Source organism: Desmodus rotundus, chromosome 9, assembly GCF_022682495.2.
Source record: "Desmodus rotundus isolate HL8 chromosome 9, HLdesRot8A.1, whole genome shotgun sequence".
Lineage (NCBI taxonomy): Eukaryota > Metazoa > Chordata > Mammalia > Chiroptera > Phyllostomidae > Desmodus > Desmodus rotundus.
In genome coordinates this window covers 107,392,365-107,461,679 of record NC_071395.1, presented here as the reverse complement: position 1 = coordinate 107,461,679, position 69,315 = coordinate 107,392,365, and the positions used below count along the sequence as shown (strand labels likewise).

Genomic DNA, 69,315 nt, shown 5'->3' with positions numbered 1-69,315 from the left:
CCCTAACCTGCTGCCTCACCCCGGGCAATTTCCTGGCCCTCTTTGGGCCTCCTTCACCTCACCTACAAAGGTGACCCCAGGGACCCCAGACTCCTTTGCGAAGAATAACTGGCATTCATGTAGCACCTACTATGTGCCGTGCACTGTTCTAAGCACTTACCATGGATAGTCTCCCTTGACTAGATGAATGCTATGGACTGACCCCCCAACACACACACACAACGTCACAGGCAGTGTGTTCACAGACGCCTGGACACGTGCTGTGTGTCCTCCTGGTCCCGGCTCCTGGGTCAGAGGGGACCGGCAACCCCTCCCCCTGCTTCCTGCAGAATTACTTGTGCTCCAGTTACTGAACAGCCTGGGGGAGGGGGGAGGCTATTTATAGACACTCATTCATCTTTGCTGGGCCTCTGGGCCTCTGGGCCTCTAGGACTGGGACCCTGCTATAGCAGGCAGCCAGGAATTCCCAGGGTCTTCTTGCTGAGTAAGAGGGTGTTTCCCCAACTGCCCCCTCCCAGAATGTCTGGGCCTGGAGCCGTCGTGGTGCTTGGCTGCCTCCATGCCTGGCAGGGAGGCTGGCCGGGGTCAGGCCCCTGGAGCTGGGCAAGGGAGCTCAGGGTGCTGCACACCCTCTGACATGCCGCTCCAACTCCCACCCCCAAAACCTCTAAGGTGGGGGAGATGGAGGGTCCTGCAGGGCAGGCCCATCCCGAGTGTAAGGTACACCCCAGGCCCCATCTCCAATGGCCGGCTGTCCCTTCATCGCACCTCCAATCGCACCTCCATGTCCCTTCCCACAGGCACTCACGGTGCTATGCTGCGTTGTCCCCTCCCGGCTGAAATGACGCTCCACGTATTTCGAGGCGAGGAGGTAACTGAAACAGAGTGGGCAGCAGAAGGACGGGTCACTCATGGGACTGGGTCAAGCTTGGGTCCTGCCCCAGCAGAGATGCAGATCTTGGGCCCCTCTCCCCCAACCCCGCCCAGTCTCCCCCTCCAGCAGCCAAGCCCAGGCCCTGCCTTGCCCACCGGTGTGCAGCCCTTCCCCCCAGGCTCAAGGCCACACTCACTGGTTCAGCTCCAGGTCCAAAGTGAAGTTGGAGTTGAAGGCTGGGATGACGAAACTCACCCGGGCCAGGTGGACAGGCTGGGGGTGGGGAGAGGGCAGAGGGAGGGTCAACCTGGGGAAGCCTGAAGGTGGGAATTGGGGAATCGGGGAAACCCCAGAACAGAGAGTAGCCCTGGGGAAGGGAGGGAGGGCGAAGTCCGGCAGCTATGAGGACCATTGATTGGGGGGGTGGGGAGATGCTTTGTGCGAGACCCTGTTCCTTTCCTGGGAGTGGGGGCAGGAGTGCGTCCACCGGGGCACAGCCCACTCTGCCCTCTGGGTCAGGGCACAGTGAGTAGCGCAGGGGGCAGATGCTAGCCCACCCTCTCTGGGGCAGCCTCCTGGAGCCGCCGGGGTGGAGAGGCGCAGCCTGGCCTGCCCACTGCTCGGGCCGGGCCTCCCGCTGTTGGCAGGGCCAGCCCACCCTCAGGTGGACTAAAGGGAGGCCCTCAGAGGTATTACAGGAAAGGGGTAAACAGGAGCTGTGTGCAGCATGATCCTGGGAACTTGCTGAAGCAGGCGCCTTCCTTCCTGTGTCCCTCTCCTCCCCTTCTGCTGGGGCCTCCACAGAAGGAGGAGACCTCAAACTCTGCGGATGGGGTGGGGTGCGCTGGAGTCGATGGGGGGCCTGAGAGCAGGGGTGATGGGCAGATGCCATCCCGTCAGGATGAAAGAACTTGGCTCCTCTACCCCCAAGTCCATTGCCCTCTGCCTCGCCCAAAGTAGCTCATCTTTAATATTTCAATCCCATGGTTAATTTTTAAACACGGAAGTTTTCCTGATAAATTTTTCAGAGGGGCCTTTGCAGTGGGGCTGGGAGGCTGTGGGTTGTCATGACAATGCACCAGGCTGAGCAAGATGGCTGCCCTCGCTGGCCTGGGCACCCATCTGATCTGGGGGGTGGGGACCCCAGACCTGAAGCTAGTGCACCTCTAGGGAAAGACACCCAAGAGAAGAAGGGACAGGAGAGTTTGGGTTGAGGGGGTGTTGTCCTTCTCAGCAACCACGTCCCCACCCCAAGCCTCAGGCCCTGCAAAAAATTGGGAAGTACGGGAGAGGCCTGGGAGGCACTGGAGCGTTCTTCCCACCATTCAAGAAGACTGAGTCCAGGCTCCCAAATGAGGGTCCTGCCACTGGGCCCGATGTCATGAAATCCCAGGTCTGTGCTCACTGGCTTCCTCATTACCACCTAGGTTTCTCCTGAGTGGCTATGACGTGCCTGGTACTGTTCTCCGTGCTTCACAAGTTTATCATATTTGATCTTCGCAACAACCCAATGGGGTGGGCGCTGCTGTTATCCTACTGACAGACGGGAAACTGAGGCACAGAGATACTAACCTGCCCAAGGCCACGCATCTAAGAAGTGGAAGAGCTGGGATTCAAGCCTAGCGGATCAGCTGCCAGGGCCTTCCTACCCCAAAGGTGAGGTAAGATGGAAATGGCCAAGGGTCCGTGGGAGGCCCCGGGAGAGGGGTGATGCAGGGGCAAAGGGCCGGAGCCTGGGTCGGCAGCCCTCTCTGCCTCAAGGACACTGACTCACCCCACCCCCCGTCCATCCTTGGCCCCTGGGGCACTGATCAGACTTGAAATAGAAAGTCAAGGACAAGTCACAGCTTCCCTCTCCTCCCCACTGGCCCGGACCATCCCGCTCTCCTTCTCCCCTCCTGGGTTTGAACTCTCTCTGCCTAGCCCACTTCTGCACTCCCCTGCCCCCAGGTCTGATCCTGCTCATTCTTTCTGACCCCTAATGGCAAACCCTGAACCCACCCCCATGCTGGCCATCCAGAGGAGCAGCCTGTCCAGGCTCCTTGCCCTGACTTCACTCTCAGGCCGGGCAGCCTCAGGGATGGTCCAGCCACCTCTCTGAGCCTCAGATTGTCCCTGTGAAAATGATAAGCTGAGCCCAGACGCCAGGCTGTGAGGCTGGCTTGTGCAGTGGGGGTCGTCCTGGGCCTGGAGAATTCTGGCCGAGCTGGCCCTGGCACTTGCAGAATCTTCTCCACTCAGAAGTGAGTGAGCTAACCCATCTGGCCTCTCTCCTCTTGGTACAGAGCAAGCTGGCCCCACTCTGAGGAAAGCCCAAACACCAGGTCCTCTCTGGCCCCATCATTTCCTGCCCCTACCAGAGGCGGTAGGAGGAAGAGGAGGGAGACCAAATAGCTGGGCAGGTTTGCCTGGCCGGGCCCAAGTAGGAGGTGGGGGGACACAGGGGAACGTTCCCTGTCTGAAGGATGGAAAATCAGGCAAGCCCACCTCAGTTCCCAGGACCTCTACACACCCGGTGTCTGGGCAGGGGGCTCCTGCTGGCACCAGGGCCCTAAGACTCCCCAGCCAAGCCTCAGGCCCAGGTTTCATCAAAGCCAAACTGCTCCTGCCCCTGACCTGCCCCTGACTTCTCCCATTACCTCTCAGCCCTTCCCTTGGGAGCCCCTCCTGTCCCCTGTCACCTGCCCTCCTCCGTTCCCAGCTCAGTGCAGCTGGTGACTAGCCGGCTGGGCCCCGACCCCGTGCCCTGCTCTTGCTTCTTGTCTCTTGTTCTGGGCCATCCGGCTTTCACATGCTCCGGCTCATTTGATCTCAACCTGCCCGGGATGTCTGGCGCTCATTTTACAAATGCCAGGCGGAGGCTCAGGGAGAGACACTTGGAGGTGACTGGCCCAGGGCCACACTGGGGAGGTGCAGGGCCAAGCCTCACTCTCGGGCTGCAGTTCATGTCTACCATGGCAGCTGCGGCCACCTGGCAGGAGTGACCACGGCCTCCCCAAGGCGTCCCTGTTGCCAGCTCATCCACTCCCCAGGTACCTGCTTGCGCCCTGTGTCAGACTGACCAGATACAGGGGGCAGAGATCCCGCTGAAGTTCCAAGAGAACACATACAGAAGCGGAGCCCCACCCCAGACCTACAGAGTCAGTCCTGGGAAGAGGGAGACAAAGGTGTTGAGGGTCCCCAGTGCCCTGGACAACTTGAACACCCAGGCACTGTCCCCAGAGAGTCACCCTGAACCCCTCCTCCGAACCTCCATCTCTTGCCATGGCCTCCTCCTCCCCACCCTCTTCCGTAAAGCCTGCACCCGCCAACCAACCCGCAGGGGCTGCGGCCCCCCTACTCTTGGCTGTTAGGCAGTTCTTCACACCCTGATTCCGCTTCTCCTGTGGGCAGCCGTGAGTCGGCCCCCTGGAGGCCAGGCTACACTCGTCTTTTTCGCTGCCAGGGCCCCACGCTTGTGTTGAAAGCAGAGGCGTCCAAGGGCCTGAGTGAGCTGCTTAAGCTCTCCAAGCCTCAGTTTCCCCATCCGTGACATAGGGTTGTCGTGAGGATTAAATGAGAGCCCTTTTTAATGTGTTATTCTCACAAGGATTGGTGGTAATAACGAATGACAGGAAGAGAGTGTAAATGGTCCAGCTGAACAGGGCTCGGAGGAACCGGGTAAACTGTAAGAGCTGGGCGGCAGCGGGTGGGGACGAGCCAGAGGAGCGGAGGCCCCACCTGGGAGAAACCCCCTCACCCAGCAGCTACGCCCCAAGGTGCAGTGAGGCCCCGCTCACTGTCAGGGCGGTGGGGGTCCCAGAGGGAAGAACTGGATGGATTTCTGTTTTCTCTTTTTTTCTGCCGTCACTTTTTAATTTTTTTATTTATTAATTTGAGAGAGAGAGCGGAAGCGCGAGACGGACAGAGAAACACTGATTTGTTGCTCCACTTACTTACACAACTCATTGGTTGGTTCTTGTGTGTGCCCTGCCTGACCGGGGATCGAACCCACAAGCTTGGTGTATCAGGGACGATGCTCTAACCAGCTGAGCTACCCGGCCAGGACCTTGGATGAATTTCTGTTAATTGAATTTGACTTAAATTTTTGAGGACAGTCGCTTTTTTTATCGGGTCATTAGTCCCTCTGAAGACAGACTCTGGGCAGCTGGGTCCCTCTAGGCTACCAGCAGGGGCACTTACGAAGGTCAAGACCACAGGCTAGATGGAGTCTGGCTGGGGAAGCAAGACTCCTGCCCCCGTGGCCCCCCGAACTCCGCCCAGAGCCTGACAGGTAACCCCCAGATGCCCTGGCTCCTGTTTCTGGAACCGGCCCTCACGCCGGCACCTGGCCCCCACAAGCAGGGCGGAGTGCGGGCCTCACGCACGCTGAACGTCTGCTCTTGCCAGACCCCAGGTAGGACACCTGCGTAGACGTCAGTTCCTCTGACCCTCACAGCGGCCGGGCAGAGGGGCGATGACTATTATCCCCATTTCATGAATGGGGAAGATGGTGTTCAGAGGCACCAAAGGCTTGCCCAGGCCACTCCTCCTTCAGAAGCAGTGGAGTTGGGACCCACTGAGGCTGTCCCACCCCAAACCCACAGGTACAGCCTTTCACAGAAAAGGACTTCAGCCTCCTGCACATGTTCCCTCTGCCCCAGCTCACAGCAGGGCGTGCTGAGCCCAGCACAAGCCCCAGCCCTGGCTTTCCACTGTCAGCCTGCTCCTACCACACCCTCCTGCCTCCAGTCTCAGGACAGCACTGTGACCTTGGCTGCAGAGACCACAGCGTGGCCTTGGCCCTAGTGGAGTAATAGGGCTTCCGGCAAAGACCCTGTGGCTCCCTGCCCCTGACTGCTGTCTTGCAAGGGTTGGGGACTGAGTCTCGCCCTGTTGTCCCCCACCCCTCTGCAGGAAGAAGACACAAGCACTGTAGCACATGTCCTCAGTTGAGGGCTTCCAGGGTGGCATTTCCAGTGAATGCTGGTCTGGGTGGTTCTCACAGGAGCTCAGCCCAGTGACCGAGGTCCCCTCCCCTAGCCTGCTCAGCTGAGAGTCTATCTCCTGGGCCTGGTTAAGAATATTTCTCCAGGTATCACTCTTTGCTCTGCTACTTAAATGCTGTGTGGCCTGGGGTAGTTGCTTCACCTCTCTGTGCCTGTTTGCCCGTCTGTGAAATGGGAATACTGAGAGCCCCACGTCCTGGGGTTGTGATGAGAATGAGGTGAATTCACGCACACACAGGCAGAAGAGTGCCTGCCCCCGTCGGGTCCCCCAGCACACTGTCATTTCTGCAGCTCCTGCTCCGACCTGGCCCCCTTCCCTCTCAGAAGTCCCTCTCACACAAGCCGGGAGTCCTCACACACTGTCACCACCTCTGGGCAGCGGGTGGCCCGAGATGATTACCATCCTCCTGGTTTTAGAACGGGCCAGAGGGCGAGGTGAGCAGCCCAGGGCCAGGGCAGGTCAACACCCCCGGGCCCCTCCATCCTGTGCTGCCAGTCAGCGTGTGCCTCTGGCCTCACCACATGGCCCTTGGCAGACGGGGGTCTTGAGGCTGACCCACCACCTGGCTTGGCCTGTGGTCCTAAACCAGAGCAATAACTTCAGACAAAGCTCAACAGCACCAAGGCGGGGCGTGTCCCACCGGGACACTGGGCTCCGCCTACACTGTCTCCAACATCAGCCTGGAGGGTCTGAGGCCCGAAGTGCTCCAGCGAGAAAGGCCAAGTGGGAGGTAGAGGGTTGTACCCTCTCCTTCCGGTCTCCTGGTCAGGGGAAACGTTCTGGACATGTCTTTCTGTCTCCCTTGGTCTTCCACCTTGCACTGGGTGAGGCTGGGGACCTGCCCCCTGCGCCCAAATCTAGAGTCCCTGGAGGCAGTGGGAAGAATCTGGTCTTGGAAAAAATTATTCCACTGCTTAAGATCTGATTTGACTTTGAGCAAGTTACTTAACTTCTCTGAGTCACAGTTTGCTCATGTGCAAAATGGGCAGACAAGTTACCTGCCTTACAGAGTTGTAAGAATTCCACCTCAGGGGAAACTGAGGTACAGGTGAGGCCAATCAATGAGTGAGTTCCGTGGGGGGGAGGGCTGCAGTGGAGTAACTGGGAAGGCTCAATCCCAGAGAGACCCCCACCCTGGAGGGGACCACCGCCTCACAGACCCACAGACCCCTCGGCCCCCACCTCCTCGGACACCCGCCCTCCCCCGGCACATTCGGACTCAGTCACTCACACATCACGTGCACACGTGCCACCCACTCACCCAGCAGAACGACACCAAAAGAGATTCCCCTCCTGTGTGGGGGGCTCAGCCCACCCAGTCCAGCTGCATCCACCCAGCTCTCACCGCACTGTCCCAGGCACCACCACACCCCAGAGCAGCCCCCCTTTCAGGTGACTACGCTGAAGGAGCACCCACCCTTCCTCCCTGCCTGGCCCTCAGCTCTCTCTCCCCTCTGTCCTCTGACCCCATTGGCAGCATGGCTCCCCATCCTACTGGACACCCCCTAACACACCAGATAGGGGTCCTGGCAGTCAGGCCCCGCCATCACCTCCCAGCCAACACAGCCTTGGGGTGCACAGTTCAAAGGAAGGGGGGCAGTAGGGAAGTGAGTCAGACTAATGGCCAGGACACCTCATGCCTGGCCCTGGGACCATCCCGACTGCCCATCTCCCATCTCCCAAGGAGCCTGGGCAGGTGCTGAAAGCAGCCTCCTCGCCTTTCCTACCCCCCCACCCCGCCCCCAGGCCTGCCTGCTCAGGACCATTAGCCACCCCTCCCCCCTCTGCACTGCTCTGAGTGACGGTCCATCTATTATGCATGCTGCCTTCCTGCTCCATCCCATTTCCCGAGTCCCCCCCACCCCCACAGCCCCCGCCCCCGCTGAGGGCTTTTAACCAAGTACATTAGGCAGGGCCAGATGCCAGTCTGACAGATGTCCACAGTGTTGGCCTCTGTTTCCCTCCTTCCTTCCTCTGCCCAGCCCAGGACCTCCCACCCTCCAAGACCTCAGTGGCCCAAACTTCCGAGCCTCCTCCTCCAGTCTCAGCTCTGCACCTCCCACCTCTCTCTGCCAGGCCCTCGCCATCCCGCCCGCCGCCACCCCCGTTGGCCTGGCTAACTTTCAACTTCCAGCTCCTGGAGAGCTGAGGCGTGCTGAATGAATATTCCATCTGGGTGATTATTATTCACATGATATTAATTAATTATTAATTGCAATTAATCTCCTTCATTCCCAACCTTCCTCTGGGAGGCAGGAGGGGCCTGGCAACTGAAAGGGACAGGGGGTGGAGGCATTTATGGGTGCACTTGGGGCCTGGAACCTTTTTCCAAGGCCCCGTCCTCAGTGAGGACAGGAAGGAGAACAAGCTGATCAGTGCAAGGGGGAAACTGAGACAGGAGCAAGCACTAAGCTGTTCCAAAAAGGCCCACTATGGGTGGCTATGGCAGGAACCCAGGATCCCTAACCCCTGAATGGGCTCTCAGCTGCTTCTCCCTACCCTTACTGCCCTACCCAACCCCTGTTTGGAGTAAAACCACTTGCTTTGGCAGGAGAGGAGTGGGGGCCAGCAGAAGGCTGACTGAGACTGGCCTGAGCCTTGGGCGTTTCAGTCTGCTGAGGGCACGGGATCCCCGCGACGATGGAGGGGCCCTGGAGTAGGGCAGGTGGGTGCTCCCACTGGTGGGTTCCAGTACCCACTTGGTACAAAAGGGGAGGCATCAGGAGCCAGCCGCCTGGGAGGCACCCAAACCCTGGCTGCCCCTGGCCTCCCACGGGTTCTAAGGCCTGTTTCAGCCCCCTGGCCTCCCCACTCAGCTCCACTCACCGGTCCACGGGGTGGCTCCTGGCGGACCCTGGTGTCTAACTGCTGCTTTCGGACCTCTCCCCCGGAGCTCTCCCCAACCAGACGGCTGGGTTCTGTGACCTCAGGGGCCTCCGGGCCCCACAACCGGGGTGAGACCCTCCAACGCAGAGCTCCAGCAGGACCCCGGGTCCCAAGACCTGGGGACACAAGGCCATAGCTGTAGGCAGATGCCCACCGTTGGGCTGGAGACTTGGGAATGGAATGGGCACTCCCACCCCCGACTCTGGTGTGGCTCTTGGGGTCCTGGGGGTTTTGAGGGGAAAGATACGGTGCCCTGCAGGCGGAAGAGTCCGATGGGATGGGGAGGGGGCCAGGAGCTTGCTTCACTCCTGCCCAACTGTCACGACTGCCCCCCCAAACCGCAGAGACCTGCAGAGTCCGCCGGCCAGCGGCAGGGGGATGGCCGAGGTGCGGCAGGCCAGATGGGGACAGGTGGGTGCCCGCACCCTCCCACCTCCCCCGCACCCACCCTCCTGCACTCTAGACCGGCTGTCACCCCGAGCACTGCAGGAAAATGTGGCTGCAGCAGAAACCGCCGCAAAACCCCGGGGCGGGGGCTGGGAAGGGGCGCCCGGCGGGCGGGGGTCACTCACCCGGCGCGGGGAGCAGCGGCAGCAGCAGCAGCGCCGCGACCGCCCAGCGCCGCAGCCGCCTCATGGCTCGTTCATAATCCTCCGAGTCCGGGGGCTGCGGTGGAGCGGCTCGTCGCGGGCGGAGGCGGGACGCGGGCGGGGGCGCGGGCTGCGGAGCCGCGGGCGGGGGCGCCGGCCCGGCGCGGGGCGAGGCTGGCGGCGGCGGCGGGGAGGGCGCCCGGCTCAGCGCGCTCGGGCCGCGGCCATCCCGGCGGGGCGGCGGGCCGGGTTAAGAGCGGAGCGGCGAGCACGTGAGCCGAGGGCCCGCCCCCGCCCCCCGGGGCCTCCCCAGCCGGGCAGCGCCCGGGCCGCCGTGACAGGAGGACAAAAGAGGCACCGCCCGGGGGCCGGCCTTCTCGCACCGCCTCGGCCCTCCTCGGCAGGTGCGGGCCGGTCGCACCCGGTCCCGGTCCTGCGACCCCCTCCTCGGCAGCCCCTTGCTCCGAGGTCCAGCAGAGTTGTAGGGGGAGGGAGGCAGGGTACACAGGGACTCCCGAGCTCTGACCTGGCGATTGCAGGTCTGGGCACCCGCGGGATAGAGATGCGGGGGCGTGGCTTCCCCGGCCAGGTTCACCCCTAGAGCGTTCGTTGTACCAGGGAGGCGGCTTCCCCCGGACATAGCCCGGAGACCCCCCAAATCCCCTGTTAACCGAAGGCTTTTGGAGCCAGAAAGGTCAGGGACTGGACTGAGGGCAGAGGCTCATTTGGCTAAAGTCCCTCCGGGCACCTTTGGGATCTCTCCACCTCCTCGCAGAGCAGGGCACTGCGGAGCCCTCCCACACCCCGGCCCAGTTCCCTTTCCATCCGACAGGCTCTACGTGGCCGAAGGTGCCGCTGCCTCTAGAGCAGGGCTTCAGGACTTGCTGTCACCGAGCCACCGGGCCGGGGTGGCCTCCCCTCTCTGGGCTCCTGGGTCCTTCACACAGGGCATTGCAGTCCTCCCCCTAAACGTCCTATTAACTTAGCTGGGCCAGTTACACGCTGTCAGCATGCGCCATTTCTGCCTCTCCTTTGTCAGCCCAAATCTTTGAGGAGCAGAGGATACCTGTGGAGCCCCCTAGATTTCCCTCTGTGGGCAGAACAGGTTGCCCTGCCTGCAAACCACCTGCCTCCCAACTGCATCGCAGCCCTGGGCAGCATGGACCCCCAGACTAGGGCCTTGAATCTCTGACCTCCACGAGGGATCCCAGGATCCAGAGGCCAGAGATGGGGTGGGGTGGTGGCAGAGAGCGGGCACCACTGGTAAGGCCCGCACCCTGACCTTGTGCCCAAAGCCAGACACTCCTTGAACCCACCCTGGGAGACACAGGTCACTGAGGGACAGGAATGGAGGAAGGGAACCCCTTCTCGGGTCCTCTGCCCTGGGGACCCAGGGCCTCCACCACCAGGAATGGGGGAGCTGCCTCTGGCTGGTGACAGCCGCCTCCCCGCCCACCCCCCCCAGCCCCTGCTCTATTTTAGGTCCAGGAGAAGTGAGAAGGCGCTTTCCCAGGAGGCGCTGACATCAGTGCTGGGAACGGTGACGTCCCCTTTTCAACCACCTGCCACCTCAGACCCAGATGCCCAGCAAGGCTGAGCCCATTGTTCCTTCACTCTGGAAACTTCTGGAAACCTTAGGGATAAGAGAGCTCTTGGGGATGAGGACCTACTATGTGACATTCCCTGGTAATCCACAATTACCCAGGAGGGAGAGATTGTGCTTCTCATTTCACAGGTAGGGAAACGGAGGCTCTGAGAGGCTGCTCTAGCTTCCCAAGGTCACACAGCTAGCTCGTTAGCGAGAGTTCCATACTCCAGGGTCCCACCCCTCTCTGGCTACCCCTATCCCACCTCTGCCTTCTATCTTGGACCTAGAGGAGACTGGTCCATTGATCCCCCACCACCACCACCTGGGTGAGCCTGTCGTGCTCCACCTGCGCCATGTTCCAGGGCCAAGTCACTGAGCCCTGCTCCCATGCGCCTCCCAGAAGGATAGGTGGGTTTGTCATTTCACAATGGAGAACCCTGGGCCTGGGGAAGTCTAGGTCCCCTCCTCTCACATGCCCAAGACCACACAGCAAGCCCACTGTGGCTGGGGCCTCCAAGGCTCAGATACATTCCCACCACTGCTGCGATTCTGGTTCCTCGGGCTTCTTGTTGGGGAGACCTTCTTGGACCCCTCAGAGTGACTTTCTTCTGGTGGAATTCTGGGCCAGCTCCAGGGGAGGCTCAATCTTATGGCCCTTGACCCCGAAGAGTTGCTTATTTTCCTGGGCTCCCCAGCTCTAAGCAGGTCCAGCTGGGCATCTTGACCCTCCCCTGACTGCCCCTCACTCCCCAGCCCCAGGCCCCCACCTTGTCTTCATGTCACCCCTGCTACAAGCTGCATGAGTCTCTCAAGCCAGAAGCCTGATTCCTTCACCCACCTTCCCTCCTGAGGTTGGGGGCTGTGGAGCCAGCCTCTCCCCAAACCAGGGGTCCCTGGGGGAATCCCACCCCAACCCCACTGTGAAGGTTGGCTCCTTTGGTCCCTCTGCCCCACTGCTTATTTCCCCCAAGAGGAGGCCTGAAAACTCTACATAGAGGCTGGCAGCCCCTGTTTCTGTCATCATGTCACCTGCAGGGTCACTGCTGCCGAGGGAGGCTCTGGGCCCCAGGCCCCCTCGGGAGCTCCCAGCACCAGGAGGTCCGGGGCCTGCTGCCCCTGCAGTTCTTCCTGCCTTCCAGTCAGTGCTTCTGCACCGTGTCCTGCACGGGGTCCAGGCTGGGTTGGTGTGGAACCAAGTTAAGAAAACTGAGTTTCAGGGGTTTGCCTAAGGTCACAAAATGGCAGGGCCCAGGTTTGAACTCAGGCCTCTCTGGCCCAAAGGCTTATACTGCAGGGTTCATGGAGAGTATGGAGCATAAACCTGAAGAGTGGGACATTGTCGTTCTTGTCAAGGGCATTCCAGGTCAGGGGCCAACAGCAAGACTTGCAGTGGTCAGGGACAAGGGGGTCAGCCTGGCTGGAGGGGGCGCGGGTGGGGGTCATGGCACAGACCACCAGGGAGCTGGGTGGGTGTAAGGGGAGGACAGTCAGCAGGGAGCGTGAATCGGGGGACCTGGGACCAGTTGGAGTGGCCGAAGGGGCAGGAGTTGGAGAACGCGGGAAAGACGTGACGGAGTAGGAGCCAGTCTCAGACCAGGAGTGAGGTCCTCAGTAGCTGGTCGGGGGTGACAGCGTGACAGGAAGGGCACAGGGGCTCTGTGGGAGGTCATGGCGTGTTATTATTGGGAGGAAGAACCCTTGAAATCATCTCATCCAAGCTCCTCACTTAGGTAAGGAAACCGAGGCTCAGAGTGATAAAGGGACTCGTCCGAAGTCCCAGTGTGGATTGGGGTGGTGGCCAGATCTCCTGCCTTCCCGGCCAGCACACGCAAGGATCAGGATTCAGAAGGAGGCCATGGGTGGAGCTACCAATCCAGGTCAAACTTGGAGAAGGGAGAGAGCCAGGGTCCGCAGGGGAGAAGGGCCCAGACCCTCGTCTGGGGAAGCAGTGAGGGCAGAGGGCTCATTAGAGCCCTGGGAGTGATCCAGGGCAGCCACCTCTGGCCCCTGCTGCATGAGTGAGTGCACTTGGTAAGGAGAAGGGGGACCAGGCTGATCTGGGGCCACTGGGAGTGGCAGCCAGGTTTCAAGGTGGCAAAGGAGAAGAGGAACCTGACTTTGGAAATTAGCCAGTTAGCCAGGGACCTTGGGATGGACAACCCCAGTAGTTTTCACGATGGAGGTGTGGGGGGAAGGAGGTGCAGACGAGGAGGCCGTGGCTACAGACCAAGACGTACAGGAGGGAGTATTCCTCAAGCTCCTGACTGATGCAGGCTTCTTCCAGACTGGAGCTGTGGGGCAGAGGGAAGGCAAGGCGGGGATGGCTGGACTGGCTGGGGTGGGCTGGCAAGCACAGGCACAGGCTGACTTGGCGGGGGGGGGGGGGGGGGGGGGGCTGTGGGTGGGAAGGATACTGCTTCCTTTGAGTCAGGTATGGGAGGGGGACTGAGCAGGATGAGGTAGTGCCTGCTGAGTCTGAGTTAAGGCCATTGGCTGAGAGCGAGGGAGTAAAAGGACAGTTCCCATGTCAAGGAGCCACTGAGGGGCCCAATATGTGTCACGTAGCACCCCTCTGTCCTGGGTCCCCTCTAAATTTGTATCCTGGAGGCTGGAATTGAGACCTGGCTGAGATGTGGCATCCAAGGTCAAGGTCGTTGAGTTGGGAGGGGAAGGCCACTCAGCTGGATGTGAGGTCCTGGGCAGATGGCTAGGAGGGTGTCAGAACCTGGTGTGGTCGGAGTGGGCAGCATGCGAAGACATCGGAGACGAGGTCTGAGACAGGGGTGGGGGGAACATCTCATCCAGAGGGGGAAAAGGCCCTGGGGGACAAGGCATCGCCACGCGTCACGCCAGGGATCAGAAGGAAGCCATTGTCTGGGCCTCGGGGAAGGGGACAAGGCCCTCAGCAGGGTCTGAGTAAGAGCAAAGGAGTTTCCTTGGCCGTGGGTGGTGAGCACGTCCTCCACAGCAGACCGCTCCGCGGATAGCAGAGCCAGGTGGGTGACCCGAGGAGACTGGACAGGCGCAGCCCCAGCTGCCCTCCGCCCTCAGGGGCCAGGCCTCCGGGGCAGGGGCGGGGGCACTCACATGGGTTCTCTGGCTTGCAGGAGGCTCCTGTCCTGATGGACAGCTGTTCTGTCCATGTCCACTGGGTCCTCAGCATGGCCTCGGGTCACTGAGGGGCAGAGGAAAGCCTGGCCCTCTGTTTTCCAGCCCCATCTCTTTGCTATTTGTTATTAACAAATTTATTTACAGTTCCTGAACCGAGATTAATTGTGAAATTTAACAGGAATAGCATAAAAAGGCCAAGCACGACCTCCGTGGCGGCTGTGCACACAGTTGCTCTATTTCCAAACTAACAACTCAGGTCCTCACCCGCAGCTGGGCCCCCCTTCTGCCTCCGAAATGGGAACAGAATGGCACCAGGCTTCTCGTAGCTTCAACATTTAAAGAGACAAACACACAGAGGCAGAGAAGGGTGAGAAGAACCACAGTACAAAATGTAATAAAAAAAAAAGTGGCCAAAGAATCGATAGCAAACCCATCTATGTCTCCAGATTAATGGCTTGGCTGAGGGAAATGGGGGGAGGTCCTCAGGGAGGAAGGGGGGGGAGCAAAGAGGGTGATGGAGAAGTTGGCTGGGGAGCTGCTGACCCTGGAACAGAGCCCCGGGTGGGCGGCCCAGACTGAGGCAGGAAAGAGCAGAGAGGAGTCTGTCCCCAAACGCAGACCTGGCCACATCTTGGGCCCAGGGGCAAGGTCAGTGCTGGGCCCCCACTAAGTGCGGGGGGAGGGAGCTCTGTGAGTGCAGCCGCTGAGCCCCTCCTCTGCTTCATATGTTCCCAAGGATCTGTGTGCACAGCGTGGGGGGCTGGGGGAGGGGACACACACAGGCACTGCAGAAGGCAGGAGAGCCACATGCTTGTGGGAAAGGAGGCTGGGGTGGGGGTGGGGAACACACATCAACCCTGGTCTCTGCAAAGAGGCAGGTGCCTGCAGAGGGACAGGAAGCCAGGCCAGGGTTCCCGCTGCTCCAGCTTCTCTGTAATCCCTTCCTATGCCAAGCTCGCCTCTGCCTCCTGGCAAGTAGGCAGCTGGCCATGGCTGGACAAGCCCATCACAGATCCCTGCCCAGTCAGGAACGTGGCTGGAGGCAGGGGTAGGAGAGGGCAGTCCCTAAGCCTATACTCCCTTGGTCTCACCTGAAGCCTGGGTGGGCGGAACGGGTCTGTCCAGCCCAGAGCTTGGCCACGGCCACAGCTGTTCACTTGGACTTCAAAGGCCCAGCCCCAGGCTCCTTCGGGCTCTGCTGGAAAGGCCCTGGGGTGCTACACCTCCTCCGTGTCTCTGTTCTACCCTGGCTAGGTGTGCAGCACTTGGCGAGGTGTAACTTTTATCTGTACACCTGGCCCTCCAGCCAGAAGCTCTGGCCCCATGAAGAACTTCATGCCCTGAGTGATGCACAAGAGCAGTTTGCTGCTGGTGCCGGGAGATGGGGAGGCAGGGGGCTGGGAGAGGCTGGCTTCCCCACTGGCTGGCAGAGGGCTGGGGAGAGAGGTAGCTTGGCTCTCTGCAGGCCCTCCTGGGGGCTATGTGCCTGCAGCTGAGTGCAGGTGGGCTGCCAGGCGGCCTGCAGTTGCAGAGCAGCTGGGAGGCTGGTCAGTCTGTTGAGAGACAGGGCTAGGGGCTGCACACTCAGAATCCTCAGAACCTGGAGAGTATCCTCCTCCAGGCCAGGGGGCCGGCCTGTCTGTGAGCTGCCAGGGGAATGGGTCTGGGAGGGAGAGGCTGGTTTGTGGGGGGCACAAGGGCAGGACGGACGTCAAGGGGCTGGACTCCTGGCCTGACAGGGGAAGGGAGAAGAGCTGTCTGCCATCGGTTGTCCAGGTGCCACAGGGGCTGAGGGCTCTTGGGACAAAGAATGAGGCCTGTGGCCAGGAGACCCCTGGCCTCTTCTCGGCATTGCCACCGGGGAACTGAGCCTTCCGCTTGTGGCCAACAAGTGCTGGGTCGGGGCCAGAGGAGAGGTCCGCAAAACCGCAGCTGGTCGGAAGGCACTGGCAAGTAGGGCTCCTGGACACCCGTGTCCCTGGGGAGTCCACAATGGCATCAGCCGACCCCCCCAGGTCTTGGCCGCTTGCTGCTGGTCCGGGCACCGCACCAGCCCCCACACGGTCAGCCGGTGCCTTCATGCCATCCACCACCCTGTCCTGTTCCGGGCCGTCTGGGGCCTGGAGGTCATCTTCCTCCCTCGTCCTGGGAGATGTTGCCCTGTCACAGGTGGGCTGGCTGGGAGACAGCGTCTCAGGACACAGGAGGTCACGGTCCAAAGCTGGGGCGCCTGGCTGCCTGTGGGGGGCAGAAACACCCTTTGGGCCACTGGGCTCAACGGCAAAGCAGGCAGGAAGCTGGGACCCTGCTGGGCCGGGGGCACGCGTAGTGCTTCCCTTGCGGGCTGTCAGGTGTTGAGGAGACCTGCCACCTCTGGGGCTCCGTGAAAGGCCCTCTCTGGGGGTCAGACCCTGCAGCAGTGGCCAGCGCCACCCGTGCCTCTCGGCTCTGTGGCCTGTGGTCAGCGCTGGCCAGAGGAACAGGTTAGAGGCTGTTCCACTTAATAACTTCACAGAGGAGGCTGTGCCCTTTGGCGGCCGGAGGAAGCAGCAGAGCCTGGCGGCCCAAGCTGGGCTCAGGAAGTGAGGCCCGAGGTAGAGACTTGGGCTGAGAGGTGAAGCCACAGCGCCCTGATGGAAGCTCAGAGCCCTGGAATTCCACTGACGCACCCGCAACCCTTCTTTCCGGGGGTGACTTCAGGAGCGGCAGAAAGACCTGGCTCTTCATCCACCTGGGAGAGACCCAGAAATCCCCCCTCCACACTTCTGGAAGGCGGGACAGGCTGAAATGACCAGACACATGACCAGCAGTAAGTACAACTGCTGAAGGTTCTCTCCGCCCCGACAACTGTGGCCGTGCCCAAGTGCTAGGAAGGGCGCTGCGCCCCGCTCTGGGTCCAGTTCCAATTGGTTAAAGCCACGAGTGGAGGCCTTTCCCGCCCCAGCATCTCTAAAGTGAACAATATAGAAGGCGAGGGGAAAGAAAGGTGAGGAAAGAGAAAAACGCCACAGCCTGGTTCCAGCCGGCCATCCTGAGGGGCCCCCCCACCTAGAGAGGGTGGCAGCGGAAGGGGGAGACGTAGCCACACCCGCCACCCTGGGCAGGGCTGGGCGCTCACCTGGGGAGACTGGCCTGGAAGGGGATGTCCACGAAGCTGTGGCTGAGCTGGGTGATGATGTGATCGACCTCTGCATATGGGCGGGCTTCTCGGGCAAAGCCCTGGTGCTGGGCGCTCTGCAGATGCTGCGCGGGAGAGAGGCGGCACAGGGCGTTAGACAAGGCCGGCGCGGGGCGCCAGGGAGCGCCTGGCAGGGAAGGGCCCTCCGGGGCAGTCCGGCGACCCTCAGCGGGAGGGGCTCACCCCGTGGAGCTCCTCAAAGGCCTCGTGGCAGCACTCGCAGTACCCCTTCCTCCTCCTGCGCGCAGCATGGGTGGTGGGCCGGCGGCCTGCCTCCCGGTCCTTGGACTCTCTGGGGAGGGAACAGGGTGGGAGAAAGCGGTCACTGCTGGGGTTCTCAGAGCGGAACGTCCAGCCAGGGAGCTGGGCGGGCACAGGCAGGCCCGCCACACCCGGCACCACTTGTCCAAGGGCGCGGGAGAGGCAACAAGGAAGACGAGACCTCCTGTGGGCACCTCGTCCCAGCTCCATCCTTTCCCCACCCACACACCTCGAACTGCAGGTGAAAACACGTGGCGGTGGGTGGCGGCTGGACTCCTTTGAAGGGCAGTTCCAGCCCTGCGCTCCTACCCAAACCCACATTCGTCTGACCTACACTGCGAAAGGGGAAAAGCCTCAACAGTAGTGAGGGGACTGTGCCGCCCTTGCCCTCCTCCACCTCGCACGTCCCCTGCACAGCTGCCCCGACACCCACCGAGGACTTTCAAATCTTCCTCAAAACTGACTTTGCATTTGAGTTTTATTCCTCCCGGAGTTCAAACAGCCTGTAGGCTGTTGCTACTGGGCCATCCAAGCAAACTCAACACGTCCAAAACAGATCCCTTTGAGGACTTTCTAAGTAGGACACAACCCCCCCAAACAAAAAACTACAGGCAGTTTTAGAAAATGTACGACTGGCAGAAAACAAGCGAAGTTCAGAGAAACCACCAGTGGGGGGTGGTATACACAACTACACAGAGACGGGCTCCTTGGAAACCCCCAAGAAAGTGATCGATAACTGGAGAGAAACGGGCGAATGACATGCCCAAGGTGCACAGAGAAACTCAAGTGACCAAGCAACACAGACTGAACCTTGTTCGAGACGAGCAAGAATGAAGATTCTAATTACAGAGAGAGTTTTTCATCTAGCAGGTCGGCCTAGCTCAGCAAGTCCCACAGCTCTCAGCAGGAGCCAAGGGGGTGGGTCAGTGTTTGCTGGCGTCGCCTCCACGAAAAGCAATTTGGCTGCAAAATTAGAAATGCAGGCACCCTCTGACCCAGTATTTCCACTTTTAGGAATTTATACTGCAAACATACTTGAACAAGACCATTCACTGCAGCCTCCTTTATAATAGCAAAGACTGAAAATACTTTCCGCATCCATCAATAAGCGACTGGGTGAGTACAGGAAATCCTCGAGGTGGAGTGCCCTGCAGCCATCCGAGGGAGTGAGCATGCTCTTAGGTACGAATAGCAAAGTAACCTAAGATACAGTAAGCGGCAAAAGCAGGACCCAGCCCAGTGGATCTCGCGCGGCTCTCTGTGTGAGGAAGAGGGGGCACAGGGCACCTCTGTACACAGAAACCCTCTGGAGAGAGGCCCGCAGCCTGGAGATTAGAGGGCGGCTGTGGGAGGCTTTAAACCCTCTGTAAATGCTTGGATTTTGAACCAAAATAATTTTTAAATTTAAAAGTTAAACATTTCCTCCCACTGATCTTACACACACATGGAACCCTGGCCAACATCCTCTCTATTCTCCTCACGTGCAGACACCAAAGCCTCACTGCCTCAGCACCTTCCCTTTATCCCCTCGGTCCCTCCACGACTCCAAGGCCATCCAAGGCACAGCGCCACCTACAGCCCGAGTTTTCGGGCCCCTGGTTGGCTCTGCAGTACCCTTTGCACCTTCTAGGGAAGGTGTGAAGGGCACTTGGGCTTCACCTCAGCTCCTTCTCCCTTTCCTCCCCTCTACCTATTGCCATGTCCCCCTCTGGTTTTCTTCCCATTTGCGCTACTTCCTGATCCTGCCGCCTCCCTCTGCTGGGGACCCACCAGCCTCCGTGGCCAGGAGTCTCAACGGCCGAGTCTGCTCTGCCCTGTTCTCCTGGTCTATGAACTATCCATGTGTCCCAGAACTTAGAAAGGGCCTGAGAAGGCATCTGGCCCATCAACTGAACCTCATTCTCTTTGCACTTTGGTTAGCGAAGTTCAAATTTCACTTATCTGCAGAGTAGGGACACCAATAAGCCCCTAAGCCACTTGAGGCCACACAATGCCTAAATAACTAAGGTCCCTGCCCCTTAGTTACTCCTCATATTTAGCCCAAAGGCTTCAAATGCTGACATGCACCAAGTCACCCAGGGAGCTCGGGAGGATGCAGCTTCTGGGGCTCCATCAACAGACTGTGATGCTGTGCATGTGATGTGGGGTCCAGGACCTGGCATTTAAAAAAAATCCTCACCTAAGGATGTTTATTGATTCTGAAGAGAGAAGAAGGGAGAAAGAGAAACACTGATGGGAGAGAAACATCAATGGGAGAGAGAAACTTTGATCGGTTGCCTCCTGTTCGCACCCCGACAGGGGATTGAACCTGCAACCTTTTGGTGTATGGATGAGGCTCCAACCAAGCCACCAGGCCAGGGCCAGGAACCTGCATTTTTAATGGGACCCCAGGGGACTCTGATGAACGTGGTCCATAGACTTGAGTTTCAGAAACAAGACTACCATCCTCTGGACACGAGTCAAATCCTTCAGTGGGAACGGAGAACACCAAATGGAACGGATGAGCGCGCCTTGTCTCTGCTCTGGGCTGAGTTCCCAGAGCAGACTTCGCATACGGAGACAGCACATGGCCATTCCCAGTCCGACCGGAGGGCCCCTGAGGGAAGGGCTCCGGCCTGTGACCAGCCCTTGTCATTCGGGGACCAGAAAAACCCACCTGGTACGGTGTGAGCTGCCCGGGGTCGTCAGGGCCTCAAAGGGACTTGCGTCTTTGGGTCCCAGAAAAGAAATTTCTGGAAAGGACTTAAACTGATGGTGGAAAGGACGAAACTTCCTGAAACACAGAAAACTTCCACTTTCACTATCGTGCGGAAGGAAAAGGATGAAGGGGGGGCCAGCCCAACCCCTCGAGTTCCAACCCTGACAGAGTGGACTCTCACCCGCACGCCTTCCAGGTTCTGAAACAACTCTCACCAGCCCTAACAGGATAAATTCATGCTTAAGCTCTTCCTGACTATTCAAGGCTGTTTATCCTCAGTTTTACCTGAGCCCTGCAGCCACCCCAAGCTGAGTGAAGCACGTGGAGTAAAGAAAGCCCAAAAGGTGCTGGAACTCACCCAAGGGCTCACGGCCAGTATGTGGCCAAGACCAGACCAGAAGCCCTGTCTCCCAACCCCTGATCTAGTTCTCCCCACACTTCCATTTTGTTTCTTGACCCTGAAACGACCTTTGAGGACTCCAGCCCTGCAGAATCTAAATGGAAGTGTTTAAACCAGAGCAGTGATTTTCCCGCTCCAGTAGAAGCAGCACGTTCGCTCTGGGCCGCTCCTTTGCACCCTCTGAAGTGGAGTATTCTGAGCCGAGGAGGTGCAGTGAGGGTTCTGCAGAGTCAGCCCGGCACTGAGCGGTTCTGGTGGTCTGCCCGGCTTGCTCCCATGCGAGCTCAGAGCCAGGTCTGACGATGTGGGGACGCTCAGCACGCCCTGTGACGTAAGTGTGGGCTCCCCCCAACCCTCCGTGTTTGGTGCCATGGCCTGTGCTCCAGGGGAGGGGGGTGTGGGCTATGGTTTCCTGGGTGGCTCGGCGAGAGCCCTGTGGCCTCAGGAATGAGTTAACAAATTTCGCAGATCCTTGAACAGAAGGGGGTGCTCTCCACAGCCCTGGTACCCCATTTCTTTCTTTTCAGTGTTGTTTTCTTTCTGCTTAGGAGGCTGGAATGTTGAGGACGGTAGGGCTATTAGGGTTTGAAGAGCACCTGTTTCAGAACAGCATGCAAAAGGATCATGGGAAACCCCAGCTCCACTCGAATCTCTTCTGTTGCCTCTCACGCTGGGGGTGCACAAGCACGTGTACCCCCCCACGGTGACAGTGGCATCACCTGTGCCTGCCGCGTGCAGGGAGAGCCCCGGAAGCACCGGTGGGCTCTCAGCCGCTGCGTGTGCGTCATGCCTCCTTGTGTTTAACTGGTTGGGAAGAGGCTGTGATGGAGGAACATGCGCTCCATCCCACTGGAAATGGAGGAGGCAGCACCTCATCGCCATCCCTGTGTTCCTGACACTCATTTTTGGGCCACCAAAGCCAACTCTGTACTGTGTACAGGCACCGAGATGGCAACTCAGGGCCGCCTGGAGGACAGGCAGATGCCAGGCTCAAGGGACTGGGTCCTTTAGCTGCCCTGTGTGAGGGGGAGGGGCCCAGAAAATTCTGGTGCCCGGACTCTCTGATGGGTACACATGGGCCTTCTCTCTTTTCAAAAACCTTTTGAGATAATTACAGATTCACATGGCCTTTTGATCTAGTACTTACTGAAGAGTCAGTGATAGCCCGGGTGGCTACGAGCTCATCAGGTGGTCATCGACCTCCCTGCTCTAGATCGAAAGGGGCCCTCACGGTACATGGGGCAGAGCGGAGGGGGTGCCAGGCAGGACAGTTACAGCACCTGGGTTCCAGCCTCGGCTAAGCTTCCTTAGTAAAGCGGCTGGTGCAGGTTGCTAATTTCTCTGACTTCAGTTTCCCCATGAGGAAGAGGGTGGCCTCTTTCCCACCGAGGGCTGCCTCACGGACCAGTACCAGAAGAGGGTCCTGCCCGGCACAACAGAAGGGCTTCCTCGGGCACAAGGGAGCCCCAGCAGCACCCCAGCACCCTCACTGCAGCCAAGACCATTGCACTGGCCCCGCTCTGGGTCCAGCAATGATGCAACTGCCGGTGTCGGCGCCCAGCGAGGAGTAAGGAGTAAACAACATGGAGAGATAACGAGCCTGGGCGGGACTTCAATGAGCCAAGCGTTAAAAGGAGGAGATTTGCACCTGGGATCGTCAACCTCTGACTCGTGGCCTGCCTAGGGGAGCGTCAGCCAGGCCACGCGGCCTTCAGGGGCTCCTCCTCCCAGTCTGTGCGAGACTTCTCCACCACAGGGCGAGAACGCGGCTTCTGGGGAGGCAAAGCTACAGGGCTGAGGGACTCCACGACCCCCGGTCAGCTTAGGCTCTCTCCTCTGTGGGGGCCTGGTGGGGGTGAGAGGAGAGGGAGCAGGCCCCACTCACCCGCTCTCGTCTTCAATTTTGAGGAACGGTGCCTTTAGTCTGGCCACTGGAAAGGAAGCGTGCACTGTTAGCTCTCTGTCTGCTCATCTCTCTGCTCCAGCGCAGGACCCTGCCAAAGCCTAAGAGCCTCTCAGAGCTGGGACACACGCGGTCCCAAGGTGCGCACTTGGCAGAGGTAAGCTACCCGCTCCCATCTCTTCCAGCCTCTAAGCTGGGAGAAAGTGTTCCACCGTCGGCGGGAGAGGCTGCAAGGTGCCTGGGGTCCTAGGATGGCGAACCCTTCCGCACACGGGTTCTGGGGGCTGCCCACTGACAGGCAGAAACCGAGCTGAGCAGGAGGGACCCAGCCGCTGCTACAAGCTCCTTCCCAGACCTTTACTCCTGGTGTCTCAGAATGCTGAGGGGCCTGGGGACACTCCCAGGCAGAATTTTCCATGAGGACCCTGGGTTTGTTTTGTTTTTTACGGGGGGAGGAGAGGAAGAGAGCTAAAGAGTGTTTAGAGATCTTAGCAGAAGGATGGTAAAAAAAAAACACATCAAAGGTGAAATCTGGTGTCCCCACCCCCAAAAATAGGGCAAAAGGGTTCTCTGGGAGGACAAATTTGGAGTCAATTAATCAAGAGATTCATCCCCTAGAGAGTTTCTAGCACAGGGTACAAAATCTCTTAGGCCTTAAGAACCATTTCTACCTTCCCGTGGTGACCGGAGGTCCTGCCAAAGGGGCTGCGAGCCTGGGCAGAAGTGACAGCCACCATCTCCACAGAGGCTGGCATCTCACAGCTTCCAGACCCATCCGAGGAAGCCGCCAGCACCCAAGCAAAAAAAGCAGACTTTCTCCTTGCACAGAGGCAGCTCCTGTTAATTACTTTTTTGGGGGCGATCCCTTGTCTAATTAACTGAGACAGTTATTAAAATCAATTCCCCCATAGGTTTCCTTGAATTTCGAACATGAGAGGTGCCAAGTGACTTTTCTTAGCTCCCGCTTGTGCACGAATAAATGCCACCTAAAGAGCATCTTCGGGAGAAACATCCAGGGGGAGAAACTCCCCTGCTGCCCAAGAGGAGCCGGGAGCGGGCCTGTCAATCTGCCTGTTTGTCAGTTTCGGGGAGTTTGGCATTTCTGAAAGTGGTAGGCAGCTGTTCAACTGCCCACTCCAAACTGCTCCTGAATCAGAGGGAAAAGGATGCGGAACCTCAATTGATGGCCAGGAACAGCCAGAGGATGCAGGAGCCAGCAGGACCACCTGGGGTCTTGGCTCTAAGGAGAAGCCCTGGCCCAGCAGCTCCAGACTCACTCAGGGTCACCCCTCTCCTGCCACTGTCCTCCCCAAAGCCCAGGCCCTGGTAACACGCTGGGATAACACAACCTGGCCTTGCTTCCTGCCGCAGAAAAGCGAGCAGATGCTGCCACAGAGGGAGTCGCAGGGAAGCATTTAGGAAGGGAGGGATGGCAATTAGATGAGGAACAGGTACCACACTGACCTCTCCGCGTTCTTGACTCGGCTGGACATGTTCCCTAAATGGAAAGGGAAAATAGGTTAAGGATGTGAGGGAGCCAGGGGGGTCGAGCGGGCTGGTGAGCTGCGTCGCTGCGAGTCTGCCCCACTTTGCTTCCCGTTGTCGGCCGGGCCCTCAGCTAGAGCTGACCTGAGCACAGAGGCTCCCTCCACCTCCCCAGGGAGACAGCGAGGGGTGAGCACTGTGTGTGAATCTCAAGCTGACTCTGTGGAGGGACTGCAGGCCGGAGCAACGGCCAGAGCTGTGGAGCCCCACGGGCCCGGGTGGGTGGGAAGTGGCGCGGGGCCACCTGTGATATGAGGAGCACGCGCCACCTGCTCGGATGTGGCACAAACGGGTGGGGGCAGCTCACAGGCCTGACACAGAGCGGGTGCTCCCCAGACGGCAGCTTGTCAGTGCAAGGCCGTCCAGGCGCGCGGGCATTTCAGGTCAGGTTACAGGACAAGGGTGAAGGCAGCGCCTTCTACTTCTCTGTGCCCTACCTCATGTGCCCTGACTGTGGGTCAAAACCAACATGTAGGCCAAGGTCAAACAAAGCTAGTACTAAATGGAAAGAATTAAGAAATCAGCAGAGGTGGGGGATGGGGCAAGATGAAGGAGCCAGTGAATCCATGACTCCCAGATCCTCCCCCAGGCCACGCCTCCAAGGCAAAGACTCCCCAGAGACACCCCCCTACGTCCCCACGCATGCGGGGATTGTACCCAGAACTCACTCCGGAAGACTCCCAAGTATCTAAAGAAGAGATTATTAAGTGAACAAAGTAATGATGCTGTGCACTTGCACGAGAGGGGTATTTTCAGCCCGTCAGCTGTAAATGCGTGGAGTCCTGGAAGGCTGCCTGAGGAAGTGTTCACTCTGCTTATCTCAGGGAGGGAGCGCCAGGCCGGGGAACTGAGGCTGGAGGGGAGGGGCTTTCACTGCACACCTTTCTACTTGCGAGGATGCAAACCTATTCAGCAGGAGCAGCAGCAAAACCCCAAAGACCCCTAGACCAGAGGGCGAGGGGTACTGAGGCCAAGCAGCACACCATCCGGGGGTTTGCTGCCACTGTGGGTTCTGCTCCTGCGTGGGCCCGCAGGGCTGGGTCCTGCCTCAGACTCTGGCCAGATGAAAGCACTGTGGCTTTAAATCAGCAGGGGCTGTTTCAATGTGGCACACGCAGTTCTAACTCCAGCAACAGAAGGAAAAGCCAAACCAGAATTTGGAATACGGCAGCTATTTCAAACCACACCCCCCACCGCAGGCCTCACCCATGCTCTCTGCAGGCTCATTCCCGGGCCAACAGACATCCCCAGGAAGGCAGCCTGGCCAGCAGGCCATGGGCATTTGCGTTTTCTCTAGGCCAGGCCTGTCCACGGCCCAGGTGGCAGTGCGTGCCTCAGCGTACCACGAAGACTGGCAGGTGGCACTGGGAGGGGAGGGCAGGCCATGCACGCCAGGGATGAGCTCACAGAGAGGCTGCGCTCCTCTTACTTGTTCCAGAACGGCCGGGAACAGAAGGCTTGGGTGACACATGGATTTACTAACGTTGCCACGGACTTCACAGTTTGCAAACCGCCCACTTCCCTCCGGTTCAGCGGGATGACCCACCTCAGGCTTCTCTGGCCCTCGTTGCTGCAGATGCAAAGCATCTAAAGAGAGCTGCTGCACGTGCATCGTCATCTCTGTGGAGAAACCAGAGGGCTGCGGCTCCAGGCTCCCACTCCTCATGTCCCCGGCAAAGCCCCCTCTGGGGCCTCGGCACTGAGTCTCACCAGGCACCGCACATTGGGTCACACCAACCTTGCCTGCCACCTTCTGGCTATGCGTCACCTCTGCACCTGCTGATAATCAAATGAACGGCAGGGTCCTCTCTCCCTGGAAAAGGACCTGAGCTGGCTGCCTGCTCTTTTGTGGCACTGAATACGACTCTTGAACACAAAGTGGCTTTGGCTCACAAAGGGCTTTCAGCTACTTCTGAAGACCTGCTTCTGTGGGGGCGACCAAGCCGCCCGAGTTACTCAGATGTACCCTTAGCAGGGAAGCCCCAGCGGGGGCTGTACATGCCGGAGCTTCTCTAACACGCAGGAAGGCAAGAAACTGGATCAAGTCAGAAATAGCTGACTTTCTGGCGACAATGGAACCCCTGCCTCCCAGACAAGCACCTTCCCACGCACAGTTCTCTACCCCCCTGGCAGATCCCAGGCTGGATCGGGACCCGCCACCCTCCAGGATCAGAGAAAACCCAACTCGAAGTGGAGCTAGGTATCAGAGCCATTCACTGCCGGCCTATCCAGGACAGCCATTCCAGTGTAAGTTTATCGCAACCTGCAAAAGGTGGCAATCACGTGAGGCAGCCCTACAGAAAAGAAATAACACGGAGTGTAGCTGGGTCAAACTAGGTTGGCATGTGGGTCACACTCTTCACCCTGGTGAGACTGGGTAATTTACTTAATCCCTCTAAGGCTCAATCTCCTCACGGTACAGTAGGCAGAGGACTGCAGTGGGAATTACAGGAGGTAATTCCTAGAACAGAGTAAATACCCGATAAGTGGTCGTGGGTGTATCAGGGGTATTGCCTTCTTTATAAATCAGGATCATCACATTAGTCTGAGGAGCGCGGCCGAGTGGGTTAAAGGGGACAGCGCCTTCCGGTGCGCACGCTCTGCTGTTGTGACTGCGGGTCTGCACCCTCCCCCGCACAGTAACTCCGTGCACCTGCCCCCAGCCAGCTCATGCAACTACAAGCCCTCTAGAAGGGAACATTCCCAGTCGGGCACCAGTCCTCCCCTCCGCAGGGGCCCTGGGCAGAAACGGTACCGTCCACATGCAGAATCCTCACTCCCCAGGAGCGGGCGTTGGTCAGGACGCTGCTGCTGCTCCCCTGGAAAGAAGCAGCAGAGCCAGGCGGGGGCATGAGATGCCACACGGCCTGAACACCCAGGGGACAGGCTGTCCTGGCTTCTGGGAGCTCTGGGTCATCCATACAGAGAGAGTTGGGGAGGGTCTACCCCAACCCTCAGGGAGACCCTGTGCTCCATGTGGGCTGGCCACATCTGGAGGGGATGGACTGCTGGTCTACCTATACCCTCTGTCCGGGCCACCTTGTCACCAGGAAGGACACGTGCTTGGGAGAGAGCTGCTTGCTGGGACAGCCTCTGTGAGGAGGGCTCTCAGCACGCCGTATGTAATGAACACCAGCGACAGTCACCATCACCTGGCAGGAAGCTGCGCTGCGCAGCCTGTTCCCGCCCTGCTGGCATCCTCCTCCCTCATCACAGCCAATGCTCCCATCTCGATGCCACTTTATTTATTTTTATTTTTAAAGAAGATTTTATTTATTTATTTTTAGAGGGGAAGGGAAGGAGAAAGAGAGGGAGAGAAACATCAGTGTGTGGTTGCCTCTTACGTGCCCCCCACTGGGGACCAGGCCCACAACCCAGGCATGTGCCCTGACTGGGAATCGAATCGGCGACCCTTTGGTTTGCAGGCCTGCACTCAATCCACTGAGCCACACCAGCCAGGGCTTGATGCCACTTTAATGGCTCCTCTCACGAGATCACCTCAGTTCCTCCGCCTGCCACTGAACCCGAATGGTTCTGGATTTTCACAAAAGGGATGAACAGCTACTTGTAAAAGATTCACTAAGCCTGGCTTTTGGGCCACAGCATCCCTCCGAGATTCTCTCGGTAGGCTCTGGGGAGGAAACCCCAAGGAGCCAAATCCTTACCCGACCACTGACACCCTGGGTGACGGGACAAATGACTTAACTTCTGAAGCCCACTTCCTCATTTGTAAGAAGGTAATGACAATACATCTCACAGGCCGTGTGTTATGTTAGTACAGCTGACCCTGAACAACACAGGGATTGGGGGCGCTGACCCCTGCACAGTTGAAAATCCGCGTATACCTTTTGGCTCTCCAAAAACTTGGTTGTTCCTTAGTATCCATGAGGGAGCTTCTCCACGACCTCCCACGGATACCAAAATCCACAGACGCTCAAGTCCCCTACATAAGATGGCCTAGATCAGCCCTGGCTGGTGTGGCTCTGTGGACTGGGCGCTGGCCTGCAGACCTAAAGGTCGCCAGCTCGATTCCCAGTCAGGGCACATGACCGCGTTGTGGGCCAGGTCCCCGGTGGGGGACATGTGAGAGGCAGCCAATGGATGTTTCTCTTGCGCATTGATGTTTCTCACTCTTATCCTCCCTCCTTTTCCTTCTCTCTAAAACTAACTAAATAAAACCTTTTTAAAAACATTAAGTTAAAAAAAAGACGGCATAGATCAATGAATACAGCTGACTCTCCACATCCACAGGTTCCCAACCATGAGTCAAAAACAGTACAGGTATTTGTTGGGGAAAAAAGCCCACGTTTAAGTGGACCCGCACACTCCATGCGGTGTTTGAGGGTCATCTGTACTTCTGAAGACCCTCAGCACCCGCAGCTCACCTGGTTTCTGATGGCCTTCTGCAGCAGCTCCTTGCCCCTGCTCATCGGCACCTGCCAGGAAGGGAGGAGCAACGAGGCATGCTTGTAGGCCACCTGTGCACGAACAGGTATTCACAGAGGGGTGGGCCAGGATTGGGTCATGTCTCGGAAAGCGGGGAGCAATGACAGCCCAGGAGTGGCTGAAATGTGAGCCCACAGAACCCTTCAGAGGTAAAGGCAAGGCCACACCCAAGTTCAGGTCACCCACAGGTAGCTGCGGCCTGGACCCTGGTGGAGAAGGGCATTCTGAATGCACCAGAGGTCAAAGGGTTACAGATGTTCTAAGACCTCCCTCATGAGTCTCCGCACTCTCCCGCAGACACGTCTAGGCCAATGTCGACGAGCCCTCTCTGCTTGACAGAGGACCCTCCTACTGTGTCTGAACCTCTTCTCTGCAGTCCCATGTAAAGGGACAGAGAGTCATAAAAGAAAAAGCATGGGGAAAGCATGCTGTGAGATGTTTGAACCCAGAGCTAGGATAAAATACTTTCAGCCCCTGAATTCCAATGAGAAATTAAACCAGATGAAGCTAAAACCAGAGCTGCCTCAAAGGGCTCATTGAGGCTTGCTTCCTTTGTGTAGAGAAGACACCCTTCCTACTCCACGAGATTCTTACCGAGTCTACGGACTTCGGTGAAGGCCTGGTGTGGCTGGCTGGCGGGCTGGCCCTGGACGGCGCTTCCACTCTGACCTCACCGGGGCTGGAGCAGCCTCTGCGGCTTATCCCAGGGCCTTCTGCCTTTACCTCCCGGCGGCTGGACACGATGTAACTTACTTCTTTGCTCAGAAAACTCTCAATTACCTGAAACCAGATCACAGAGGTGGCTGAGCACCAAAAGGCAGATGAAGAATCATCAATACCAAGAGGCTGGAGAAGGAAATCTCGGCTGCCAGAAGTTCCAGAATCAATGTCTTTAAATAGACCAAAAGCAGTTCTGCACTGGGCCCCCAAGTAGACATCATCCTGAAATATAATAGGGCTTATATATATATATATATATATAAACGCAGGTTTTTGTCTCCAGGGCTGCTGCTCCGACCCAGCAGAAGGCCACAGGCTTTGAGTTATTTGACCAGCTTGAGTCTGCACAGAGGAGAGCGCGCTGAAGGGGCCGGACAGGATGAAAGGTCAGCTTAGCTAAGCCACGATTCTTCTGCGAAGATACACTGAGACATCCAGACCCCGTATCTATGACCCTGGCTACACTATTAAAAGGCGCCTAAACTATGAAACCAAAAAGGGTCTTGGCGGCTACTCAACTGCAGAGCTACGTGCTCGCTTGCCTGGAAGTCCCTCATGGACCCCCTGAGAGGGTCCGGCTCACCTTCGCATCCCACGAGCCCAGCACAGTGCCCGGGGCACAGCGGCACTTAACTCACATTTGTGGGAAGGAGAAAAGATGGAAATAAGCGGTAGTGAGCTGGCAAACGTTTAATGACGGACTCTCTGGGGGGGAAAAAAATTCCTACTGCGTAGCACTTGCTGACGTCTGTGGGGTAAATACTCCCATTACGGCTTGATGTCAGGCCACCAGCATGACGTCACCGAACGTGGACTTGGAAAGAGTTGCTAACAATTGGCTCCTGTGAGCTATAGTAGCCAGCTCGAGCACACCACCAGAAATAAGGATGCACAATGTCTCTAACATGTGACTGGATGAGGAACCTGGCACTTAAGTATATGTCCCCAAAAGAATTAAAAACAGAGACTTGAACAGACACTTGTGCACCGACGTTCACTGCGGCATTATTCGCAACAGCCAAAACGTGGAAACCACCCAAGCGTCCACCAACAGAAAAACAGATAAGCAGAACGTGGTATATCTGTATAATGGAATACAATTTTGCTGCAAAAAGAAATAAAGTTTCACTGCGTGCTACAATGTGGACGAACTTTAAAAACACGCTCAGTGAAACAAGCTGCAAACCAAAGGACAACGACCAGTGACCCCACTGCTCTGCGGCACCCAGAATCGGCAAACTCACAGACAGGAGGGACTGTCGGGCAGGGAAGTGGGATGTTACGGCTCAGCGGTGATGGCATTTCTATTTGGGGGAACAGAAGTTTGGGAAACAGAAACGTGTTAATGGTTACTCCACAGTGTGAATGTAACTAATGCCAAGGACCTGTACACTTAACGATGGTTAAAACGGAATATTTTATGTTATATACGTTTTACCACAATTTAAAAGCTTTAAAGTTATGGCTTAAAGGAATACCTCTGTCTACCTTCTGTAATATGGCAAAAGCAAATGCTAGAGCCCATGGGAGTGGGGCGGTAATTATCCTACATAAATCTAGTAGATGATTTACTGGCTGCATATTCCTCCCATCCCAGCACACCCACTCATCTGCAACGTGACTTTGCTGTTCCTTCTATCAGGAGGTGGAGACCTATTCCTCCATCCCCTTGAATAGAGTTCCTTTTGTCCAGCAGAATGGTGACAACAATGTGAGTCCTAGAGCCTGGGCCCCAAGAGGCCTCGCAGCTTCCGCTTTCACCTCTGGGAAGCTGCCCGAGACCACTGTGCACACCACTGGTCTAGCTCGCCCTGGATACCGTGACAGCGCACACACAGACACTGTGCATGAAGGAGCTTCTCACAGGACGCATGAGAAGCCCCAGAGGCAGCCGGCACCAACCACCAGACATGTGCGTGAGGTCAGCTTGGTCCTCCCAGCCCAGATGACCCTCCAGCAAAATGCAGCTGTGAGGGAAACCCCCTAGCCAATCCAGAGAATCATGAGAAACAGCTTGACTTAAGTCCAAATTCGGTGGTGGATTTTTATACAGTAAAAGCTAGCTGACAGGAAAAACTAAAAGTTCAAATGCATTTCTGGGCCAGTTTGGGTGTAAGATGTGGCCATTCGGCTGTCCCCACTGCTGAGTCTCTGCACCCCGGGGTTTCTGTTAGTTTGACTGCAAAGAGCCTCTGCACCCTGAGCCTCTTTGAGCGGCTTCCCCGGTGACCCACCTCTTCTGGGCTAAGCACTAGCATCCTATTTCCTAACCACAAGAGATGCTGTGCCAACCCTCACTAAAAGTGCCATATGATGTACGCTGCTTTAAAAATATTTTAAAGGACTCAAACTCGGCAAATGCCTTACCCAAAGTGGCTGACTGACATGGGTCTGAGTTGCTTTTTTGGGGGTGATGAAAATACTCTAAAAATTGACTGTGTAATCACACTTGGACATCTCTGTGAATATACTTAAAATCATTGAATTGTTCACTTTATTTTAAATATTTAGTTATTTTAGAGACAGAGGAAGGGAGAGAGAGAGAGAAACATCGATTTGTCGTTCCACCCATCGATGCGTTCATTGGTTGATTCTTGTATATGCACCGACAGGGATCGAACCTGAAACCGGGGCATATCAGGATGACTCCCTAACCAACTGAGCCACCCAGCTAGTGCTGAATTGTTCACTTTAAATGTGTGAATTGTATGGTATGCGAATTGTATCTCAACAAAGCTGTAAAAGAAAACAGCCCTGGCTGGTGTGGCTCAGTGGATTGAGTGTAGTGCTGGCCTGTGAACCAATGGGTCTCCAGTTCAATTCCCAGTCACGGCACATGCCTGGGTTGCAGGCCAGGTCCCCAGTAGGGGGCGTGCAAAAGGCAACCACACATTGATGTTTCTCTCTTTCTCTCTCCCTTCCTCTCTCTCTAAAAATAAATATTTTTTTAAAAAAAGGAAAACAAAAAACAAAAAAAGAAAAGAGTCCAGAAAAAAGTTAATACATTAAAATGATGGTTGTCACTTGCAGTAGTTCCCTGTTCTCTAAAATTTCTAGAATAAACAGATATTATTTTTCTAATTAGGAAAAAAAGTTAACTTTGTTTTAAAATATGGTTTATACTTGAAACTGCTTTGGAGAAAAATGTAGCGATACCACTGAAGACACCTGGAGGACATAGGTATAATCCCTGTCCGGCTCCGGCCCTACAACCTGCAAAGGCGCATGCGTCACAGGACAGAGGCAGGCTACATACCCCGCCCAGCTGCTGGATGGCCCCCGTCAAAAACTGCAGATTCTTGCCAGCAGGCAGATCCAAGTAAAAGGACTTTCCAGAAAAGGGCTGCCGCTTCCCAGCATCTAGTGAGCTCTTCCGGCACTTTCCTAGACAACTGGACGCTCTTAGCTGAGCCCCTAGAAAACAACAACAAAGAGGAACAGAGTGAGAAGTCCGCGGGAAGAGAATCCTGTAAGTCAAGCAGCCCTCAACCGACAGCCTGTGTGTGGTGTGCCCCGGGTAGGCCCCGGGTGTACAAACAAGACTTCGAGACCAGTATGCCTGCCTTGGGGTGGTTTTCCTCTTCTATCCAACCCCCCAGTCCCCAAACTCAATGGAGGGGCATAAGTTAGGGCCTAAGAGTTTGTGTCTTCCTTCCAGGAGCACATGCAATACCAATCACAGCAGCTAATAGTCTCAAGGGAACATTAGCTGATAAGAAAATATGACGCAATTGAAGAAAGCAAGATGCTTTCTCTGGTACAGGTTATTTATCAGCTGTAAGTAAGGGACTGGACAGAAAAAAGAATTCTAAAGTATAACAAATACCCTCAAAAAGGCAAGGAAGGATAATGGAAACATAAAAACAGGAGTAGTTACTGGTCAAGAACAGAATGGAGAACTCTTGCATGAACCTAGAAAAGGTGAACCAGAAAACAATCCATCTGACCGAGGAGACATTACTGTGTATCTTAGCCTGGGCTCTGTGTGAAGGAAAGTCTTCCTGAGAACTCGGAACCACAGGCCTCCCAGGAGCCTGGAATTCACATTCACACTACTTACGTGGTCTAAGACCCCACTACCACCGCCACGGAACGGATATTAATGTACAAAGTAATCCCAGCTAGTAACACTTGGCATACCCCAGAGAATCAAAGGCAAAACTACTCTAGAGACAGACAGCCCAGACCACGGTTCCCAGAATTTCCTCCGATAAAGTATCACCAAATATTAGCTCACACTCCAACACTATAAAACATACGGAGGAAACAAACCACCATGGGTAAGAATCAGCGGAAATAAGAGACAGCAAAATTAGATCTCTGAGAACTCCAAAAAGAATGGCCAGATAGACTCTAAGTATTTAAATTAGTAAATACTTCAATTTTATTTTAAAAAATTATTTAAAACGCAAGAAAAGAAATGTCAACTTAGAATATTAGACTTGACTAAGCAATTATTCAAGATTGAGGGTAAATTACAGACATTTTTTAAGCAAATAATACCCCAGACAATTTATCACCAACCCATTACTACTAAAGGACTTCAAAGAGGTGTACATTGGAAAGAAGGAAACGTAACTCAGAGGAAGGACTGAAATGCTAAACAAAGTGGTAAAAAGTGTGTATAAATATAAATAATCATGGCCTGTATAAAACAACAATAATGACTAATTTGGAAGCAAAAAAAGATAGAAAATAATAATATTGTTGCTAGGGAGCAATCATGCTTGAGGGGGGCAGGTGGTTCAGAGAGAGCAGTCTGGCCCTGCAGGGTTTGGGAGGAGGCTAGAAACGTTTACAGAGGCAGACTTTGCACAGCGCACTGAAGCTCAAAGAAGATGGAACGGGTCTTCAAAACCGAGGAAAACTATTTCCACAATTAAAAATTTGACATTTAATTTAATTACATTTTAATGATTATATATTAACATTTTGTATACTTTGAATAGAATGTATTTGATCTTATAATTCTTTCAATTGGTGCCAATAAAAACGAGTCACAAATATGAGCCACGTCAGTAATTTTAAGATTTCTACTAGTCACATTAAAAAAGGAAAAACAAAACCCCAAAAAACAGAAACAGACGAAACTACTTCTAATCATATATTTTATTTAGCAATACATTAAAAATATTATTTCAAAATATCAATATAAAACGTACTAATGAAATAGTTCACATTTTCTTCCACATTCAGCCTTAGAATCAGCGTGTATTTCACCCGCGCGGCCCGTCTTAATTTGGACAGGCGGCGTTCCAAGCGCTCCGCAGCCACGCTCGGCCACTACAGCGCGCCCTTAGACCGCTGAGGTCAACGGGAAACCAAAATATGTGGAAATCTTCACGATAACAACTTAATGCATGGTTTTGCTGAAGTGAAGGAAATGAAAATTTAAAAGGCATCTACCTTTTGCATGAAGGAACTACTGTTATTTTTCAAAAAAAAAATTAAGGGAAAAAACCTTTGACTCAAGAATCTTAATACATGAGTGAAATACAGATATTCGCGGGCACAAAGCCTCAGAACGCATGTCACATAAGCTCCCTTTTGAAAACACTCTCGGAGAAAGTTCTCTAGAAAAAAGAGCAATACGTTCAGAAGAAAGCAACAAGACAGGGGCAAGAAGAGTGAGTAACTTAGTACAGTGTATTACTGTCTAAAAGGCAACAACCAAATACCGTGTCTGTAGCATTTCAGGACTGAAGCTAGAAGATACTAGAAGACAGGAGGAGAGTACTGAGGGAAGTGACTAGGTGCCAAAATACTAATATAATTGGTTGGGGGTGTCTATCCATAAACTTAATAATTTATAATAAAAATAACCATGAACATAAGGTTAATAGAGTTTCACAGCCCTGACTTCCATCTGTCGGCCAATCTTATTCGTAGTATCAGACTGAAAGCTCTTGTTTGACCTCTACCGTGAAATCCTAAATGATCCATGCCATCCATCAACACGTGCAACACCCACACACAAAACCACGAATAATTAGAAAACCCCAACAGGGCTAACATGTCTCGGCGTTTCACCCCAAGAGGCTCTGGGACAGGAGTAGCAACTTGGACCTCCCATCCCTAGTTTTGACCTGTTACCTACCAAGGTCGCGAGCCCGGAGACTACTCTCAGCCATTGAACTCTCCAGCTCGGGGCAATCGTATCCTGAAAAAGGGCAAAACAGCTGAATCACCTTCACTAGCCTCCGACCTTCCACCATCCTCTCCCTGCGCCTCCCAAATCCTGCACAATCCCCAACGCGGCTACCAAGTACACCAAGACTCACCTCCATCCCTAGCCATACCCCATCTCTACTTCCGCGCCACCTTCCAGGCAATTGTCCTCTCAGTCCCTCCATCCCCTTCAGATCTCTGTCCACTCGACTGCTGTGATTCCTCTACCGTCCCCAGCTTCTGCATCTATTCGCTCCCCGATACCTGTATCCACTCCCCGACCCCGTTATCCTCCCTCCAACTCTTACACCCGTCTCTGCTTTCCTTCTTACCCCTTCTCTCCTTCCCGGCATCCGTACCCTTTCCCTGCTCCCCCAAATCCTAGGCTCTTTCTGGGTCTCCGCACTCCTTCCTCAAGGCCGCCGTATTGCATCCGCAGACTCCAAGAGCTCTTTCGGAATCCCGAGCCCCCGCAGCAGTTCTGTAACTGGAGTATCACTTTCTAAACGCTCCCGGCCGCGGCTTCGGTTTAAATTTCCTCTCGGCTCCGCCCCTAAACAACATAATAGTAGCTGCAAGATTTCACTACGGTGGCCCTAGGAGGGCAATATTACTCTGTAAATCCTTCTCAACCCCCTTGGTTTTCCACCCCGCTTTCTCTCTTGTCTCTTGGTTGCAGATACTTGGTATTTCTTCCAGTGGGGCCTCTCCCTGCAGAATATTATACCTCTCAGCCCTGAAGAGCTAAAGCTTGGCCATGTGAAATGCTATGGCTGATGGAAAAAACAAACAAAAAAACCACATCACTTCCAAGCACAAGTTTTCAAAATCAGGATGGTTTACCGAGAGTTCTTTTCCCTCATCGCACTGACTGGCGATGTCCTAGCTGGAGGCTGCCCTGTCAACCTCAGGTCCTTAGTGAAGATGACGTGGAACAGAACCATGGGCAACTCATAGTGGGTCTGTAGCATGAGCAAGAAATAAACCTTGTAAGCTACTCAGATTTTGGCATCATTTGTTACTGTATCATAATTTAGCTCAACGTTCTCAAAGTGCGGCTCAGCCCTCTCAGAAGGTTCCTCAAGGTTAAAACTATTTTTACAATAATACTACGATTCTCCAGAGGCCCCCTGAAAACCCTTCGCACACAGCTCCCTGCATCTGGATCTGCTTCCATTCTCTTCCAGTCTTTTAGCTTAAAGAACTCTTCCTTATTCTTCAGAAAAGTGTAAGCATCATCTCCCATCTCCAATAGGAAGCCTTTCTGCATCCCTCACTTTCACAGCTGCCAACCCCACTCCAAGAGGCAAATTTAACCTCGTCTGCTTCTAGGTATCCTATTGCAACCTCCACCAGAAAAGGCTCCATTAACACATTTATCTCACTATATCGTCATTATTAGTTTCAACACATCTGTTCCCACTGGACTGGAGAACCCTTGAGGGCAGGGATTTTGTGATACTTATTTTTACATTTTCAGTACCCAAGAGCAATGAGCTGCTGTGGATAATCAATAAATATTTAGTGAATGAAGGAGTCACGCCAGTGACCTGCCAACCTCCTCTGTAGCTCAGGGAAAGCCAACCCAGGTTCTTGGGTAATTTATTTCAGTCCAGATCCAGGTGTTTTGCAACTAGCAGAGGCTCTGGCTGCTGTCCTCGAGCTCCTGCCTCTGGTGAGGTTCCCTGTTGTGTGACTCTGTCTCAGTTTCCTTATTCAGTAGGTGGGTGGACAATAGAAGCATCTCCTCACAGGGTTGTTGGAAAGATTACAGGAGATAATGCATCGAAAACTCTTAGCAGTGTCTGGCAAAGGATAGAGAAGGCTCCTCGAAGACACTCCTGTGTAATGTTGAATGACAGAGTGAAAGAAATGACTTGAGGTAGCCTGTTCACTTACTGAGCACCTACTACTGTGTGTGGGGCTGTGCGTTAAATACATCATGCTAAGTGCAGAGAAGCAATCGCAACACACGGAGTGGTCTTAACACAGATGGCAGGGAATCGGAGAAGGTTTCCTGAAATTGGAGTACTGTTAAGGAAGGAGCTCAGAAAGGTGAAGGAGTATTCCAGGCACAGTTAGCAGGTTCCTACTTGAAAGCTGTGTGGGGTGTGCACCGAGGGGCAGCTCAATGAGGTGGGCAGAAATGCTAGAATTGAAGTTGAGCTCCAGTCCTGTTTAGTTATTTGGCGCGTGACTTTGTCCAAGTCGCTGATCCTCTCTGAACGTTCCCAACTGTAAACAAAGTCTGCCAGGATTTTGAGAGACCACGTGCCCGAGCGGACGCCAAGATGCGTTCAACTCAGCGGTTACTAGACGCCAAGAAAGTAACTGTAGGTGTTCGAAGTTCTACGTCCGCCGCGCCGGGGCGTGAGTTTCCTCTCTGAGCTTGCGCAGTGGGTCCGCGGCGCGGCCCGTCAGGCACTGCGGTAGGCGCCCTAGGGGCTTGCAGGACCCTGACCCCAAGATGGCGGCGCCCAGTGAAGTGGATGCACCTTCCTCCGGCGAAGGCGATGGCGAGTGCTCCGGCTTTGGCTCGTGGCTAGATGGACGGTTGGAGGCGCTGGGAGTGGACCGAGCTGTTTATGGTGCCTACATTCTGGGTGTTCTGCAGGAGGAGGAGGAAGAAGAGAAGCTGGACGCTCTACAGGGTATTCTCTCTGCTTTCCTGGTGAGAAGCCCGAACTCATTTCTTTAGCCTCTTGCCAGCCCCTGTCAATACTTGTATCCCTGTTCCCCTACTCAGCATCCCGGAGGATTAGTGGTATCACCTGGGAGAGGAATACTCTTCTGAGTTCTGGGCTGTGGGGAAGGGGAACCAGAAAGGTTTGTAGGTTGCATAGAGAGGAATGGCTTTCTGTCATTCTTGGGGAAGAGGCTCTCGCGGATGCCTGTGGATGGCACTGAAATGTCTAAATGAGAATTTTATCATAAAGGTCAAACGACCAATTTCATTCCCATCCGTTGACAGTGTTCAGAGGGGGGAATCAAGTGCTCTGAGATGTCCGTGTCCTTTAAGAGGCAGTGCCCAGGACTGTCCCACGACAAAAGCCTGTCGGTTCCTATTTTGGAGATAGGAGTCCAAAATAGGTAAGCTCGCGTTAGAGGTCTTTTCATGCCTGGGCAGAACTGAACCAAATATTATGCTTTTTCCTTTTATAAGTATTTAGAAATGTAGGAATCACTTGTGTGTGTGTGGGAGGGGGGGGTCGAGTAGGAGTAGAAATAAGAGATCAGAGTTTTTAAGAAGAAAGGTACACTTAGCACTTAGCCACCTAGAGTCAGATTCAAGAATTCAGAAAGGTGTACTTTAATCAGTGTTTAAGTAGTAAGTCACCAAATTGCCCGCTTTTCCTGATCCTTTTTGCTGCCTTCATTTCCACTAATAGTTACGCGGTGAAAAGGTAGTTTATCCATCGGGCACATGGCTGAAATATAACACTAGTGCAGCTGTCTCAGGACGTCCTGGCAGGGGCCCCCAAAGCATGCTCTGGTGAGGCTGACCTATATCTGGGAAAGCCTAACACAGCTTGTGATGCAGCTCGTAAGTTCAGTGGAAACAGCACAGTGGAGTAAATTTTTTCCCTTGGACCCTGACATTGTAGGATGTAGAGGGAAAGAGTAGGAGGCCAGCAATTTAGGTTAGTTTTTATTTCCAGCTGGGAAGTTTCTAAAGACTGAAAAAGAAGTTGAAGTAACTTAGGTCCCCACTGGTACCAATTCCTTGACCTGTTTTCTTCATGGTGTCATCATTTGGAGCTCTGTGTCTGTTGATAAACACAGGCATGAATTTGTGTTGGACTGTTAACAGTTTCTCAGCATGAACATGATAAACCTTAGGAAATGTACTGAGTTGAGTGTATTGGCCAAAGGAGATTTCGCAGAGAAGGGTTTTTGACGTGGGCAACATGTTTTGTCTCCAAAAGAATGAGGAAAACAGCCCTGAGTTGGTGGGAATCCTTTCCCCTGGATCTTGGCAGGATGGAGTAGGTGCCCTTGACCTAGCAGGTGTGGATTCTGGGACTCACACACAGGATTACTTCTGTGTCCAGAGCCTCAGAAGAGAAACTCTCTGTCCTGTGGCTCCCATTCCGCCTAGTGGTTTCTTCTCATCACCACCTGTGCCTTCTGCGTAGGCTTTGTTCATGTTGAGGGTTCTCTCGGAAATTAAGTAATTGGTCTGCTTTTCCAACCAGGAAGAAGATTCCCTCCTTAACATCTGCAAAGAGATTGTGGAAAGATGGTCAGAAACTCAGAATGTTGTCACCAAAGTGAAAAGAGAAGGTAGAGTCGGAGTTCTAACCTCCATTGCCTTTTCCAGTGACCTTTACTATGCAGCTCTCAGGGAGTTTCTGCTTTTCTTTGCCGAATGTTCATTCTCCCCAAGGTGATTTAAGCTGGCAAACACCCAGCAGCTTTCACTTTTTAACTGAATGTTGGTTTCCTTTTTCCTTTTCTACTTTTTCACTTCAGCTGACCACAGTTATGTACATTGTGGGTTTTGCTCTTTTCTTTTTCATCCACTTTCTACTGCCCCTTGTAGACTTGTATTGCAGGTTCAGAGTCAACTGTATTTTCTCACCTTCTGCCTTTTTTATACTCTCATTTCGTAACACAAATTGTGATTGGTTTTTTGCTTTGGTCAGCTAAACCCTTCACCCTTTAGAATGAAAGAGAAGTAAGTGAATATACTCATCATTAGGATGCAAAAAACTCAAATCATTAAAGTCAGACTTAAAATAGAATCTATTTTAGCATCATTTGATTTACTTTTAAAAATACTAGTGCCTGGGCCACACTATGTGCCTATTATATAAACATCTTTGGGGTTGAGGCCCCGGTGACTCAGTTGGTTGGAGCATCATCCTGTACACCAAACGGTTGCAGGTTCAATCCCCAGTCAGGGCGCTACAGGAGGCAACTGATCCATGTTTTTCTCTCTCTCTCTCCTTTCCTCTCTCTTTAAGGTCAATAAACATGTCCTCGGTGAGAATCGAAAATAAATAAATAAATAAAACCTCCCCCAGATGATTCTAATTTGTAGCCAGGCATGAGAACCACTACTTGACACTGTTGCCTCCTCCTTTGAGAATGGGGAACTCAATAGTTGGTTTTATTGTTTCAATTAGCAATAATCGTGCCTCGGATAAACTTCATTGGCTATGATACTGCCACTGCGCAAAGCTTTATAGCTGGTTTTATTGTAAAATAATCTAAGAATTTTGTCCTGGCTGGTGTGGCTCAGTGGATGGAACACTGGCCTATGAACCAAAGGGTCGCTGGTTCCATTCCTGATCAGGGCACATGCCTGGGTTGCAGGCTGGGTCCCTGGTGGGGGGAGCGTGCGAGAGGCAACTACACATTGATGTTTCTCTCCCTCTTTTTCTCCTTCCCTTCCCCTCTCTAAGAATAAATAAATAAAATCTTAAAAAAAAGAATCTAAGAATTTCACTGGCGTAATTATCAACGTGAAAGGGACCAGCGTAAGTGGGTTCTAGAGTCCTTCTTAGGTTTCTGGGTTGAGGGGAGAAGGTTGTATGTTTGGAGGCTTAATTTTGTACAGTTGTAGTGCAGTGCTTTTCAACCTCTTTTTTTGAAAGCAGCAGAACTTCAGTGCATAAAACAAGTAAAAGCAGGGCTGCTCTCATTGAAGACGGATACAAGACCTAGAGCCTGGCCCGCATGGCCTCTCCTTGCCTTTGCCATTGGCACCTCCTTTGAACCCCAGGGCTCTCAGGAGTCTGCAGATGCCATGGCCTTTACTCCAAATGCTGCCCGGGTGGACTAGTGGTTTCGCGAGCTTGTTTTTTCTCACATACAACCTTGTTGTCCCTCTCTCCCCTTCCACCACTTCCCAGACGAGGTACAGGCCATTGCTACCCTCATTGAGAAACAGGCCCAGATTGTGGTGAAGCCCAGGATGGTGTCAGAAGAGGAGAAGCAGAGAAAAGCTGCCCTCCTGGCCCAGTATGCTGATGTGACAGATGAAGAGGAATATCCTTTTTGGAGTCTCAGCTCCATTTCCAGAGGCTCAAGCCAGAAGCATTTGCTGGTTTACAGTGAGCTTTGGGAGGTTGCCACTCCCCTCTGTAGCTTAACATCCTCTAAAATGGCAGTGCTCTGGGCCCTTTGTGGGTGTGAGGAATTAAGTTGGAATGGTTGATACTGGACTTATATTTTTCAACACATAATCAAGAATATTCCTGAAAACTTCAGCGTGAAACAAATAATACCTCAGTAACGGACCATTTATATTGTGTTGTTAGAAAATAAGATGTAGCTGCGGTTCTTTACCTTTCTGTGCAGCATCGTGTCACGTATAATACATCTCTATATCCTTCCCCAGTTTATAAGGAAATCGAGGCACTAAGAGATGAATTGGTGATTAGAAACATTCATATAATTAGTGGCAAAACCAGGATTAGAACCTGGATATGTTTGGGTGAAGGATTCCCAAATTCGGAGCAGTTTTGTTTGAGTCTTTTAAAAAAATGTTCCAGTGACCACGTAATTAAAATTGAGACTGAACCCCCAAATAACACCAGGATAAATCTGGGATTTCAGTGGGGCTGAGTACAAAGAAAGTATTGCTGGTAGGAGCAGGTTTGGTTCCTTGTGACTTTGATGTTTGTTTAGGAAATGCTTAGTTTGCTGAGCCCCCTTGAATGGAGTGGACATCACACCAGAAATGTCAGCTGTGTCATGAGTTCAGAAAAGAATGCTTAGGCTCTTGCGGACCAACTTCTCTTCTAGGTTTTCCTCGTGATTTTTCTTGCCAGGGTTGGCAGAGCTATTTCCAATTACAAAATCTCATTGCTTGGGCTAGAAAAGAGTGTTTTAAGCAGTAGTTCCCTGGGGGACTTGTTAAAACGCAGGTTGCTGGGCTCTACCTCCCGGAGTTTCTGATTTACTACATCCAGGATGAGGCCCAAGAAAGTACATTTCTAACAAGTTCCCAGGGTATTCTGGAATCCACACTTTGCGAACCCCTGTTTCTGAGGTCATCTCACCATCCCCTGGCTTCCAGGGAATGGGGCAGTCCGCTGGGACCAGCTTCAGTTCGTTTTAGCCTCCAAGAGGTAAGGATCTCACAGAAGCTCTGAACACTCTTCCCCAAGTTGAGACTCTTAAAGATGACTCTCCTGGGTTTACTGCCACATCCCTGACAGTGTCCTTCTATTCACTGGGCCTTTCCTACCCATCCGTTCATTGAATGTTTTCCCATGTTGGGTTTGGATGCGCTAACTTTGCTTTCCATCCGACTTTCCTTAACATCACTTACCGAAGCAGATGAGAAGGATGATTCAGGGGCCACCACAATGAACGTTGGTTCTGACAAACGTATCCTTCTCTGTGTCCATCCCCATGTGCTTCTCCGCAGAATCCTCTTGAGGATCAGTTTTGATTTCGCTGTTATTGCTGTGGGCCCCTTCACGTTCAGGAACCCCTGTCAGGCCGGCACTGCGAGCCCCGTGTCTAGGACGGCCCTAAGTGGTCAGCTGAGCTGGAACTTTCCCCCAAGCAGACATGTTAACATGTACTGTAAAGGGGTCAGCTTAGAGGAAGGATTTCTAAGGGAAAATAAAAACCCATGCTCTCTGCGGACAGCCCTGGGTTTCCCAGCACTGCGGAGCAATTGAGATAGTATTGAAGTTTTGTTCTTTGTCCTCGAAGACCTTACAATGTGTTGGAAAGAGAACACAAACACTAAGTACTTTTAAGCTAAAAATACAGAGGTGGGCAAATACAGTTGTAATACAAGTAATACAATTATTAATAAATAATAATACAAGAGTAAACTCTGTTTTGTATACTCACGTCTGTAAACCTCCATTTGCCCAGCCCTGTATGGACAGATTGAAACATATGTGCTGAGGAAAGCCCCACCAACAGAATCACGTAGGAGAAACTTCCCAGAAAAAGTGGATTTAGAAATCCCCCTTCCTAAAGGTGAGAAGTATGGTGGATTATCTGGGGGAGGGGCTTATTTCAGGAAGACATTGGAAAGCACTGAAGCAGAAGAAGGTTGTGCTTTAAGAGTAGAGAGGAGCTTGTTTGGTAGGAACAGGTTATATTTTTAAAGTCAAGAAAGGGGTAAAGTTTTGGGCGGGGTATTTTCTAACTGGCTAAACTTACTATTTGATAAATTCAGTTTGTTGTTACTAGAACGTGGTTTCACTAAAGCTTTAGCGGTCTAGGAAAACAAATTGATATAGTAAGATTAAACAACTTATTTTACTCTTTCAAGCATTTTAACAGTGCCAAACACCTAAAAATTTTGCCACTTATATGAATACTCTGCCCACTAAAACTAGGATAGACACTCCAACAATATTCTGCCATTGAATGATATAAGTACATATTCTAGAATTAAATTTTATTTTCATCAACTATTTAGATAAGTACGAATGAGATTTTTATTCTGAGATTTATTCTACCATTACACATTGAATTGTGTAATGGTAGTTTCAGGATTTCCCATTGGACCAAAGATAAACAGAAGGATTTTTTTTCTTTTTAAAATTAGGAATAGATAGAGGCTCAGCATGTAGAGAACGGACAGCAAGAATGGAGAGAGAGCAATAGCTGGGCCTGTGTGACTTACCCCGACCCTGACCCCTTAACTCTTTGTAGTTCTGTTCCGAAATACCAACGTGGAAGATGTCCTTAATGCCCGAAAACTGGAGCGGGACTTGCTTCGGGATGAGTCCCAAAGGAAGAAGGAACAGGACAAGCTGCAGAGGGAGAGGGACAGACTAGCCAAGCAGGAGCGCAAGGAAAAGGAAAAGAAAAGGACACAAAGAGGGGAACGAAAGCGATAACCTTGGTCAACTCTACGCTTTCTCCTCGTGAACTGATCCAAGGGAGAACTGGTTGTGCACGTGTGTATTTAAGAGAAATGAGAGAACATTGTGAGGTGGTTTCCCCAGGCATTTCCCCTTTTGTTTACGTGGTTAAAAGGAAACTCACAGACACCTCTAACTACAAAATGTGCCATGCCTCTGTGGGTAATCAGACTGTTGTAGTTGATACCTGTACCAAAGATCTGGAATGGGGGCGACATTTATATTTCAGTACCGAAGTCCTTTGCTCCTTTTGGCCACTTTCAAAAGTCTTCCTTCACCTTGGATAAACAGTAGGAATATTCTGAAGGAACGGACTCATGACCAACCACTCCTTCCCTGAGATGAAATGTGGGAGTGTACGTTGCTTCAGAAATACTATTCACCCCTAAATGTATTGTTTTAAGACTCAAATACAAAGCTAATGAGGAGCCCTGCCCAGATCCAGCCTCTATGTTACATGGCAACAAACTAGGAAAAAGAGAAGGAATTATTTGATGGATATTCTAGATTTGAGAACTTTTTTTAAAAAAGTGTTCAGCCTTTGGGAGGAAAGGAAGCATCTTTTTAGAGATAGTTACATTTTTCCTCATCTCGGTTGTGATTTTAAGAAGGATGTGTCAGTACTGTGTGCAAGGATACCATTGTTAGATTCCTCTTGATCGCTAGTAGAGATTTTAATTCTGGTTTGCCCTAAAACATAGGAGTATAGAGCCCTGATAATTACAGGTTTAGAGAAAGTAGAGGAATCACCTTTTAAGGAAGAAACACTGGAAATCTCTGCTAACACAAAGATATTTAAGAATGTACATAGTAGGTGCTCAACAAATTAATTGAATGAGTGAATGGGAAATTTGCTTGAGAGTGTCAAAAGTGAGCAGGAACTCTCCATTTCTACCTTTGTTACAAGCTACATTCAATTTTTAAATAAGGCCTTTCTCTTCTTCAGGCAGCAGACTGTCAAGAAGCACGAAGAGAGCAATTTCTCCGGCAAGGCAAAGTAGATATTTTATACCAGGGGTCAGCAAATAACTGCCTGCAAGACAAATTTGGCCCATTTTTGTATGGTACAAGTGAACAATGGATTTTACATTTTTTAACGGATTGTTAAAAGATCGTGACAGAGACTTTATGTGGCTTGTAAAGCCTGAAGTATTTAGTACCTGGCCCTCTGAAGAAAAAGTTTGCTGACCTCTGTTTTATACCATGGAGATTAACAAAAGTTTTAACCTTTGTGCAGAAGGTAAAAAGAAGCATGGTTAAGGGAAAAATGTGTTACCTCTGTACACTCCTATAACCGTGGCATTGGCAAAATTTTAAACAAAACCACCTTTTTAAAAAATAAACTTTATTTAAATGAGTGTCTTCTGATTTGATTCCTTCCAGCTACCTATGGAAATGAGTTCTGTGTGGATAGTTGCTTAGCAATGTGTTGAATTTTACTTGATGCTTTGTTTTGCTTAGCCCTAATAGTCTCTTCTATCAGTAGAACTTCTCCCTGAAATCCATAAATTGTCTGCCTCAGTTTTCCTTTCTGTGAGGTTGGGTATTAGATCAGAAAGATTACCTTGTTTTTTTTGGAAATTCAGTACATTGGCTTTGAAGTGCTTTGAAGTACCATTGGAGTCTTAGAGCTTTATGTCTGTCTACAGATAGCATATGAGAGTCTTTTAATTTAGTAAAATCCTTATTTTGGATTTTTGGTTTATTCTCACCTTGATTTGAGTCTTTGAAGCAGAGTTGGGTTATAACGATGGACCCCTGAAGGGTACTTGTTTTAATCTGCTGTAACAGTAAATTTTTTCTTCTGGGACTCTATTATGTATGTTAGTTAAGTGTACACTTGAATTAATGTTTAAACAGAAAAAAAGAATCAGCTAATTTGGCTTTGGGTAAGATTATTCACTTAACTCAGGTGCTACTAAATCCTTTACATCTGAAATGTGCAGTATTGCAAAGGGAAAATTTTAAACAACTATATATCATGTATGGTATGATTGACACTTTAAGGCAAATTTGGGATTTCAGACATAACATTAATTGCCAACCTAAAATTTACAGTAACAGATTATTGAAATGGGAGGAACAGTGACATAATTCAAGATGGTTTTCAACCACCTTTATATAAAGTGCTTTTTAAGTAGGCCACATTATATTGGATTAGAAATGATGGGAGCATTAGTTTTATCAGTTTCACTATAAGTCTTGTGTGGTGTTAAGTTTATATTGTTTCCATAGGTTGTAATTCAGAAGTATAAAACGTAAGAACCATCCATTAGAGTGTATTCCATAGAAAGGGACAACCAACTAATTGGAGAATTATCTATGGGGCGACATAACAAAATTTCAAAGAACTTTTGTGTTTGGTTTTTGTTAATGGACTAATGTTTCATTTCTGACCACTGTCATGTAAAAGCTTCCCCAGAATTTTTACCCAAGCTTGCCTGGATTAGCATAAAGGCAGAGCAAAATTTCATTTTTGAAGGAGGAAGTTTATATCCAAAGATACCTGAATGGCACTGGTTTATCTACCAACATTATTATGTGTTAATAGTACTGAAATTTGAAACTTAGCACCAGTTTTTATCAGTTAAATGAAATTTGGTTTTCTGACAAATGTAAAAAACCAAACCAGGTATTTTCAACAAAATAATTTATTTTGTTTTGAGAGACTAAATTAGTACAATATTTGTTTTTTATAACATCCAACATGTCTTATGTCAAACTTAACCACTTTCTATGCAGTGACTGGTGGGGTGATCAATTTTATTTGACTACCTTCAATGTAATTCATTTGGTAGTTCTAAGGCGTATCAGTGATCAAAATGTTTCTCCCCACAGTTACTCCTGAATTCTCAATCAGTTTCTTCCGCACATCATCTAAAGAAAATTTATGTGGTGTGATTACACTCTTTTTTATACCAGGATTTCTAAAACTAGGAAAAACACCAACATTTAAAACATCAGTGTTTATAGTCAAGGATAGTTCAATTAAATTTCATAAGTACATTATATCATAGTCTAACTCATGCTAGAAATGTAAAAACCCAAGATCTGAGTCACATAATATCAACATTTCATATTAATGAATAAATTACTTGGGTTCCATACAAAGATATTAAGTGATGAGAAACAGAAAAAGCCAAGCTTTCAAGAGCACTTTTTAAAAACATACAGAAGCAAACTAATGAACACAACTACACAAAATATACACTAACCAATTGCAAACTAAACTTAAAGATTAACCTTAAAAAATACATTTTAAAACTTCGTGATACCCTCATAAAAGGCAGCAAACTAAGGGTATTAAGACAATAGTCATTATTTTAGTTACTGTGCATCAAATCTAAAAGATCCAGATAAAGGAAATGTTTTGTTTCAATTCAATTTAAATACTTTAAAATTGGAAGTATTTAATAATTGATAGTATAATTAAATTTTAAGAATATACACAAATGATTTGAACAGGTTTTATATTCAGTAACTTGCATGGTTTTTACACTGGCACTTTTATCACTAATTTAGGAGAATCAGATGCATTTCCCTCCTTAGGCACTAAGATTTCAAATTATAAATATGGTAGTATTTTAAATACTAAAATTTTACATGAATATTGGGTTCATTCTTGTTTTCCTTTGTTTCCTAGGTATTATCCAGTTTTGTAAGGAAAACACTTTTATATCACAATCAAAACTTGTCTTGGTTACTAGACTGTAGCCATGATTGGGTTACAGTCATTTAGATTCATTATTTGGAATTATACTTACTAAGGCAGACCTAAATGAAACATCTTCTAGAAGAATTTCACATTTGCATTTACCTGCACTGCAGAATGGGTTTAAGCAATATTTAGCTGTTAGGAAATATTTAATTTACTTAAACTTATCTTTGACTACTCAACTCCTAGAGCAGTCAACTTTAACTGAGTTCACTTTATATCTGATTCATTCTAAATAGATTTTTAAATAGAAGTTAGACTTCATTAAGGTATTAACTCTAAATCTGAAAGAAAATGCATTGGAATTTTCAAGTTTGACAAGTTCATTAAAATTGTTGAGCATGTCTTGATACATTTACTTATCAGCCTTTTCTTTCTGCTGGCATTTCCTTAATGTTTGTTTGCATCACCTCTCTGATTCATTGGATTGCTACTATTTATGCTTTCACGGACTTTATCTTCATAGTTGACTATATCTTGTAAAGCTTTTTCCACATCTGTTTGGCCAGCTGTATTGGCTGTTTTTGGCAAGGTCATCTGCAGTGCACACCACAGAGTAGTGCGTGCCTTCCGAGTAGCCACGCACATCTCTTTAATTGCTGAAGCAAGGGCAAAAACATCTGTAAAGGAAATAATCGGAGCAAGTTGACATTAAATACCATTAAAATTTTCCTTAACTCTTAAAGCCCAGTGCTGTGCTGCTAAATGATCAAACATTTTTATAAAAGAAGGATAGGTACTGACTGAGCTAATCAAAGTTCTTAACATTTCAAAGCGTTGACACTTTATTTCTGACCTGTATGATGTCTACGCTTTGGGTAGAACACTTTGATAGAATTATAATTAAACAGAGCAAGGTACTTTTGGAGTAGATTATGTGGGCATCATTTACCAATTTCTCCTTTAGATAAGTGTAAATCTTAGGAATCCAACCGCTTAACTTTAGAACCTGATTTTATTAACATTCAGACTAACTCACTGCCTTATGAAAAGGATATGCAGACCTGATCCGTGTGGCTTGGTTGGGTGTCATTCTGCAAAGTGAGGGGTCACCGGTCCAATTCCTCATCAGGGCACATGCCTGGGCTGCAGGTTTGGTCCCCAGTTGGGGTGCGTAGGGAAGGCAGCCAATCGATGTTTCTCTTACATCGATGTTTCTATCCCTCTTTCTTCCTCCCTTCCCCTCTCTAAAAATAAAACTTAAATTAAAAACAATACACATTAATATTGGTACCTCTGTCATCTTGGCATCTAGGAACTCCTTGCTTTTGCCGATTTGAAGCATTCACAATTTCATCCTTTCTGCGTGACTGTACAATGTGAATGGATTCCAAGTGTCTATCAAGAGCAGTGGAGATATTGGCATGAAGGGGAGAGCTTCGAAGTCGTTCCATTTTGCCTAGTAAAGTTACAACCTGAGGGAAAGATTTTAAATTTTGATAAGGCAGGTAACCACACTGCCTGTCATTAACTTACGTAAAAACAAATCTTCAATGAAGTAGAAAGCAGTAATAGTCAAATAATTGAATGCTTATTGTGTCCTGACACCATGTTGGGGGCAACAAAGACAGAAAGTCAGTCTATTGTACCATCTTCTTTTTTGAGGGAGAAAGCGATAAACATCAGTTTTGTTGTTTTCACTTATTTATGCATTCACTGGTTGCTTCTTGTAGGTTCCCTGACAGACTGAATCCACAACCTTAGCATACTGGGATGATGGTCTAACCAACTGAGCTATCAGGTGGAGGCAGGGGTCCCCAAAAGAAAAAAACAATTATCTTTGGGAGGGCGGGCCCCTTGTAGTACAGGCTTTCCTGGCTACGTTAGTGTTCTAGGAACCCGTCTGTGTCAGTGTACCAGCTGGAATTGTGAGAGGCTACATTCAGTTTTAGAGAATTTTTTTGAAGATTCTTTCCATGTGTTTGCCCATTTCATGATGGGTGATTTAGCAGTGTCCCTGCCCATCCCATGCTGAGCGTTCAGCAGTTTTTGACCAAAAAATGGCATGACCCCTGTGCCCCATCCTCTCTACTCACCCAATCTCAAAAGGAAAAGTTTTGCCAATGTGGAACAGCTGGAACAAAAAGCAGCAGAAGCACTAAAAGGCATCAAAATTGACAAGTGCAAAAACTGGTTGGAACAGTGGAAAAAAACATTGATAGGTGTATTGCATCAAATGGAGAGTACTTTGAATGTGACTGAAGTTTAAATATATAAGAAATATATATTTTTAAATAAATTCCATTTATTTAAGGGAGGGAGAAGGAGCTTGAGAGAAACATGGATGTGAGTGAGAAACAACCGAGGATATACATATTGACGTTAGAGAAACGGGTTGGGGGAGAGAGAGAAAATTGTTGTGATCAGTTGCCTCCTGCGCCCCAACTGGCGATGGAACCTGTAGCCTAGGTGTGTGCCCTGACCAGGATCTGACCGTTAATCTTTTGGTGTATAGAATGACACTCCAACTAACTCAGCCAAATGGTACTCAGCCCTTTGAATCACCAGGGCTGCACCAGTGATTCTTAATAAACTTTTTCAAAAAGATTTTATTTATTTTTAGAGGGAAAGGGAGGGAGAAAAAGATCAGTGTGTGAGAAATACATCAATCAGTTGACTCTTACAAGCCCACAACCCCGGCATGTGCCCTGACTGGAGATTGAACTGGCTGACCTTTCAGTTTGCAGACCAGTGCTCAATCGCTGAGCCACACCAGCCAGGGACCTGTACAACATTTTATTTGAAGTGATATACTACTTTCCCAGAACAAGGCTATTTTATAAAATTTTGCTTATCTACATACTTCAGTTTATCAATATTTAATATCCTGCTATATATACATTTTTGTTCAATAACTTTACAGTGTTAAGAAAATGAAATATGGTAATTCTTATTTACCTGTATAATGCAAGCAGAAGTTGCTCATCAAACTAGAAAACAAAGTCTGTGATTAAGAAATGGGACTTTCCCTATAAATAATACTCAAAATGGCTTTTGCTTTGAAAAAAATTTACTCTCTTGAGGATTAGCTCCAATGCCAATTTGGGTTTGAACAGGAACCATTTAAATTACTAAACCTATTTTTTAAATAGTTGAATGGGCCATTTTCCCTTTCCTAAATATTAATCATAGCTCTAGGACCAAACACGGAAAAGAATATACTTTAGAGAGTTACACGTAAATGCGATTTAAAAATCCTTTAGAATTATAACTTGCTGAAATGTTTAAAAAATTTAGCACTGGCTAGTGTGGCTCAGTTGGTTGGAACATCATTCAGTAAATGGAAAGGTTGTGGCTTCAATCCCTGGTCAGGGTGTTACCAAATGTTTTCTCTCTTTCCCTCCCTCCCTAAAAGCAATAAAAAAAAAATGTCCTCAGGTGAAGATAAAAAAAATATTGAGCAATTTAAAACTCCATTATTGGAAGTTTTTACAGCTTACTCTGGCTTGTTCTCGAAGTTCATCCACAATTAAGCGATCAACTCTAGATGGGTTGGAAGTCAGCCTTGGAATTGGAGTATTGTTAGTACTGGATACTTTTTTTCCTGGGTAATTTTTGGCAAGGGCCAATTCAGTCTGTAAAAAATATAATTATATAATATTTTTCCAAATATGATTCAATTGTAATATTTCTCTTAGGCCTAATCAATAAATTGAAAATTACTCCTTTAAATAATAATTCTGTTTTGGTATCAAAAGGCAGCAAATACAAACCATAGTATTTTTCTGTCATACTTAATGCAAGTAAAATGCCCAAACACTCCACAGTTTAATACTTTAAAAACTCAAAAGAAATTAACTTTTAACCTGTTAAGGAAAAAGTCTACTTCACTGGCAAAATGCACTTTACATAAGTTAACACATTTTTTTAACCCCAAGCTTTTTTAAGTCACCTAATTAATTCCTTATAGTCATGGACTTAACAAATACTGTCCATTAGAGAAGAATTAGCTTTGAAATAAGGCAGGTATTCAAAGCACACTAAAGTAAACAAAGTGAGGATAGGCAGAGGGGATATACTAAGTCACTCTTAAATGGATAGCTTTGTGTTACCTTTTTTCTCTCCTTTTCTAATGCTCTCCATTGTTCATAGCACTCTTCTAGACGAATATGAAGTTCACTGGCTGGTCCACTACGGGTTTTAATTGGTCTTTGAAATCCAAAAGTTGGCACAAAACCAGAAAAGGAATTATCACCATACATCATATCATTAAAATAAGGGTATAAATGGCTTAAGTCATCATAAGAAAACAAATCATAGGAATCCAACAGTGGAACAACTGAATGGCCAAATGGGTGGGTGGATCTTAGGGGAAACCCATTTGAACCAAGTTGTTGAAAACTCTGATTATGCCTTAAATCTCCCATCATATAATTAGAAAAGCATGACGCCTGTGTGCGATTCGCACGACTATTAATATTGTTGTCTCCACTTCCCTGTCTGTGGCTATTAAAATGACTCTGTGCCTCCAACAGATCTTGATATGTATTTTGAGATAAGCCATCTAAATGCTTTGGAACCTCCTCAGGATCATAATGTCCACTCTGGGGCTTAGCTTGAAAATTATGTTTGTTTACGTTTTCAATGATCCCATACTGCTGAGCTGAATAGTTATCGCAAAATCCGTTTGGCTGCTTTATTTTTTTATCGGTAACAAAATCAAAGAGATTTTCTTCCACAGTCTTTGTCAGTCCTTCCATGTGATTGACAGATTGAATTCTTTCTGCACCATTATAATTGAAATCAAAACTAGAAAATGCTGAAGGGTTCTCTTGGCAATACTTCTGAAACAAATTACCATTTGGAGTTAAATTTGTGGATGATAGTTGGGGGAAATCTGAAGAATGGTTAGAACCTTTTGAAGCTGCACTTAAATGACTTAATTTCATCAAGTTACCTTGATTTCGATAAGGAATAGAAGTGTTATTTTTTGTGTGGACATTCATCCAATTTGGCCTATTTAAGTTGATACCTCCTGAAGATGTTGCTGAGTTTGATAATAAATTCACTGTTTTAAAATATTCAGAATTTGAGGGGTCAGCTTTAGCGAACTGTTGTTTTTCTGTGACATTAGCAAAATCATTATTAGCTGGACAAACTGTATGAGGTTTTAGTCCATATTCTGATTTTAAGCCAAAATCAGCAGTAAATGCTGCTTCCTTCACGAACTGTTTTTCTGTCAGGTGTGGTGTAGTTTTTGGAAATGTGAAATTCTGCTGGTCAGGTATTTTCTCTTCCATTTTTTTTGGATTTGCTGGTTTAACCTGAAATAACTTTGTGTAGGTGTCTGCTTCTACAGTTGGTGTTTCAGATGTGCCACTGGCTAATTTTTTACTATCTTGGACATTAAAATTTGAACACTTATTAAGTTTAGCCTTATTAGGATGAGTATATTCTGGGTATCTACAATAATCTGCATTTTCATTGTATCTATTAAACTGGGAAAGAAATATCTCTGCCCTTTTTTGCTGTAGTGGTGCTTCAAGACTTTTAACACACATTTTCTCTCTTCCATAAGGGTAAGTATCAAGTCCTGATTCTTTCATGATGTCAGACAGGCCAGCTTGTGGTGTAAAACAGTTTTTGATAAATGGATATTCTTGGAATGTTGTTTTAGCTGTATCATTTGTCTGAACATTGTAACAGTTAGAATGATCACTTCGAGAGGAGTACATCCATTGGTCTTCAAGGTCTAAACCAGTAAATCCATGATAAAGTTCATCTATTTTTTGTTGTGGCGTGAAATTACTATTGTGCAGGTATTGCTTTTCCACTGCTGACACAGATTCACCACTATAAAAAGCTTGCTGAGTGATGGCTGTATCTACTGGCCTTTTGGTTTCTGTTAACAGCTCATGGTGATCTGCAAATCTTGTGTTCATTGGCCAAACTGACTTTACATTGGAGGAGCAGGTCCTAGAACAAGTAAATATATTTAATTACAATTTAGGTTTTAAGACTTTATGTTCTCAGTGGAGAAGGTAGGAAAAGTTTTAAAAAACATTTATCTTGCCCCACATCACCATTCTCTAGTCCTTTCCAACTCTGCCTTATAAGTTACCATTACATTCAAATAATTCTCTATTGCTTGAAATGTGCTATATGCTCTAAAAATTTATTTTTTAATCTTAATACGTCTTCACTATACTTTCCCAAGAGGCATTAAATAATAATGTCTGAGGTTGATGTCTGCATGGTCTTACATAAATATTTTATCTATAGTAAGCAGAAAACAAAGTTAGTTTTTCCTTTAATTAGTTATTACATAATGCAAGTGTTGTTGACCACAACTTTTTCAATGAAAAAGATGTCTTGCTGAAACTGTTACTGAAATTAAAATATTTTTCATTGGTTACGTGTGTGCTGCATACTTCCCTATTTATGAAGTAGAGCATTTGGGTAATGTGGTTTTCACACCCAAATAAAACAATTAATGTATATTTAATTTTTTTTTACCAGATGAATAAAATCCATGTGGATTTCTGCACAGCAGAAGTTACAGTTTTATTCTTTGGGATATATGTATAAATTCTCCTTGGAATTTATACTCTTTAAGCCAAATTTTAGCTCATGAACTTAAGGGAAATAGCTCTAAATTATGAAAGAATAATTTTCCAAATGAAAGTTCTTACTAGCAAATTAAACCTTAGAGCCTGGCTGGTGTGGCTCAGGGGATTGAGCACAGGCCTATGAACCTAGGGGTTCGCCGGTTCGATTCCCAGTGGGGACACATGCATGGGTTGCAGGATGGGTCCCCACTGGGGGACATGCAAGAGGCAGCCACACATTGATGTTCCTCTCCCTTTTTCTCCCTCCCTTCCTCGCTCACTAAAAATAAATAAATATTAAAAAAAAAATAAACATTAGAGTGAAACTTTCAACTATATGCAAGGACCTGAACAAAATCTAGACTCCTAAAAACAAGTATTTGAATTAGGATGTCTACTGTCAGATGATCCTCTATTAAGTAAAAATAAAAGTTAGTAAATAGGATATCCTGGTATACAGGGTGGGGCAAAAGTAGCTTTACAGTTGTTTGTATGGAAAACAATACAATAATAAATAATAACACAATAAACTGCTTTGTGTACTCATAACTATAAACCTACTTTTGCCCCATTCTGTATGTGAATTTAAAAGCTTACTATATACTATGAAGCTTATATGATATACTAACCCATCAGCAAAATATGACTGTGACTTATCTTGTTCTTCCAAAATGTTAGATACAAGTCCATATAAGTCTGTTTCACTGCCATAGTCATTTCTTTCAGTCTGAATCCTAAAAATAAATGAGTATCACATGTAAATTGAATGCTGGCCTGCCAACCAAAGCGTTGCCAGTATCACATGTAAATTATTTCACTCACACTGAAATATAACATATTGATTTCTATTTCCAGACTTATGCTACCATTATTTTCTACAAAATATTTGGACTGAATATACACCATAATTTCAAATAAAAAGGGAACAAGAACTCCAGAATAATTTTCACTTTAGCTTACTGTATATGCTACATAAACATTTTTCCTTCACTTCAAATCCTATGTCTAGTTAACAATGTATGCTTACCTTTCATTTCTCCAAAACACATGCTATTCATTATAAGTGACCAAAATACCAATCTCTTACCTATGACGCTTGGTACCGTGGCTGCTCCTGAAAGGAAGTCTGGTCCTATTTTACATCCTTCCATCAACACTTGCTCAGATTTTTCATTAGTGATTTGAAAACCATATGAACCTGCTGCTCTATTTTTGAGTCTCTTTATACTAACAGATTAGAAAGTAAAATGTGATGTGATCATCCTAGATACCCCAGCAATGTTACAGTTGTCCCTTAAATGTAATAGACCTAGGGGCTCTCTCTAAATCCTTGCCAAAGAAGTGACTGGATTTCCATGTACCTGATATTCTTACCTGGTGACTAACACTGTCTAAATAATACAAAATGTAAAAATTATAAGGGGATGGAAAATTTGTGCCTTTTTACCTCCTATGGATTTTGGGTAATTGTTACTAGAACTAACATGTTGTTTTAAATTATAACTTCTTGTTTTCTCATATGTTTTTAACTTTTAATAGTGTTAAGACATTTTAGAAATAAAAATACCTTACATTCGCATAACACTCAAACATTTCATTGATCTTCATAACATAAGATGGGTAAGTATTAGTAATCATTCAGCTGTTGAACGATAGATCATTTGAGACAATAAGAAACTTGTGCCTGGCTTGTGTGGCTCAGTGGATTGAGCACTGGCCTGCAAACCAAAAGGCTGCTAGTTCGATTCTCAGTGAGGGCACATGCCTGGGTTCACTGGGCCAGGTTCCCAGTTAGGAACATGTGAGAAGCAACCGATCGACACTTCTCCCACACATGATGTTTCTCTTCCCCTCTTTCTCCCTCCCTTTCCCTCTCTCTGAAAATAAATAAGTCTTTAGAAAAAAGAAACTTATATTTTGCAAGGATATATGATTTTCCAAAATTTTACTTGCTAAACAAGTGGTCTTTTCCCACTATATCATGTTATTTCACAAATATTCAATATAAAGTTTTTATATAATATTAGTATATATCCAAATATAGTTATGTTATATATACTAAACTATTAGTAGTTATTGAGAGATGGGGAGGCAGGTTTAAGGGGGACTTCTGCTTTTCTTTATATATTTTTATAAAGTCTTTTAAAAAAATTTATTGATTTCGGGGGGTGGAGAGAGAGGGAGAGAGAAAGAGAGAGAGAGAAACACTGACTTGTTTTCTATTTAGTTATGCATTCTTTGGTTGATTCTTGTATGTGCCCTGGCAGGACATAAAACTCACAACCTTGGGGTATTGGGATGATGCTCTAACCAACTGAGCTATCTGGCCAGGGCCTGGAAAATCTTAATTTTTTCAATGAACATCTACAAGTTAAAAAATATTTGTTTTTTAATAGAATTATATATTACGTAATCTTTCTAATAAAATCATTATTTTATAGAGAATTTACCACAAATTTTAACAATTTTTTAATTAATAAGATTTTGAGAATAATTATTTTCTGCTCAAACTAAAGATGCATCAACTTCTATCAAATGCTCCCTTATATATAATCAAAATAAAGGTAGATGTCACTCCCCTAGGCTTCTCTTTGCAGTAGGCTTCCATAATATCTTATACTTCCTGTTTTCAACCTCACTATACTCGCAGTGCCTGGCAGGTTGTCGTCATCATTAGTATTGTAAAATGTATAAAGGCAGGGATAATATTTACCATCTTAATGCTAACATCTCCACTAGGAGAGAATCTGGCATAGAGTAGTCCCTTATTTGTAGAATTGCACAGAAAAATAATTAAAAATACCTTATAAATCATGTTTATTGTGTACTTGGTAAAGGAAAAAATTACTGAAAACTTAGAATTGAATGAAAGATCTAAAAGTTCTAACTCATTTATATATCTTTCATAAGAGGAACTTAAGATTTATAAGCTAAAAATTATATACATATGCCCACTCTAGGGTTTCCTAAAAGCATGGTAAACATAAAATTATGCTATAACAAAAATTAAAAACAGAATTAAATTAAAATGCTGATATAAGGAACAAAGAGCTAATACAACTGGGTTCCCATGTAATCAAACTTAACACTTCATTGAGCTTGAGAAATATAATTTATTAATTTACCTGTTCTTTACATTAACCTGAGAATTAGAAGGCTGTTTAACATCATCTCCATAAGTAGACCACGGTGCATAGAAAAGTGAAGAATCTACAGAACTTGCATATTCTGTTGATGAAGAAAGTGGAGTATAGGTCTGCCTTAGGTCAACATTGTCTTCACTCTGAAATTTTAAAGAAATGCTCACATATCAGACACATCAAAACTACATTTATTACAGAATATTAGTGGTGTTATAAGAAATTGGAGGAAATAATAACATGCATAACATTTGGGAGACAAAGTCAAATGTAGACAGCCATTTAAGTTTACTTTACACTAGAGATTAGCAAATTTTTTCTCTAAAGGGTCAGATAATAAATACTAGGGTTTGCTGACTGTTGGGATCCCTGTAGAAACCACAGATAGACAATATATAAACAAATGGATGTGGCTGTATTCCAGTAACTTTTTTTTTTTTTTAATAAAAATAAGCACTTGGCAGATCTAATCTAACCCCTGGGAGTAGTTGTTGCTTATAACTAGTATAAAACACCTACTATTCTTGCAGTTTTAATTTTTTGAACAGATGAACATAATATGAACACTAGTAATGTTATTTTTCATAAAACATTTACAAAACTCAGTCTTAATACCCTGAATCTGTTTTTTTTTTAAAGTGAATGTACATTTATGTAGAGTTTCAAACAAATTTCAATACATTACTGTATTTAGTTACTCTTGTGACATGGGTATTCTATTTTATTTTTTAAAAGATTTTATTTATTTATTTTTAGAGAGAGAAGGAAGGGAGAAAGAAAGGGAGAGAAAAATCAATGTGAGAGAAACATCAATCAGCTGCCTCTCCTATGTGCTCCAACTGGGCACCAAACCCACAACCCAGGCATGTGCCCTGACCAGGAATCGAACCTGCGACCTTTTGTTTTGCAGGACAAAGCCTAACCAGCTGAGCCACATGGGTCAGGACTGGGTATTCTATTTTAAAAATGAGAAAACTGAGGTTACAAGTTACTGAGCCCATAGGTGACAAAACTAAAACCCAAACTGAAGGCCTTCTTACTCTTACTCTAGGGCCTTTTAAAACAATATCTTTAATTTTCAGTCTGGTTTCTACTTTCAAGAGATATAAGAATGAGGTGATATATAAAATCTAATGATCTTTTCAGAAATTTTAGAGATATTACTACAATTAGCCCTGTCTGGTGTGGCTTAGGTGGTTGGGCATCGTTCCGCAAAGTGAAAGGTTGCCAGTTTGATTCCCAGTCAGGGCACATGCCTGGGTTGCAGGTTCAGTCCCTGGTCAGATCAATGTTTCTCTGTTACACAGGTGCTTCTCTCCCTCTTCCTTCTCCCTCCCTTCTCCTCTCTCTAAAAATAAATAAATAAAATCTTTTTAAAAAAGATATTACTATAATTAGAAGAAAAATGCCAGTTAATTTTTTTCTGGTGAACATTTCTGTAATGAACTTTGACTAAATAAGGTAAAAAGTTTGAATTTTAAGATTTTAATGACTTAAAATCCTGTCTCCTTCCAAAAAGGATTGAGGAGCAGTGAAAATAATTTGAAATACTGGAAACAGTAGAATGAATTTAATAAACAATAAAAGATTAAACATTTAGATGTGTCTTATTCTAGAAAATGCTTCTTTAAAGAAGTCTGAAAGTATAGGTTCAGAATTTTTAACTCTCCAAATAAGGAACTAGTAAAACCTGAGATGAAATGACTACAAGTATCCAGATATAACACTGTAGAAATGTTTTCTGATACAACATAGGGCAAAAGTAGGTTTACAGTTGTGAGTACACTAAACACGGTTTATTCTTGTAGTAGTATTATTGTATTATTTTCCATACAAACAACTGTAAACCTACTTTTGCTGCACCCTGTGCTTACAAATAGAGAAGAATATAATCCTGGCTAAAAAAAATTTCTAATTACTTTTATTCTCTTAATCAAAATTTACATTAAAAGACATAGTTAGATCAAAGTATTCCTGACTTTTTGTTCTTATTCATAGACATAATTGTAAAATAACATTTTAAATATGAGTTTAAACATTTTAATACTGAGTTTATGCTATACCAATAAAATATGAAAATTAGTCCTGGCTGGTGTGGCTCAGTGGGTTGAGTGCCAGGCTGAGAACCAAAGGGTCACCAGTTCGATTCCCAGTCAGGGCACATGCCTGGGTTGCGGCCAGGTCCCGGTGGGGGGTTGCCCAAGAGGGAACCACACATTAAAGTTTCTCTCCCTCTCTTTCTCCCTCCCTTCAGTTCTCTGAAAATAAGTAAATAAAATCTTAAAAAAAATAAGTTTATGAAAATTAATCTTTCAATCATCCATCTTCAAGAATCTCAAGTATTTTACAACCATTTGCTTAAATTCTGGTTATGATGACTTTGAAATCTACATATAATCTTGTTTATAGCTTATTTACATTATGACAACTATTCTGAAGCTGAGAAAACTAAGGCACAGAAGAATTTTTGCTAAGTGTGTCACTAAACACTACCTTTCCAGATGTTCGTAACTTTTACAAAGACATTTATCTTTAGGACCCTTCATAATTTTATTTTTAGTTCTGAAGTTTTTATTATAGGCCTACCTTAACTCTCTTTTAGGTGTGAAGTATCCAAAGTGATGTAAATAATTGTTCATTTTTTAAAAACAATTGCTTAAACAAAAGGAGCATTTTCAGATTATGTAATATCAAACAAGGTAAAGGGTACTAGAAACTAAGTATATTTTGGGAATATACTTTCAAGTATACTTCACATTTCTATTTCTTATTTTGTTTTTACTTCACATTTTTAAATAAGTTTTGAGTATTAGAAAATTAGGTCCTTTTCAAAGATTGATTTAAATTTTATATTCCAGGATAAAATAAGCAATTAAAGCAATGTGGTGGATTCAGACATAATTATACTTTAAATTTCTGGATCCTTTTCGGTTAAAACATTTACAGACATTAAATATGCAGATGCTTGGGGTTGGCATATTAATTTGATCTAGGTTAATTGCAAAATGGACTACTGATATCCTTGCTATACTTACAACAACTGAAAATAAATCCAAATTTCAGTAGTGATGTAAGCATTAGACAGAGCGGTGGAATGCTGGTCTTGGCAGCGACAAGACCTGGGTTCCACGTGGGCTTTGTCATTTGGGACACAAATCAAGCTCTCAGTTTCATAATTTCAGTCTGAGCCTCACTCAGTCAGTACAGTGAGCATGATATTTTATGAGGCTGTTGTGGAGAGTAAATAATTTATTTCAGGATATTGTTATATCAAAAATATAACAATGTCAACATTGATGTCCTGCTTAAACAATTTCAAGTGAAAATATATTACCTTAAGACCAGTTTAATATGACTAACAAAATTAAATATTTTAGGTGAGGTAAAAGGTAGCACGTAATGTAAGGCATCGTTAAAGCCAGAGAAGAATTTCACCTTTAAATTCTCAAAAGTGTATTTGTACAGAGTTACATGTTTAAAAGAAAAAATATTTTGAGGTCACTAAGTAAATACGGATTTTCTTACATTTCGAACATCATTGAAGACAAGATGAAAACAATCAGTTTTTAAAAAATTACAGGGCCCGGCACAAATAACGCCCCCCCCCCCCCCCTTTATTACAAACTTGTATTACAAAGTCATACGCGTGTCACTGTAACACGACATCACACTCACGCACGCCACAGGGCGTCTGAGGTGAAATGTTCGCATTAAAACTGTAAGTTATTGCGCCCACATCGCTTCCCTACCAACCACACTCCCGGGGGCCGGAAGCCCGTGCGCTCCCCCCGCTGGGTTTCGGAGCGAGTGCGGCGGCCCCGCCGACGGCCGGAAAAGGCCGTTAGGACCCTCCCGTCCCCACTCGGGCCGCGGGCCGGGCACCTGCGGTTTGCAGCAGTCGTAGAAGGCCGCGGGGCCGGGCGGCGTCGCGCCGTTGAACACGTCCGTTAGTCTGCCGCCCGCGTCGGCGCACAGGTTCAGGCAGCGGTTCGCACCTCCGCGGAACGCCACCTTGGGCTGCACGGAGGGGACAGGAAACGCGACAGAGACATCACGCAGGGCGAAGCTGGAACGGCCCGCCGCCCGCCGGCCCACCCGCGCCGCCGCGGCCCGACGTGAAGACGGCAGCCGCCGCGCCTCCCGCCACCCGTCGTGTCAGCCGCGCCGCGAACCCCGCCCCGGCCCGTCCCGTCGGGGCTCCGCACCGGCCCCCCGCCCCCTCCCGCGGCGCCCGCTCCTCAGCCGCTCCTCACCGTCGCCATCCTCCACGTCTGGCCGCCACCCAGACCCCGACCGTCCCCACCGGTTACCTCAAGCCCCTCCCTTAGACCTGGGGGGGGGTGAGGGGGCCGCCAGGGGTGTCCGCCTCTCACCTCCATGGGCCCCCCAGCCCCTCCGGGGCTCGGTACAGCTCCTGGGGCCCGGGGGTGAGGGGGGGCGTCGAGGCCCGGCTCCCTCAGCCCGCACCCGCTGCTGCCGCCGCCGCCGCCGCCACCGCCCCCGGCGCTGCCTGGAGCGGGTCTGTGGATGGGGGTTCGGAGCGGGGAAGGAGGGTCCCGGGGAGAGGCCGTTACATTGCCAACCCCGGCTCGCGACCCGGCACTAGCCGGCCCGGGCCAGCCCCCTCCTGTGAGACCCGCCCCCCGCCTCACACCCCCTCATTGGCCCGCTACCCAGCCAATGGGCAACGGCCTCCAGCGCCTGTTACCCTCCACCCCCCAGAGACAAGGCCAAGAGGGGTCGGTTAGCCGCCCTCGTTCTCTCGCAGCTTTTGAGCCTTTCCCGCTCAGAGTCAACGGGCTCAGGATTGGCCCGGACGGGCAGGCACCAGCCCGAAGATTGGCTAGTAGGGCAGTTGAGGGGGCGGAGCGTGGGAGGGGCCGGAATGCGGTCCTAACCGGGTGAGACAAGTGAGGGAAGTTGTCGAAAGATTTGAAAAACCAGCGACTGCTTTATAGTCGTAAACCTATCTGCTGCCCACCTTGTGCCAACATTTAATTTTTGCCCCTTGCCCCCCCCCCCAAGTCCTAGAATCCTTTGGAACCTCCCGGAGAATAATAGACCTGTGCCCGTTTGCAGGGTTGGGTGATGGTGGGGAACCCCCTTCTGAGGGACACCTGTGCTGGGTCCCAGGCGGCAGCGGGGCTGAAGGCGTTTGGGTGTCAGCGTAACTCGTGAGCAAAGTTCCCTTGGATCTGCACAGAACAAGCCATTTACATTGGCAGCCACATTCGGGGATGTGGTTATGTCAGAAAAATGCAAGGTTTTGTCCCCAGATAATGCCGAAAACATTGTGCGAGTTGAAATAATGAAGGTGATAAAAGTAAACACAATGAGCACCTTTCAGGGTGTTTATATTTGGCTGGGTAGCTCGGTTGGTGGGAACATTGTCCCCCATACATGGAGGTTGTGGGTTCCATCCCTGGTCAGGGGGCACGTAGGAATCAACCGACGAATGCGTGAATAAGTGAAACAAGAAATCGATGTCTCTCCCTCCCTCTCCCTCTCTCTCTCCCTCTCTTCTTCTCCCTCTCCTTTCCGTCTCTCTAAAAATAAATAAAACCAAAACTTGGGAAGCACTCCGTTAAGTGGAAGAGGTTCTTTTAACTCAGGCACAATTTAGAAGTAGGGTAGGGGGACAAGTTTTGTTGGCCCACATCGCCCTGATAGTTATTTCAGATCTCAGTTGTGATTTTAGAAAGCGGACCTGGTGACGTGGCTTTTCCTACCTCACCCTTCAAGTTGCTGAGATGGAGCTCATTTCCCCTTGTTTCCTTGAGAACGTGCTGTTTTCTCTGCCTGTCTCTCTCTCACGCGCCCATAGTGCCCAGAACAATTTGAAAAACTGTGAATCTGTTTATGTATTTTTTATTCTAGGATATACGTAAGATTTACCATTTTAATCACTGTCAAGTGTACAGTTCGTTGGCATTTAGTCCACTCACAATGTTGTGCAACTATCGTCGCTATCCATTTGCATAATTTTTTTACTATCCCAAACAGAAACTCTGTACCCAGTGAACAATAATTCCCCATTTCCCCTGCCCTCAACCCCCTCAAGTCACCATGAACTTGCCTGTTCTAGGCACCTCATAGAAGTGGAATCACACAGTCCTTCTGTGGCTGTCTTATTTCATTTGCGTAATGTCAAGTTTCATCCATGCTGTTGCAGGTGTCAGGACTTCATTCCTTTTTATGATTGAATAATATTCCACTGTATGAATATACCACGTTTGGTTATCCATTCTTCAGTTGATGGAAATTTGGATTGTTTTTGCCTTTTCAATATTGTGAATAATGCTGCTATGAACATTAGTGTAGAGTATCTGTTTTGTTTTCTTTTTCTTTTTCCAATTCTCTTGGTCATATTTCATATGGGAATAGAATTGCTGGGTCATATGGTAATTCTGCTTGACATTTTGAGGAACTCCAAACTGTTTTTCCGCAGCATTGTGCCATTTTACATTACAACCAGCAAAGCACCAGGGTTTCAATTTTTCCATATCCTCACCAACATTTGTTATTTTCATGTTGTAGACAAAATAGCCATTCTAGAGGGTGTGATGCAGTGGTTTTGTTTTGTATTTTCTTATGGCTAATGATGTTGGAGAACTATTCAGTTCTTCTGTTCATCGTTTTGAGATCATACTATCTCATTTAGTATTGGCATGGTTTGTTTTGGAAATGAAGATTATAGGAAAATTTAACACAAAATTGATCTCATGTGAATACATTAATAAAGGTAACATTTTGGTTATGGAGCAAGTATTTGATATATAGTTAGTTTTTCTTTCAGCTCTTGTATTTCTTTTTTTGCAATATAGCTATTGTTCAATATGTATGTTGAAAGGTGAGTGGGGTTGGTTTCACAATCTTACCCAAAGATATACACAAACCTCAGATTAAAGTGAGAAGGAACTAGAAATACTCAAATAATTATTTTGTGTCTTCTTTGCCTTCATCTGAATTTAGAGATTTCTTCAGGAAATGGTGACCTTATTTTTCTATTTACTGAATGTCCCTCTATAGGAGCAACCATGAAAGATTTTTATATAAAGTTGATCACATCTCAGTAACCTTGACTCAATTCAGAATGATGGTGCCCTCAAGTAACAGACTCTTTTTTTCCTTGCTACTTTGGGGATATTTAAATGAATCTAAATTTATGATTGGATTTTAGAAGATATTTATTTAAGAACATTCTTTGATGGAACTGGGAGTGATTTAAACCTATTTCATCCTGAAAACTTAGTGCAGAATGCAGACTTTCTCTTCCAAAGTATATTTATAAAGGCTAAAATCTTTTTCTTCTTTCTCTTTTTCCCTTTTTTTTTTTTTGCAACTCTGGAAGACAATGTACAGTATGGTACATTAATGAAGTTACATTAATACAGTACTTTTTACACTTTTACAGTTTTGAGTGATAAATAGTATTTCATTTTTCTCCCAAGTAAAACTTAAATTTAAATAAGGCACTTATTTTTGAAAGTTGTTTAGGGTTAAGGTGTGTTATGGACACAACCTCAGTGCCAAAGAGAGAACTCTGAATTAATCCTTCATAGAAAGCAATCATATAATTCCAAATCAATATATAATTAAATTGTTGCAGGATTGTTATATATATGCTCACATCCGTATTAAACACATTATTTTTCCAGTTTCCTAAAGGACTATTGGTCCAATGACTTTAATGGGCTGCACACCTCTGTGATTCAAACGTGCAATTCTTCACAGGCTTCTCTGACTTGAGGGACTAAGTTCCTTTAATTATTCTTTCTGAAATTAACTCTGCTACCAGACATGGTTTCTCTCACTTGTTTCTACTTTTCTCCTTCTGTTTGGATGGGGTTCCAGGTCACTGTCTCTTAATCTGTGCTCCAGGAAACTTGTAGGTTTCTACTTAGTTTGAGATGAGATCTTGAAAGATTTATGCATTTACCTTTGCTGAGTAAAAGTTTCTGCTTGGAGTGGGGGGATATACTTGAGTTAATTATTTTTTAAAGATTTTATTTGTTTACTTTCAGAGAGAGAGAGAGGAAAGGAGGGAGAAAGAGAGGGAGAGAAACATCAAGGTGTGGCTGCCTTTTGTGCTCCCCCAACTGGGGACCTAGCCCACAACCCAGACATGTGCCCTGACTGGGAATCGAACCAGCGATCCTTTGATTCATAGGCCGGCACTCAATCCACTGAACCACACCAGCCAGGGCTTGAGTTAATTATTTATTAAAGATAATATTGTGCTTTTCCTATGGTAAACCCTTATATCCATGCAAAGGTCAGAATTAATGTTCTTTCTCATCTTTTTACATTTTGATATTTTTCTAAGTATAACATTTCTTGAATTGATTTTAATGGGATTATATTTGATATTTAAATAGATGAATTAGACATTAAACTAGTGTATGCTTTGTAAAGTGAAGAGTTCTGAATATGTCTGTTTCATTGCCCTCCAAAACTGAGTTTCTATTTCTCAGCGTTAGATTGGAACCAGATGTTAGAAAAGGTTCACAGAAGAGTACCACCAGAAAAAGACACCTTAAAAAGATGTTTACAAATTTTCTTTAGACCTTTAAGTTTCTCCTGAATTTAAGAGATCCCCAAACTATATAATGAAGGGTCTTCTGACACCAATGGACCAGAAAACAGTTTCTTTTTTTAAAAAAGAAAATTAAGATCCAGAGTTTTACTTGAGGTCACAAAGTTCAAGGACTTATGAGGGGACCCGTTTTTTAAGATCCATTAAAGCTTCGCATGTTGTAATGTATTACTGCAAACAAGCTTTCTTCCAAAGGGCAATCAAAGGACACTTGTGAAAGATGTGGTTTCCAAATTGGTTGATTATATGCCCTTAAGGTAGGAAATAGAGTCTGGATTTATAGAATCTTCCTGAAAATGCACAGCCCACATAAGTATTGCAATCTTTGAGCAGCCCCAATTTCTATATTATTGTATCCGTCTCGTTTCCTATTTCAGCAGTCTAAGGTACTGTGAGAAGACACACTTATGGGTTTAGCCTGGAAGTTGGGTTGTTTTGTAGATCATTGTGTTGAATAAGAAGAGGCTTGGGCATCTTTACTGGAGTTTGTCAGAGCTAGGAGATAGTTGTTCCATTGCAAATTCTTTTAAAAACTGCTCACATTCTGAGCGGGCCCCTGCTTAGGCAGGGTTCTCCAGCCCTGTCTTTCCTCAGGACACCTGCAAAATTGAAATCTGGAGAAGCTATTTCCTTGACTCTTGCTTTGGAGGGCAGCACGAGGGAGGTTTCCCCAGTTGCATGGCCCTACCTCTGTTTCAAGGTCTTTACCTCTGGAGTCTTACTGTTTTTCTGACTTAATAATCTGGTTCTCTCTCTCTCTCTCTCTCTCTCTCTCTCTCTCTCTCTCTCTCCCTCTAATAGACTGTTTTTCAGAGCAGTTTTAGGTTCACAGCAAAATTAACTGGAAAATATTGAAATGCAGAGTTCCCCTTACTCTCTGCTCCCCCAAATGCACAGCCTACCCCAATATCAGCATCCTGCACCAGAGTGGTATATTTGTTACAATCAATGTACCTGCATTCACACATCGTTATCACCCAAAATCCATCACTTACACTAGGGTTAACTCCTGGTGCTGTACATTCTATGGGTTTTGACAAATATATAATGATATGCATCTACCGTTACAGTATCACACAGAATAGTTTCACTGTCCTAAAAATCCTCTGTGCTCCTCCTATTTATGCTTTCCTCCCTCCTAACCCCTGGTGATCACTGGTCTTTTTACTGTCTCCGTATTTTGCCTTTTTCAGCAGGTCACGTAGTTGTAGCCTTTTCATACTGGCATCCTTCACTTAGTAATATACACTTCAGGGCTCTCCATGTCTTTTCATGGTTTCACAGCTCATTCCTTTTTAGGGCTGAATAATATTTCATGGCTGGATGTACCCATTTCTTTACCCATTCACCTACTGAAGGACATCTTGGTTGCTTCTAACTTTTGGCGATTACAAATAAAGCTGCTATAAACACCCACGTGCAGCTTTTTGTGTAAACATGTCTTCAACTCCATTGGGTAAATGCCAAGGAGTGTGATTACTGGATTGGATGGTAAAAGTATGTTTAGTTTTGTAAGGATCTTCTAACCTGTCTTCCAAAGTGCTGATATCACTTTGCTCTCCTGTTAGCAATGAATGGGAGTTCCTGTTGCTTCACATCCTCACCAGCATTTGGTGGTGTCAGTGCTTTTAATTTGGGCCATTCTATTAGATGTATAATGGTATCTCATTGTCTAGTATTCAGTCTTTTACCTCTTGGTTTTCCATATTCCTGCTTCTCTACTTTTCTTTCTACCCCACCTTATAGATAGATACTTCTCAGAGCATGGTCCGCAGACCAACAGCATCTATACCACCCAGGAACTTGTTAGAAATGCAAGTTTTAGGGCCTTGCCCAAACCTACTGAATGAGAAGCTCTGGGGGTGGAGCCCAATAATCTGTATTTTAACAGCCCTTCAGGAGATTCCGATGCAAGCTAAAGTCTGCAAATACTGTTCTAGACCGGTACTGTCCAACGTGGTAGCCTCTAGTCGTGTGTAGCAATGGAGCTCCTGGAGCTAGAATTCATTCTATGGCTAGAATGAATTGAGATGTGCTATCAGGGTAAAGTACACTCTGGATTTTGAAGACTTAGTATAAAAAAATAGGATAAAATTTCTCATCAGTAATTTTTATATTGGAACATATTGAAATTATAATATTTTTTCATATATTGGGTTAAAGAAAACATATTATTAACATTAATTTCACCTGTTTCTTTTTATCTTTTACAAGAGGTTACTAGAAAAATGTTAAGTCACATATGTGGCTCTCATTACAGTTCTATTGGACAACATTATTCTAGACCATGAGCTGGCAAGCTATAGTCTGCAGGCCAGATCTGGCCTACTGACTGCTTTTATATGGCCCATGAACTAAGAATAGTTCAAATTTTTTCATGGTTGAAAATAATTTTTACAAAAGAATGATGTTTGACAGCTGATTTCTCAAAAGAAACTTTGCAGGCTAGAAGGGATTGGCAAGGAATATTCGAAGTCATGAAAAGCAGGGACCTACAGCCAAGATTGCTCTGCCCAGCAAAGCTATTGTTTAGAATCAAAGGGCAGGTAACAAGCTTCCCAGACATGAAAAAACTAAAGGAGTTCACCATCACCAATCCATTATTATATGAAATGTTAAAGAGATTATTTAAGAAAAAGAAGATCCAAACTATGAACAATAAAATAGCAAAAATACATATCTATCAATAATTGAATCTAAAAAACAAACTAAGCAAATGAGAGGAACAGAGATAGAATCATGGATATGGAGAGCATTTTGATAGTTGCCAGATGGGAGGGGGGGTGTAAGGGAATTCGTGAAGAGGTGAGGGGATTAAGAAGTATGAATAGGTAGTTCCAGAATAGCCATGGGGATGTAAAGTACAGTATAGGACATGGAGCAGCCAAAGAACCTATATGCGTGACCCAGGGATATGAACAATGGTGGGGGGATTGCCTGAGGGAGTGGGGGTTGCTGGGTGGAGGGGGGCAATGGGAAAAAATCAGGACAACTGTAATAGCATAATCAATAAAATATAATAAAGTATATATACACAAAAAACAAAAGAATGATATTCCATTGTATGTGAAAATTATATGAAATTCAAGCTTCATTGTCCATAAGTAAACTTT

At 48.1% G+C, this 69,315-nt stretch overlaps 4 protein-coding genes and 1 non-coding gene across 7 annotated transcripts in view; 1 reads left to right on the top strand and 4 right to left on the bottom strand.

Moving 5' to 3' along the window:
• ADAM11 (ADAM metallopeptidase domain 11) overlaps positions 1-9,591 on the bottom strand; it is an 18,662-nt gene extending 9,071 nt beyond the window's left edge. For both annotated transcript variants that reach the window (XM_053911938.1, XM_053911939.2), the window contains exons 1-4: positions 9,322-9,591; positions 8,690-8,865; positions 1,071-1,147; positions 809-875 (exon numbers count right to left, since the gene is read on the bottom strand). In XM_053911938.1, the coding sequence (XP_053767913.1) occupies positions 809-875; positions 1,071-1,147; positions 8,690-8,865; positions 9,322-9,385 (384 nt within the window). In that variant the 5' untranslated portion in view covers positions 9,386-9,591. The remainder of the gene's footprint in view (positions 1-808; positions 876-1,070; positions 1,148-8,689; positions 8,866-9,321) is intronic.
• A 4,777-nt stretch (positions 9,592-14,368) lies between these two features.
• On the bottom strand, positions 14,369-35,859 carry DBF4B (DBF4B-CDC7 kinase regulatory subunit). The gene is made up of 13 exons (XM_053912116.1): positions 35,690-35,859; positions 35,287-35,349; positions 32,446-32,603; positions 29,064-29,249; positions 28,409-28,459; positions 26,779-26,842; positions 25,570-25,643; positions 23,943-23,976; positions 22,461-22,506; positions 20,134-20,250; positions 17,400-17,508; positions 17,157-17,281; positions 14,369-16,276 (listed from the first exon to the last, which is right to left on the bottom strand). Exons 2-13 carry the CDS (start codon positions 35,318-35,320, stop codon positions 15,517-15,519), a joined length of 1,758 nt encoding a protein of 585 aa, XP_053768091.1. The 5' UTR covers positions 35,321-35,349; positions 35,690-35,859; the 3' UTR covers positions 14,369-15,516.
• Positions 35,860-37,801: 1,942 nt separating this feature from the next.
• On the top strand, positions 37,802-45,561 carry CCDC43 (coiled-coil domain containing 43). Of its 2 annotated transcripts, XR_006654511.2 has the most exons (6): positions 37,802-38,028; positions 39,554-39,641; positions 41,216-41,351; positions 42,640-42,698; positions 43,992-44,239; positions 45,150-45,561. XR_006654511.2 is itself a non-coding variant. In XM_024553601.4 (5 exons), exons 1-5 carry the CDS (start codon positions 37,825-37,827, stop codon positions 44,177-44,179), a joined length of 675 nt encoding a protein of 224 aa, XP_024409369.1. In that variant the 5' UTR covers positions 37,802-37,824; the 3' UTR covers positions 44,180-45,561. The 2 variants fall into 2 exon arrangements, 1 of the variants encoding a protein (XP_024409369.1); XM_024553601.4 differs by having other exon boundaries at positions 43,992-45,561.
• On the bottom strand, positions 40,405-40,543 carry LOC112298948 (U4 spliceosomal RNA). Its single transcript, XR_011650433.1, has one exon. It is a non-coding gene; the product is annotated as a U4 spliceosomal RNA (small nuclear RNA).
• Positions 45,562-48,308: 2,747 nt separating the features above from the next.
• Positions 48,309-61,985, bottom strand: MEIOC (meiosis specific with coiled-coil domain). The gene is made up of 8 exons (XM_053912086.1): positions 61,917-61,985; positions 61,489-61,623; positions 57,592-57,749; positions 55,096-55,200; positions 51,971-53,834; positions 51,359-51,493; positions 49,153-49,333; positions 48,309-48,538 (listed from the first exon to the last, which is right to left on the bottom strand). Exons 1-8 carry the CDS (start codon positions 61,983-61,985, stop codon positions 48,309-48,311), a joined length of 2,877 nt encoding a protein of 958 aa, XP_053768061.1.
• Between the last annotated feature and the right edge of the window lie 7,330 nt (positions 61,986-69,315).

Excerpts from the sequence above, each read along its gene's own strand:
- DBF4B (XM_053912116.1), bottom strand. The coding sequence starts at position 35,320 with ATGGCTGAGAGTAGTCTCCGGGCTCGCGACCTTG. Across the intron at positions 29,250-32,445 it reads CCATCCAGCAGCTGGGCGGG|GTAATTGAGAGTTTTCTGAG; the intron begins GTATGTAGCCTG and ends ATCTGGTTTCAG. Across the intron at positions 23,977-25,569 it reads GAGGGCCAGAGAAGCCTGAG|GGAACATGTCCAGCCGAGTC; the intron begins GTGGGTCATCCC and ends CTTTCCATTTAG.
- MEIOC (XM_053912086.1), bottom strand. The coding sequence starts at position 61,985 with ATGGAGGTGAGAGGCGGACACCCCTGGCGGCCCCCTCACCCCCCCCCA. Across the intron at positions 61,624-61,916 it reads GTCTAAGGGAGGGGCTTGAG|CCCAAGGTGGCGTTCCGCGG; the intron begins GTAACCGGTGGG and ends CCCTCCGTGCAG. Across the intron at positions 57,750-61,488 it reads ACGACTGCTGCAAACCGCAG|AGTGAAGACAATGTTGACCT; the intron begins GTGCCCGGCCCG and ends TTAAAATTTCAG.
- CCDC43 (XM_024553601.4), top strand. The coding sequence starts at position 37,825 with ATGGCGGCGCCCAGTGAAGTGGATGCACCTTCCTCCGGCGAAGGCGAT. Across the intron at positions 38,029-39,553 it reads GTATTCTCTCTGCTTTCCTG|GAAGAAGATTCCCTCCTTAA; the intron begins GTGAGAAGCCCG and ends TTTTCCAACCAG. Across the intron at positions 42,699-43,991 it reads GAACGTTGGTTCTGACAAAC|TTCTGTTCCGAAATACCAAC; the intron begins GTATCCTTCTCT and ends AACTCTTTGTAG.